The sequence below is a fragment of the Perca flavescens genome, chromosome 12 (assembly GCF_004354835.1).
Source record: "Perca flavescens isolate YP-PL-M2 chromosome 12, PFLA_1.0, whole genome shotgun sequence".
NCBI lineage: Eukaryota > Metazoa > Chordata > Actinopteri > Perciformes > Percidae > Perca > Perca flavescens.
Window position 1 is genome coordinate 34,701,839 of NC_041342.1, and position 72,089 is coordinate 34,773,927.

General features: G+C 39.9%; 7 gene segments (V, D, J or C); all 7 read right to left on the minus strand.

Annotated features, from left to right (window-relative positions):
* Positions 1-2,037: 2,037 nt before the first annotated feature.
* On the minus strand, positions 2,038-2,626 carry LOC114565604 (T cell receptor alpha variable 18-like; the record flags this gene model as incomplete). The annotated part of the segment is given in 2 exon segments: positions 2,038-2,336; positions 2,427-2,626. Coding segments are annotated over 2 exon segments (417 nt in total), but the record flags the coding sequence as incomplete, so codon positions are not given.
* Positions 2,627-9,776: 7,150 nt separating this feature from the next.
* Positions 9,777-10,389, minus strand: LOC114566049 (T cell receptor alpha variable 3-like). The segment is given in 2 exon segments: positions 9,777-10,198; positions 10,318-10,389. Coding segments are annotated over 2 exon segments (477 nt in total).
* An 11,288-nt stretch (positions 10,390-21,677) lies between these two features.
* Positions 21,678-25,477, minus strand: LOC114566050 (T cell receptor alpha variable 12-3-like). The segment is given in 2 exon segments: positions 21,678-22,096; positions 25,383-25,477. Coding segments are annotated over 2 exon segments (459 nt in total).
* Positions 25,478-28,556: 3,079 nt separating this feature from the next.
* On the minus strand, positions 28,557-29,144 carry LOC114565337 (T cell receptor alpha variable 18-like; the record flags this gene model as incomplete). The annotated part of the segment is given in 2 exon segments: positions 28,557-28,861; positions 28,952-29,144. Coding segments are annotated over 2 exon segments (423 nt in total), but the record flags the coding sequence as incomplete, so codon positions are not given.
* Positions 29,145-31,190: 2,046 nt separating this feature from the next.
* On the minus strand, positions 31,191-41,046 carry LOC114566051 (T-cell receptor alpha chain V region CTL-F3-like). The segment is given in 3 exon segments: positions 31,191-31,317; positions 31,993-32,290; positions 40,843-41,046. Coding segments are annotated over 3 exon segments (468 nt in total).
* A 727-nt stretch (positions 41,047-41,773) lies between these two features.
* LOC114566053 (T cell receptor alpha variable 38-2/delta variable 8-like) lies at positions 41,774-42,341 on the minus strand. The segment is given in 2 exon segments: positions 41,774-42,189; positions 42,277-42,341. Coding segments are annotated over 2 exon segments (462 nt in total).
* Positions 42,342-59,249: 16,908 nt separating this feature from the next.
* Positions 59,250-59,859, minus strand: LOC114565081 (T cell receptor alpha variable 14/delta variable 4-like; the record flags this gene model as incomplete). The annotated part of the segment is given in 2 exon segments: positions 59,250-59,569; positions 59,660-59,859. Coding segments are annotated over 2 exon segments (438 nt in total), but the record flags the coding sequence as incomplete, so codon positions are not given.
* Between the last annotated feature and the right edge of the window lie 12,230 nt (positions 59,860-72,089).

Sequence of the window (72,089 nt, forward strand, 5' to 3'; positions counted from 1 at the left end):
CCCCGAGTCTCACCTTAAAGTGATTCTAGACTATATTTTGATTGAAGTTTAACAGTGTGTGACTCCCTCTAGTGGATGTTGTGGAGTATTGTGTTGTCTTTGCTCCAAAGGTTTTTGTACAGTGTTTTGGTGTTTCATTTCACTGTGAGCCTCACAGCACAGTAGTACACAGTAGAGTCAGACAGCTGAAGATTCTGGATCTTCAGAGGAACTGATGTCTTGTTGATTGTAGCATCAAATCTGTCCTTCTGGAAATTTGGAGCATTCCCTTCTGTTTTTGAGAAAAGCTTCAGTACTTTGGGAAATCATTGACTTCTTGTTTGTACCAGAACAAATAGGGACTTGCTCTAGTTGTCTCAAATGTACAGGCAATAGTAACTGTCTCTCCTTCAGTAGTAATGACATATCCTGTTGGCTGGATCACTCTGTCTTCTCCTTTACACTCTATGGAAGAAGAGCATATGCAGAAGATGAGATGAATCAATAAAGATTATTGATTAAAGAAGAACAATCAGTAGTTTTAAAGATTTACCTAGCCAGTGATTCAGACACAGATTTTCACTGACTGCTGTCTGATATCAGAATATACCAAATAATTATTATATATAATAATAATAATAATAATATTAATAATAATAGTTATTAAGAAGGCATTAGAAGCCAACAAAAATTATCAGTTTTGCTTTTTTGTCAGTTACTTGTGAAAATTAACGAGAGAAGAAACATGTTGTTCATTGTATCTTACCAAAGAAAAGAGCAGCAAGAATGATCCACAGCCAATGTTCCATCTCTACAACAAGGTTTAAATCAACAGGAGAAACTAGCTGATGTTCAACATTCAGTCTGAGAATTGTTCTCTTCACAGCAGCACTTATTATTGACTGAATGGTTGAACACAGTGCAGAAGTAGTGCACCTCCTACTTGATAATGTCTCCCTCTAGTGGAGGTACAAAGTTCAGTACAACAGTGTAGAAAAAAGTCTTCCAGCAGCTCGTCAGTGTGTCAGCTTGTGTTTTTGTACAGAGACTGTGGGTTTGATGTCACTGTGGGCCTCACAGCACAGTAGTACAGAGCAGAGTCTCTCACTGCAGCAGAGGAGATCTGAAGATCCACACGATACTTTTCTTCAGACAGTTTTGTAGAGAACCTTGTGTTCAATGACAGAGACTCAGCTTTTTTTGTAATGTTCATGCCTGAGATGAATATTATGAACTCTGGTGGTTTTCCTGGATATTGTCGATACCAGAAGAAATAATCATCACCAGTTGCTTGTTTGGAGTATGTGTAGGACAGAGTAACAGAGCTGCCTTCTAAACTGTTCTTTTCTGTCTCGACGGGGTTGAGTTCCTCACAGCTGACACCTTAAGGAAGAGATAACTCTGTTATTTCATGTTTTAAGTTGTAAAAGCTTCAACAAATGTTCTACATTCAGAAAACATCGGAGTCAAACTTTTCCTTAACGTAGAATCTAACAAACCTTTTAAATAACTAGAAACAGCAGAGAAAACACACAATGCTGCAGTGACAGCATGTTGAATAAAGATAATGTTATGGTTTGTGTATTTTTTAAATGTGTAACTTTGAACTCCATCTAAAACCTGAACTGGATCTGTAAAACTTTGAAAATGTCTTTGTATTTCAGGATTTATCAAAAACATAAGTACCTATGAGAGTGAAGCAGAACAGAATTACAGTGAGTGTTTCCATGTCTGCAGAGGTGAAATGCTGTTTTTGAATGTTGAGGATGAATAAGTTTTGTGAGTTGTTTGGTCTGATGTTCACAGCTGGAATCAAACAGTTCTCTGTGATGAAGCCACCTCTGCAGTCAGTAGGAGGAGACTCAGATGTTGAATTAGTTTCATTTCTTCAAGTCTTCAACACAACTGTGTTTTATTAGTGAAAATAATCCAGTCTCAAAAACTAAACTGTAGTTTAACAGTGTGTGACTCCCTCTGGTGGATATTGTGGAGTATTGTGTTGTCTTTGCTCCAAAGGTTTTTGTACAGAGTTTTGGTGTTTCCTGTCACTGTGGGCTGCAGAGCACAGTAGTACACAGCAGAGTCAGACAGCTGAAGTTTCTGGATCTTCAGAGGAACTGATCTTATGCTGGAATTCAGTGTGGATGAAAATTTCTCCTTGTCCACCGTTTCCCCCGTTCCAACCTTAAAGCGGCTGAGAATGAATTTGGGGCTGTTGTTTCCATCCTGTTTGTACCAGAAGAGATAATCATTAGATGAACTACTGTTATATAGACAGCCAAGTGATACTGCCTGTCCTTCAGTACCAGTCACATCTCCTTCTGGTTGCAGCACATTGTCTTTTTGTGCTCTGCATTCTGTAAAACAGCAACAAACAGAATCAGTGTGCTGTTAAAGAATCATATCAATGTTGGATTGATATCAAAGAAACAGAGTTGTGTTCATACCAAGGCTCATAGCAGCCAGCAACACTGAGATGAACAGAGGCTTCATATCTGCAGTGTGGAGTAACTCTGAGCTACAGCAAGTATAAAGAAGGCTGTGATCTCTCTGTTTAGTCTTCATCAACACTAAGGTGGTGGATTAGAAGGAGGAACCTGATCACAGCCCTGGGTTATTCCCCCTACTGACTACTTTACACCTAACACATGTTGTGCCTCTCTCCTTTCTTAGTGTAACTTGTCTTGTATGAAGTGATCTTTGTAGTTTTCAGCTGACATGGTTCCTGTTTTACAGCTGGTGCAGATTCACTTTCTTGAACGTATAAAATGTAGTAATTGTAGTGAACCTGTACATGCTGTTTAATATTTCTTTCTAGAAAGTTTTAAAGTAAACTGAGACTTAACATTTCGACATGTTACGTTTTTTATCTTTTTCAGAATGTCTCTTGAATGTAAAGTGACAGTTTAGTATCTTTCGGTCCTCTGGAGCCTTTGAGGTCAAATTCAAAGATGGTGGAGTTGTTGGGGAAGCTTCTGTTTTCATGAAATTCTTAAGTCAGTAAAATCTTCAGTGGTAAAAATGTGATTCTACTGAGTTCTTCTGTGAATTATGATGTTATGGAATATAAACAACCAGTGCTTTCAGTTTTATTAGTGTTTCAGTGTCTATTTGGGATGCAGATCAACATGGAAGGAGCTCATTGTGGCCTATCTATTTTCATTGTTTCTATCAGCAGTTGGTATGAACACAACCAAAAGTTTAAGTCCGGTGGATTTCATAGTTACATGTCTGTGACTGGCACAACATTTCCTACATTTTGACTAACCATGATGTATGAAGAGGGAAAACTGTAGAGGAGAGAGCAATTTGTGTGGAAAAATATCAGAGAATCGTACTACAGCTCCCCCCACTGTCCTCCACTCTGGCTCTCAACATTCCGTCCCATACACACAGATTGGAAAATCTGAAACAGTGTGAAAGTGGGACAATACATAACCTGTGATTTGGTAGAAACTGTCCTTGATATCAGAATGCCCATTCAGCCCAATAAAGGCCAAAGTATTGTCTTCGGTTTAAACTTTTAATTATTTTTCTACATTAAAGTATGGCGATACAGCATGGCCACAAAGAGGGGTTGTTTTGAGCTATGTTAAGTCATTTCCAGAAGATTTCCCATTAAAGTCTATGGGAAATGTTAACATTGTGGCCTAATGGCCCACAGGGTATGAAGAGGATTTACTAGGTAAGTCAGTGTCCATTTATTTGTTGTCATGGTGTCTTGTTTTTGAACCATCATACAGTTGGTTTGTCATTGATGTGGATTTGCTGCTCATGTGAATCCTCCCACAGTGTTACATTAGCAGCTGTAACCACAGGGACTCTGATAAAACTGGAATAATCAGAGTCCATCTGATATGAAGCTGTGGTTTGAATACCACTTCCCTCCTCTTTGAAGAGTAGTCAGATATCCGTGTTCAGGTTTTTGTACAGCCTCTTCTACACTTTGTATCACTGTGTTTCTAGAGCACAGTAGTAGAGACCTGTGTCTGCCAGGGTTAGTCTCTTTATGGTCAGTTCAGTTGTTTTCCCTGGTGTTTTGGATTCATACCGATTATCTGGGATATATTCACCAGTAATAGCTCCTTTCCAGAGTATAAACTGAGGTGCCTGAAGGTCAGAATGATGTCTGTACCAGTAAAGGTCAGGATCACTAATCGTTGTCTCATAGTTACATGTGAGTGTGACAGATTCTCCTTCTCTTTTACTGACTTCAACGTCTACAGGAAAAATGTTGTTTCCAGCTATTATTCCTGAAAAAGTAGAGAAAATGAAGCCATTAGACTAACATTGTTCATGAGGGTGAGAGGAGAAGACAGTGGAAAATGTCAACTGTACAATGTTACTCTGGACAGAAAAAAATTCAACTGTTCAGAGATTTCTGTTCTGATCTGCAGTTTAAATTAAACTTTAAAAAATAATAAAACCATGTTGATCTTTGTATCTTACCAAAGAAAAGAGCAGCAAGAATAATCCACAGACAATGCTCCATCTCTACAACAAGGTTTAAATCAACAGGAGAAACTAGCTGATGTTCAACATTCAGTCTGAGAATTGTTCTCTTCACAGCAGCACTTATTATTGACTGAATGGTTGAACACAGTGCAGAAGTAGTGCACCTCCTACTTGAGAATGTCGCCCTCTGATGCTGTATAATTTAACATACCTGTGAGTATGGAAAGAAATAGCAGCGAAAACACACAATGCTGCTGTGACAGCATGTTGAATAAAGGTAATGTTGATGGTTTTTGTATTGAACTTTGTTAAATAGTTACCTAGCCAGAGAGTCAGAATCTGGATGTTAGTCAGCCAGTGTTTCATGTCTACAGTGAGAGGGGAGGAGAGAGAGGAAGAGTATTGATACTCTGATGGATCTGGGCCTTCACATCATTGGTCCTTCCTTTTCATCATCTGTTGAGGAACTCTGAACACTTTGTGATTGTTCTGGTACAGTGTGTGACTCCCTCTAGTGGCCGTTGTGGAGTATTGTGTTGTCTTTGCTCCAAAGGTTTTTGTACAGAGTTTTGGTGTTTCCTGTCACTGTGGGCTTCACAGTACAGTAGTACACAGCAGAGTCTTTTACTTCAGCAGAGGAGATATTCATCTGGATTACTTTGTCCTCCACTTCAATCGTCAGTCCAGGGATTGGACTTTTCATTGTTGTTCCTGTTCCTAAATGAGAGATGATGAACTCTGGTGGTTTTCCTGGATATTGTCGATACCAGTAAAATTCATCACTACCAGTTGCTTTTTTGGAGTACGTGTAGGACAGAATAACAGAGCTGCCTTCTAAACTGTTCTCTTCTTTCTCGACTGGAGTGAGTTCTTCAGAGCTGACTCCTAAAGGAAAAGATAACTGTTATTTCATGTTGTACAATACTCAAATAATTCACATTCAGATGTTATTGGAAAAAGGTTGCATGCTGCATAATCTAACATACCTGTTAGAATGGAAAGAAACATCAGAGAAAAGACACAATGCTGCAGTGACAGCATGTTGAATAAAGGTAATGTTGATGGTTTGTGTATTGATCTCTGTTGAATATAGAAGTTCCTCTCTCTTCTATAGTTCAGTAACAGCTCAGCTCCTCCCTGAATGTCTCAGTCTCCTCGTAGCTCTGTATTTTCACTTCTCTCTGTTACACTCCTAATATGTGATTCTAGACTAAATCATCAAAAATATTGAAGTTTATCAGTGTGTGCCTCCATCTAGTGGACATTGTGGCTGCGCCGGGTGCAAGATAGGGCCCTCAGTTGGTGGATTCATCATTAAAAAAGACAGTAAGTCTGTAGCTCTTATTGCTATAAAATGATGAAAATATTAGTAAGAGATTTTTTTGAGGCATTAAAGGTCCCATGGCATGAAAATTTCACTTTATGTGCTTTTTTAACATTAATATGAGTTCCCCCAGCCTGCGTGAAAATGAAAGCTCAGATGGGCCGATGGAATCTGGAATCTTCTCCTTATGAGGTCATAAGGAGCAAGGTTACCTCCACTTTCTCTGCTTTGCCCGCCAAGAGAATTTAGCCCACCCATGAGAGAGAGACGACCAAAATGGCAGTTGGTCAAGGCCACACCCCCATTCTCCACCTTGCCCCCCCCTCTCTCCTCCTCAATAGCTACAGACAGAAATGGCACATCCTAAGCAAAGCTCATCGTGGGACTGGCTCTAGTGGCTGGAATTCTGCACCAAGGCTGAATTTCGGGAAAGAGACTTCAGATACAGTATTAGGGGACCACTAAGGTCTATATAAAAGAGACTTCAGATACAGTATTAGGGGACCACTATGGTCTATATAAAAGAGACTTCAGATACAGTATTAGGGGACCACTAAGGTCTATATAAAAGAGACTTCAGATACAGTATTAGGGGACCACTAAGGTCTATATAAAAGAGACTTCAGATACAGTATTAGGGGACCACTAAGGTCTATATAAAAGAGACTTCAGATACAGTATTAGAGGACCACTAAGGCCTATAGAAAAGAGACTTCAGATACAGTATTAGGGGACCACTATGGTCTATATAAAAGAGACTTCAGATACAGTATTAGGGGACCACTAAGGTCTATATAAAAGAGACTTCAGATACAGTATTAGGGGACCACTAAGGTCTATATAAAAGAGACTTCACATACAGTATTAGGGGACCACTAAGGTCTATATAAAAGCGTCCAAAGAGCACCATGTCATGGGACCTAGAGGAAAATGCAAGGCATAAAGAGAGAAAAAACGTGAGGCGCAAAGAGAGATGATGAACTCTGGTGGTTTTCCTGGATGTTGTTGATACCAGTAAAACTCATTGCCACCAGTTGCTTGTTTGGAGTATCTGTAGGCCAGAGTAACATAACTGCCTTTGAAACTGTTCTCTTCTTTCTCAGCTGGAGTGAGTTCTTTACAGCTGACACCTAAAGGAAGAGATGACTGTTATTTCCAACACAGTCTCACTCCCTACTCGTCAAATGTATGACGCATGGTCAAGGACCCTGGCGTCAAGTTTCACCCAAATAGGGGTACCCTTGGTGTTATTTTTCGACGAGGGGGTCCGTCAGATAGACATTCATGTTATTCCCTCACCGTCGGATATCGACGAAAGAAAAAAACACGCCCCCCCGCCCCTTAACTCGAAATCGGTGACAGTTATTGGTATTTTTAGCCCAATAACCGCTGTTTTAATCAACATTATTCACGAGATATTATCATGGTTTATATGTATTTCTTTTTATGTTATTATTTCGGTATATATATTTCGGCCAGTTAAGCTGGATTGCTTTTTTGTTGATTTATATTTTTTAAACTATAATGCTACATCTATCAACATTTATTTAGATGTTATCATTGTATTCATTTCTTTACTTTAATAATATTATTTTTATTTATTACCGGTAAAATATTACAGTATAGGCTAATACAGAACATTACGATATGATCCGAGCAGGACGCATTCAAAGCCGATAGGCCTATCCCACAATGCAATGTGGCCATTCATTTCAAAGAATCGGGCAGCGATCAGCTGGTCTTTAACGCCAGGATCGCTTCAATATACATATATACAGTCAGTGGTCAGTATCACTTCAATATACATATATACAGTCAGTGGTCAGTATCACTTCAATATACATATATACAGTCAGTGGTCAGTATCACTACAATATACATATATACAGTCAGTGGTCAGTATCACTTCAATATACATATATACAGTCAGTGATCAGTATCACTTCAATATACATATATACAGTCAGTGGTCAGTATCACTTCAATATACATATACTGTATACAGTCAGTGATTGTGTCACCAGCAACAACACGTTGCTCAGTTTTGTTCCAGTAAGTTATGAACCATAATAACGTTTAAACGAATCCGCGGAAAACTCCGGAAGTGACGTAGTACGTCCCGCTCGGCGGATACGAAGATAAAAATATATAGGCCTAACATTCTTAATATTAATGTTTTTTTCTAATGTTGCTTGCTGCTCCTCCTCCTCTCTCCTCCTGCTGCTCCTCCTCTTCCTCTCTCCTCCTGAGAGTGTATGTGTGCAACAATAGAAAATAAAAACAATTAGCTTATCAAAGCAAAAATTTGGAGACAGAAACAACTGTACAGAAATACAGGCCTAAAACTCCTAAAAACCTAAAACTGTCCTACCTCACATCACCAAATCCAAACCTGACTGAAAGTAAACTCTTTTTACTTAAGTTTGAGCCAATCGGATGTCAGGAAAAACGAGAATCAGTCCAAGTTAGAAGGGGCCGCTCGTATCCCCCCTCAAGATTGAAAGTATTGGTTCGGCCCGGTCTGAAACACACACACACAGACACACACAGCGCTCCGCTGCAGCTGAATGGCCGGCCAGGCCGGTCGCGTAAAACTTATTGACCACCGGCCGGTTCGGCCTGAAATGGACCGGCCGATCGGGATTGTTCCCGGTATTCCCGATGGCCAATCCGCCCCTGCTTGGAGGCTTTTTTGTCTCATTTGTTTGATTCGGCCTGTGCGGATATTATACAGTTGATTGAGGATAACCTGTTCTCTGACCATCCTAGTCAAAACATCTGTCCCGTACCATGACATTGACTTGGAGGGCCACAACCCTATTAAGCAAAATGCATATACAGTAAATCTGACAAAAAGGCTATGATGCAGCAGGAGGTGAGTTATCTGGTTGAGCATGGATTAGCTGTTCCCAGTACTAGTGCGTGGAGCTCACCCTGTGTTTTGGTTCTGAAACCTGACAATACCTCTCGTTTTTGTAACGATTACCGAAAAGTAAAATCAGTTACCAAACCCATTCATTCATTCATTTCCGCTCCCCAGGATGGACGATTGCATAGACTGTGTAGGCTCCGCCACATATGTGACAAAGCTGGACCTGTTAAAAGGTTACTGGTAAGCTCCTTTAACACCACGGGCCTCCGAGATATCAGCTTTCGTCACACCCAACACTTTCCTCCAGTATACGGTTATGCCTTTTGGGTTGCGTGACTTTCCAGCGTGGTGGGGCCAGAGAATAACCTTTTGCTGAAAGGTGAAAAGATAAAACAGCAGTGAAGAGAAAGAAGACATTTTGTAGATGTTTCTGATGTTGGTTGAGATGTTGTGTGATTGTCTTAAAGTTTAACAGTGTGTGACTCCCTCTGGTGGATATTGGGGAGTATTGTGTTGTCTTTGCTCCAAAGGTTTTTGTACAGAGTTTTGGTGTTTCCTGTCACTGTGGGCCTCACAGCACAGTAGTACACAGCAGAGTCAGACACCTTAGCTGAGGAGATCTGCAGGTCTATTTTGGTTTTATCCTCACTCGCGCTCACTGAAGCAGACAGTCCAGAGTTTGCAGCATTTTGTGTTCCCACAAGAAAGATGAGAAACTCTGGTGGTTTTCCTGGATATTGTCGATACCAGTAGAAATAATCATTATATCCAGCTTGTTTGGAGTATCTGTAGGACAGAGTAACAGAGCTGCCTTCTACACTGTTCTTTTCTGACTCTACTGGAGTGAGTTCTTCACAGCTGATACCTAAAGGAAGAGATAGCTGTTATTTCATGAAAAAATTATTCACATTCAGATACTCAGAAACTTGTTCATGCTGTATAATCTAACATACCTGTTAGAATGGAGAGAAACATCAGAGAAAACACACAATGCTGCAGTGACAGCATGTTGAATAAAGGTAATGTTGATGGTTTGTGTATTGATCTCTGTTGAATATAGAAGTTCCTCTCTCTTCTATAGTTCAGTAACCGCTCAGCTCCTCCCTGACTCTCTCTGTAAATTGATGCTGGACTGCATGATGAAAATTATTGTAGTTTATCAGTGTGTGACTCCCTCTGGTGGATGTTGTGGAGTATTGTGTTGTCTTTGCTCCAAAGGTTTTTGTACAGAGTTTTGGTGTTTCCTGTCACTGTGGGCCTCAGAGCACAGTAGTACAGAGCAGAGTCAGACACTGCAGCAGAGGAGATGTGAAGATCCACACGATACTTTTCTTCAGACAGTTTCGTAGAGAACCTTGTGTCCAATGTCAGAGATTCTGCTTTTTTTGTAATGTTCATCCCTGAGATGAATATGATGAACTCTGGTGGTTTTCCTGGATATTGTCGATACCAGAAGAAATAATCATTGATATCAGCTTGTTTGGAGTATTTGTAGGACAGAGTAACAGAGCTGCCTTCTAAACTGTTCTTTTCTGTCTCGACTGGAGTGAGTTCTTCACAGCTGACACCTAAAGGAAGAGATAACTGTTATTTCATGTTGTAAAATACATAATGAATAATTCACGTTCAGATGGTATTGGGATTAAACGTCTGCATAAACTTGTTCATGCTTCATAATCTAACTTACCTGTTAGAATGGAAAGAAACATCAGAGAAAACACACAATGCTGCAGTGACATCATGTTGAATAAAGGTAATGTTGATGGTTTGTGTATTGATCTCTGTTGAATATAGAAGTTCCTCTCTCTTCTATAGTTCAGTAACAGCTCAGCTCCTCCCTGAGTCTCTCTGTCTCCTCGTAGCTCTGGATTTTCACTTCTCTTAGTTACTCTACTAAGGTAAAGTGATTCTAGACTAAATCAGGAAAACATATTTGAGTTTAACAGTGTGTGACTCCCTCTGGTGGATGTTGTGGAGTATTGTGTTGTCTTTACTCCAAAGGTTTTTGTACAGAGTTTTGGTGTTTCCTGTCACTGTGGGCCTCACAGCACAGTAGTACACAGCAGAGTCAGACACCTTAGCTGAGGAGATCTGCAGATGTATTTTGGTTTTATCCTCACTCACTGAAGCAGACAGTCCAGAGTTTGTTTCATTTTGTGTTCCAAAGTGAAAGATGATGAACTCTGGTGGTTTTCTTGGATAGTGTCGATACCAGAAGAAATAATCACCACCAGTTGCTTGTTTGGAGTATCTGTAGGACAGAGTAACAGAGCTGCCGTCTAAAGTGTTCTCTTCTGTCTCGACTGGAGTGAGTTCTTCACAGCTGACACCTGAAGGAAGAGAAAACTTTATTTCATGTTGTAAAAGACATAATGAATGATTCACATTCAGATGATATTGGGATTAAACTTCTGCATAAACTTGTTCATGCTTCATACTCTAACATACCTGATAGAATGGAAAGAAACATCAGAGGAAACACACAATCCTACAGTGACATCATGTTGAATAAAGGTAATGTTGATGGTTTGTGTATTGATCTCTGTTGAATATAGAAGTTCCTCTCTCTTCTATAGTTCAGTAACAGCTCAGCTCCTCCCTGAGTCTCTCCGTCTCCTCGTAGCTCTGGATTTTCACTTCTCTGTTACTCTTCTAGGTAAAGGCAAAGAATTTCTATAAATTAATTTTTCTTTTAAACCTTTATTAATCCAGGTAAACTGTTTGAGAACAACTTCTCATTTACAAACATGACCTGGCCAAGAGGCTACTGAAATAAATGGTAACATACTCCACAACTATACATATACATGTCATACACATAACACACTATGGAGCTATACCCCTCAAAATCCACTTTTGTCAGGATATAATTTTTTGTCTAGTAATTTGAACGTTGCATTCGAAAGGGGAGGCAAAGAACATACCAGCCCAGTTCTCATTCCAAACTCGTAAAATAAGGACGTTTGGACAGTGGCTGTCAGCGTCTGATGCAACGAAAAAGGCACCTTTCAGCGTGTTTGTGTAACGCACTGGGAAGAGCTGCAGTTAGATGAGATTTAACGAGTAGTATGTAAGGGAGAATTACTGCAGATGGGTCAAACACAGGACTTTCACCCAGGAGACCCGGGTTCGTGTCCCGCTTGTCACGCCTGCTAGAGTCGCTTTTTTCTTTCCTCCCGCGTGTCACAGAACCGTACGCCCACCCACGACCCTTTCCTAAACCCAACCGTCCCGTTCTTCCCGCGTGTCACGGAACCGTACTTTTTTGTTCTAAAAAGCCTTTTTAAAATGTCAATGACGTCATACACATATACGGCCAAAGATACTGCTTTACGGCAAGCTCTGAGTCGCTTTCTTTTTTCTCTCGAGGCATCAACAACACAGCTGATAGGTTAGACTCTCTCTGTTAATACAACACAGCTGATAGGTTAGTCTCTCCCTGTTAATACAACACAGCTGATAGGTTAGACTCTCTCTGTTAATACAACACAGCTGATAGGTTAGTCTCTCCCTGTTAATACAACACAGCTGATAGGTTAGTCTCTCCCTGTTAATACAACACAGCTGATAGGTTAGACTCTCTCTGTTAATACAACACAGCTGATAGGTTAGTCTCTCTGTTAATACAACACAGCTGATAGGTTAGTCTCTCCCTGTTAATACAACACAGCTGATAGGTTAGACTCTCTCTGTTAATACAACACAGCTGATAGGTTAGACTCCCTGTTACTACAACACAGCTGATAGGTTAGTCTCTCCCTGTTAATACAACACAGCTGATAGGTTAGACTCTCTCTGTTAATACAACACAGCTGATAGGTTAGACTCTCCCTGTTAATACAACACAGCTGATAGGTTAGACTCTCTCTGTTAATACAACACAGCTGATAGGTTAGACTCTCCTGTTAATACAACACAGCTGATAGGTTAGTCTCTCTCTGTTAATACAACACAGCTGATAGGTTAGACTCCCTGTTAATACAACACAGCTGATAGGTTAGACTCCCTGTTACTACAACACAGCTGATAGGTTAGACTCTCTCTGTTAATACAACACAGCTGATAGGTTAGACTCCCTGTTACTACAACACAGCTGATAGGTTAGTCTCTCCCTGTTAATACAACACAGCTGATAGGTTAGACTCTCTCTGTTAATACAACACAGCTGATAGGTTAGTCTCTCTCTGTTAATACAACACAGCTGATAGGTTAGACTCTCTCTGTTAATACAACACAGCTGATAGGTTAGACTCTCTCTGTTAATACAACACAGCTGATAGGTTAGACTCCCTGTTACTACAACACAGCTGATAGGTTAGTCTCTCCCTGTTAATACAACACAGCTGATAGGTTAGACTCTCCCTGTTAATACAACACAGCTGATAGGTTAGACTCCCTGTTAATACAACACAGCTGATAGGTTAGTCTCTCCCTGTTAATACAACACAGCTGATAGGTTAGACTCTCTCTGTTAATACAACACAGCTGATAGGTTAGACTCTCCCTGTTAATACAACACAGCTGATATGCACCTCTGGTTAAGGGACTCTAAAACTTTACATCACATTTAGCATATTTACATTATTGTCATGAGTCTCAAGGATTGTATTGGAGAAGACAACAGGATGCTGTTAAAGGAATACGCCACCGTTTGTTGAAATTGGGTTATTCACCGTCTCCTCTATATTTATATAGGTGGGGAAACCCATTTTTGTCTCAGTGCATGCATTGTCTTAGTCCGGCGGTGAATCACCTATTCTTCAATGTGCATTGCTATTTTTACTTGTTATGAATACGCAGGCCACAAGAAGTAATTAAGTTTTGTTTTTATTGTTGTTGGGTTACTTTTACTCACGACATGCTACATGGTCACAAAGGATTCCATTCATTACACTAAGCTAAGCTAGCCACGGCACCGCCGGACTAAGACAATGCATGCACTGAGACAAAAATGCATTTGCCCACCTATATAAATATAGAGGAGACGGTGAACAACCCAATTTCAACAAACGGTGGCGTATTCCTTTAAGTAACACTTATCAACAATGACAAACACAAACTGTAGAGAAAAATAACTTTCTTGTCAAGTTCTTCTGTCTAAACAAGAGTTAAGATTCACAAAAACAATGAACTGGATTACATCTTTTTTTCATGAAGTTGTAAGCACAAATAATCAGTGTAAACAATGGATGATGGCAATTATTCAGTGATTTATGTTCTCAGTGTCCACTTGATGGCACTGTTGTTCAATTAAAGGAGGAGCTGAAGTGTGTATATGTTCAGTGAGGAGCTGTCAGGTTTTTGTACAGAGACTGTGGGTTTGCTGTCACTGTGGGCTTCACAGCACAGTAGTACAGAGCAGAGTCTGTCACTGCAGCAGAGGAGATCTGGAGAACCATTTTGGTTTCATCCTTACTTATGGAAACAGACAGTCCAGAGGTTGTATTTTGCATTATTTCTCCTGATTCCAGATGAGAGATGAGGAACTCTGGTGGCTTTCCTGAATATTGTCGATACCAGAAGAAATAATCAGCAGAACCTTTAGAGTATCTGCAGGACAGAGTAACAGAGCTGCCTTCTAAACTGTTCTCTTCTTTCTCAACTGGAGTGAGTTCTTCACAGCTGACACCTAAAGGAAGACATAACTGTTACTTCATGTTGCAAAAGACTCAAATGATTAATTTGCAGATGTTATTACAATACAACTTTTTCAAGCTGCATAATCTAATTTACCTGTTAGAGTGGAAAGAAACATCATAGAAAACACACAATGCTGCAGTGACAGCATGTTGAAAAAATTAATGTTGATGGTTTGTGTATTGAACTCTGTTGAATATAGAAGTTCCTCTCTCTTCTATAGTTCAGTAGCAGCTTAGCTCCTCCCTGAGTCTCTCTGTGAAGTGATTCTACATCATGACAAATATTGAAATTGATCAGTGTGTGACTCCCTCTGGTGGATGTTGTGGAGTATTGTGTTGTCTTTGCTCCAAAGGTTTTTGTACAGAGTTTTGGAGTTTCCTGTCACTGTGGGCTGCAGAGCACAGTAGTACACAGCAGAGTCAGACAGCTGAAGCTTCTGGATCTTCAGTGGAACTGACTTGTCTTTGATTGTTGCATCAACTCTCTCTTGCGCTTTAGCATTTTCAATTTTTACAGAGAAACGTTGCAGCAGCATCTTTGGGTAATCATTTTCTTTTTGTTTGTACCAGAACAAAGTGGGAGTTCGGTCAGTCTCAAATGTGCAGTCAATAGTAGCTGTCTCTCCTTCAGTAGTAATGACATCTCCTGATGGCTGGATCACTCTGTCTTCTGCTTTACACTCTGGGGAAGAAGGGAACATGCAGATGAAGAGATGAATTATTAAATATGATTGATTAAAGAAGAACAATCAGTATTTTAAATAGTTACCTAGCCAGAGAGTCAGAATCAGGATGTTAGTCAGCCAGTGTTTCATGTCTGCAGTGAGAGGGGAGGAGAGAGAGGAAGAGCATTGATACTCTGATGGATCTGGGCCTTCACATCATTGGTCCTTCCTCTTTATCATCTGTTGAGTAACTCTCAACAATTTGTGATTGTCTTGAAGTTTAACAGTGTGTGACTCCCTCTGGTGGACGTTGTGTAGTATTGTGTTGTCTTTGCTCCAAAGGTTTTTGTACAGAGTTTTGGTGTTTCCTGTCACTGTGGGCTGCAGAGCACAGTAGTACACAGCAGAGTCAGACAGCTTAGCTGAGGAGATCTGCAGGTCTATTTTGGTTTTATCCTCACTCACACTCACTGAAGAAGACAGTCCAGAGTTTGCAACATTTTGCGTTCCCACGAGAAAGATGAGAAACTCTGGTGGTTTTCCCGGATATTGTCGATACCAGTAGAAATAATTAGTACCAGGCGCTTGTTTGGAGTATGTGTAGGACAGAGTAACAGAGCTGCCTTTTAAACTGTTCTTTTCTGTCTCTACTGGACTGAGTTCTTCACAGCTGATACCTAGAGGAAGACATAACTGTTAATAGGTGTAAAAGTCTAAAAAAATTATTCACATTCAGATACTCAGAAACTTTTTCATGCTTCATAATCTAACATACCTGTGAGGATGGAAAGAAACAGCAGAGAAAACACACAATGCTGCAGTGACAGCATGTTGAATAAAGGTAATGTTGATGGTTTGTGTATTGATCTCTGTTGAATATAGAAGTTCCTCTCTCTTCTATAGTTCAGTAACAGCTCAGCTCCTCCCTGAGTCTCTCCGTCTCCTCGTACCTCCGTATTTTCACTTCTTTCAATTACTCTTCTAAGGTAAAGGGATTCTAGACTACATCATATTGATGTTCATCAGTATGTGACTCCCTCTGGTGGATGTTGTGGAGTATTGTGTTGTCTTTGCTCCAAAGGTTTTTGTACAGAGTTTTGGTGTTTCCTGTCACTGTGGGCTTCACAGCGCAGTAGTAAACAGCAGAGTCTGAAAGTTTAGCAGAGGAGATCTGTAGCATAATTTTGGTTTCATCCTCACCCACGGAAACAGACAGTCCAGAGTTTGTTAGATTTTGCATTCCCAAGTGAAAGATGATGAACTCTGGTGGTTTTCCTGGATATTGTCGATACCAGTAAAACTGATCGCTACCAGTTGCTTGTCTGGAGTATCTGTAGGACAGAGTAACAGAGCTGCCTTCTAAACTGTTCTTCTCTGTCTTGATTGGAGTGAGTTCTTCACAGCTGACACCTAAAGGAAGAGCTCACTCTGTTATTTCATGTGGTTTGAGACAATCAGATGTTATTAGGATTCAATATTTTCAAGCTGCATAGTCTAACATACCTGCGAGGAGGGAAAGGAACAGCAGAGATAACACACAATGCTGCAGTGACAGCATGTTGAATAAAGGTAATGTTGATGGTTGAAGTTCCTCTCTCTTCATAGTTCAGTAACAGCTCAGCTCCTCCCTGAGTCTCTCTGTCTCCTTGTAGCTCTGGATTTTCACTTTTCCTAGTAACACTACTAAGGTAAAGTGATTCTAGACTACATCATGACAAATATTGAACTTTATCTGTGTATGTCTCCCTCTGGTGGATGTTGTGGAGTATTGTGTTGTCTTTGCTCCAAAGGTTTTAGTACAGAGTTTTGGTGTTTCCTGTCACTGTGGGCTGCAGAGCACAGTAGTACACAGCAGAGTCAGAACTCAGAATCTCAGCTTTCAGAACTGAGAATACATCAGCAGTTTATTTGTTAAGTGGTAGTAGATGTAGAGTGTAGGTTTCCTTTTGTCTCTGAATAAATGCACAAGAAAGAAAGTTCCCGTGTCTTGCTTCTCAACATCACAACAAAACAAAAAGAGGCACGGCAGTAGGAGAGAGCAGCAGTCAGTAGGGGAGAGTAGCAGTCAGTAGGGGAGAGTAGCAGTCAGTAGGGGAGAGCAGCAGTCAGTAGGAGAGAGTAGCAGTCAGTAGGAGAGAGTAGCAGTCAGTAGGAGAGAGTAGCAGTCAGTAGGAGAGAGTAGCAGTCAGTAGGAGAGAGTAGCAGTCAGTAGGAGAGAGCAGCAGTCAGTAGGGGAGAGTAGCAGTCAGTAGGAGAGAGTAGCAGTCAGTAGGAGAGAGTAGCAGTCAGTAGGAGAGAGTAGCAGTCAGTAGGAGAGAGTAGCAGTCAGTAGGGGAGAGTAGCAGTCAGTAGGAGAGAACAGCAGTCAGTAGGAGAGAGTAGCAGTCAGTAGGAGAGAGTAGCAGTCAGTAGGAGAGAGCAGCAGTCAGTAGGAGAGAGGAGCAGTCAGTAGGTGAGAGTAGCAGTAAGTAGGAGAGAGTAGCAGTCAGTAGGAGAGAGCAGCAGTCAGTAGGAGAGAACAGCAGTCAGTAGGAGAGAGTAGCAGTCAGTAGGGGAGAGCAGCAGTCAGTAGGAGAGAGCAGCAGTCAGTAGGAGAGAGTAGCAGTCAGTTGAAAAAACTCTGACACAGAGAGAGGATACGAGAGGACGGGGAAGCCCGTCTATAAACTAGGGATGCACTGAATCCAGATTTTTGGGGTTCGGCCGAATACCGAACCCACTGGTTCAGATTCTGCCAAACCCCAAACCGAACTCTACTCTTCTCCCATCCTCTGCTCCCATCTTTTATCTTTAATTTTATTTTTAATATTTTATTTTTAATTTAATACATACTGTATACTGTGTACATATACTTATACTTTACTTATATTGTTTATATTCTATTTAGAAAATGTGTGACATGCACCAACAACACCAAAACAAATTCCTTATATGTGTTAAAAACGTACTTGGCAATAAAGCTTTTCTGATTCTGATCCTCAGTCTATTAACACAGTAAACACATTAATGATGTAAACACCGTCCACAGCCTCTAAAATAGTTAAATGTAACAACTTAATGTTGAATTTGCAAGCTCTTTACACATCGTTGGAAAGCACATCGCTATCGCCAACTGAGTGACAATTTGTTTGGCAAATTTTCCCTAACAAGTTTATGATGAAGGCATGTTGGTGGGGTGAAATTAGAAAGCTAGCGTTAGCTAAAGAGCAGCAGTCGCTCCACTCCGCTCCGCTCCCACTGTAGTGAGACTCATTTGCCGAGAGAACAGCTGACAGCCCGGGAGAGGCCCTGTCTAGTTAACACACGTTTTTAGCTGTGACTGTCCTTTGTTACCTGAAGTTGCTGCGTTTTGGCTGCTGTCTGTAGATTCCTTCATGCACAACTCATATGCAAATGTCTTAACAGTGGCGATGTTGTGTATTGTTTAGGGCCCTTTCCCCCACGAGACCAATCGGCATTGCAAATTGAACATGTTACTGGACTTGAATGGCCTTCCTTTGACTGAAAGTACTGCACAAGTTCCATTTTCACTTTCTCACAGCCTGCTGCATTGAACACTCCACCTAATGAACCATCATTACGTCGACCAGCGTGGTGTACGAAGTGCAAGCGTAACTCTACAAAAAGAGAATAGATATATAGAAGTAACAAGAGCGTTCAGTCCAAGATGGTGGAGCTGCAGCTCGGTCATGGGTGTGTTTGTTGCAATGGAACGTTCTATTGAGTTCCGCCTCTTGTTACTTCTATACTCTTTGACAAGAGCAGAAACTCAACACAACGTTCGCCTCTTTTTTCTCGAATTTCGCCTCGTTACTTCTTGTTGGAAGCGTTTGGTTCGGTGTAAGAAATTCTAAAGTTTGACAGTACCAGAACTCCGTCAAAAAGCCCAAAGTTCGGCCGAACCCGAACTCGGTGCATCCCTACTACAAACCAATCAATTATAAGTATCTGGAGACGCAGCTCACGTATGTGATGACGAAAAGACGTAGTTTTGTCACATATAGATCTTTTAGTGCGCTTGCACAACTGCAGTGTGAAACCAAAACTTACCAGATCAAATGTACACAATGTAACAAAAACATGAAGCTTGGTCTGGCCTTGGTTCAGACTTTCAGTTGTGAAAATGCCCATATTTCTTTCTAGAAAGTCTGAAAGTAAACTGAGACTTAATATTTTTTTTACTCTTTTCAGAATGTTTCTTGAATATGAAGTGAAAGTTTAGTATGTTTCGGTCCTTTGCAGCCGTTTGAGGTCAAATTCAAAGGTGGTGGAGTTGTCGGGGAAGCTTTTGTTTTCATGAAATTCTTAATTTAGTAAAATCTTTGGCAGTCAAAATGTGATTCCACTGAGTTCTTCTGATTTCAGAGTTGTATCAGTTAATGTATCCGTGTCTATTTGGGATGCAGATCAACATGTTGAACAATGGAAGGAGCTCATTGTGGCCTAATGGCCCACAGGGTAGGAAGAGGATTTAGTAGGTCAGTCAGTGAACATTTATTTGTTTGATTGATTGAAAGTCAGCGCTCAGCTTCAAACGACAATGTTAAAAACAACAGACAAAATCAGAAATCTTGGTGTAGTCATGGACTCAGACCTAAATTTTAAAAGCCACATTAACATAATTAAAAAATCAGCCTATTATCACCTTAAAAATATATCAAGGGTTAAAGGGCTTATGTCTCGGCATGATCTGGAAAAACTTGTCCATGCTTTTATCTTCAGTAGACTTGACTACTGTAACGGTGTCTTTACAGGTCTCCCTAAAACATCAATCAGACAGCTGCAGCTGATTCAGAACGCTGCTGCTCGAGTCCTCACTAAAACCAAGAAAGTGGATCACATCACTCCAGTACTGAAGTCTCTACACTGGCTTCCAGTGCCTCAAAGAATTGATTTCAAAATACTTTTACTGGTTTATAAATCACTAAACGGTTTAGGGCCAAAATACATTTCTGATCTGCTACTACACTATGACCCACCCAGACCTCTCAGGTGGTCTGGGACAGGTCAGCTTGTTGTCCCCAGAGTCAGAACTAAACAGGGGGAAGCAGCGTTCAGTTTTTATGCTCCACATATCTGGAACAAACTCCCAGAAACCTGTAGGTCCGCTGCAACTCTCAGTTCTTTTAAATCTAAGCTAAAGACCTATCTTTTTGATGTTCCTTTTCTTTAAATAATCTATTTTATTAACTTTAATTTCTTATACTGCACTGTAACTTTTATTCTTATACTGCACTATCAATTTTATTCTTGTCTTTTAATGTTTTTAATTTGTTTATTATTGTTTTTTAATTGTTTTCTAACTGCTCTTTAATGTTTTATGTAAAGCACTTTGAATTGCCCTGTTGCTGAAATGTGCTATATAAATAAAGCTGCCTTGCCTTGCCTTGCCTTGTTGTCATGGTGTCTTGTGTTTGAACCATCATACAGTTGGTTTGTCATTGATGTGGATTTGCTGCTCATGTGAATCCTCCCACAGTGTTACATTAGCAGCTGTAACCACAGGGACTCTGATAAAACTGGAATAATCAGAATCCATCTGATATGAAGCTGTGGTTTGAATACCACTTCCCTCCTCTTTGAAGAGTAGTCAGATATCTGTGTTCAGGTTTTTGTACAGTCTCTTCTACACTTTGTATCACTGTGTTTCTAGAGCACAGTAGTAGAGACCTGTGTCTGCCAGGGTTAGTGTCTTTATGGTCAGTTCTGTTGAGTTTACTGATGTTTCAGATTCATATCGCTTATCTGGGATATATTCCCTACTAGTACGGTCTCTTGCTCCTTTCCAGAGTATAAACTGAGGGGCCAGAAGGTCTGAATGATGTCTGTACCAGTAAAGGTAGACAATGTTGTCACGAGTCTCATAGTCACATCTGATTGTGACAGAGTCTCCTTCTCTATTAGTGACTTCATCTTCTACAGGAGAGATTTTGTTTCCAGCTATTATTCCTGAAAAAGTAGAGAAAATGAAGCCATTAGACTAACATTGTTCAGAGGAGAAAGACAGTGAAAAATGTCAACTGTACATTGTTACTCTGGACAGAAACAGCTCAACTGTTCAGAGTTTTCTGCTCTGAACTGCAGTTTATATAAATCTTTAGAAAATACTAAAACCATGTTGTTCTTTGTATCTTACCAAAGAAAAGAGCAGCAAGAATAATCCACAGCCAATGTTCCATCTCTACAACAAGGTTTAAATCAACAGGAGAAACTAGCTGATGTTCAACATTCAGTCTGAGAATTGTTCTCTTCACAGCAGCACTTATTATTGACTGAATGGTTGAACACAACAGTGCAGAAGTAGTGCACCTCCTACTTGATAATGTCTCCCTCTAGTGGAGGTACAAAGTTCAGTACAACAGCGTAAAAAAAAAGTCTTCCAGCAGCTTGTCAGTGTGTCAGCTTGTGTTTTTGTACAGAGACTGTGGGTTTGCTGTCACTGTGGGCCTCACAGCACAGTAGTACAGAGCAGAGTCTGTCACTGCAGCAGAGGAGATCTGAAGAACTATTTTCGTTTCATCCTCACTTACGGAAATAGACAGTCCAGAGTTTGTTTCATTTTGCGATCCCAAATGAAAGATGATGAACTCTGGTGGTTTCTTGGATATTGAAAACACACAATGCTGCAGTGACAACAAGTTGAATGAAGGTAATGTTGATGGTTTGTGTATTGAACTCTGTTGAATATAGAAGTTCCTCTCTCTTCTATAGTTCAGTAACAGCTCAGCTCCTCCCTGAGGCTCCTAGACTACATCATGAAAAATGTGTAGTTTAACAGTGTGTGACTCCCTCTGGTGGATGTTGTGGAGTATTGTGTTGTCTTTGCTCCAAAGGTTTTTGTACAGAGTTTTGGTGTTTCCTGTCACTGTGGGCTGCAGAGCACAGTAGTACACAGCAGAGTCAGACACCTTAGCTGAGGAGATCTCCAGTTTAACACGTTTCTTTGACTTGTCAATGTGAGCTGAGTAATCAGAACCAGTTGGATGAATCAATCCTCCCTCTGTGATGTAGAGCAGGAACTCTGGTCTGGATTTCTGGTATTGTCGGTACCACTGGATGTTGGAGATAACACCCTCATATGTACAGGTCAGGTTGATGTTTCTGCCCTCTGCAACATGTTCTTCAGTACTTTCTGGCTTTATGCTGTTCATGGAACCCAGGGCTGCAAAATGAGTATTATTCACGTCAGTTATCATTAACTTACACAGATAAACCTCTAGTTATGAAATAATTGGTTAATACAGCAGGTTATATGAGACTTTGAGCACTCTTCTAACACTCACCTATAAAGGGAGAGAAAAGTAAAAACAGGTAAAGCAACATGTCTTTGGAGTTGTTAAAGCCAAACAGACAGCAGATGAGCAATGTTCTTCCACTGCAGTAGAATGAGAAACTAAACAGCCTCTCTGATGTGCAGCCCTTCTTCTCAACATCAAGCTGATTGTGCTTTTAGTTCCTCAAACATTTCTGCTCTGGAGACAGAAATAATCTCATTGGTTGAGTTAAACATCAGTGGGCGGGGCCAGAGAATAACCTTTTGCTGAAAGGTGAAAAGATAAAACAGCAGTGAAGAGAAAGAAGACCTTTGGTGGATGTTTCTGATGTTGGTGGAGTTGTTGTGTGATTGTCTTAAAGTTTAACACTGTGTGACTCCATCTAGTGGATGTTGTGGAGTATTGTGTTGTCTTTGCTTTACAGTTTTTTTGGATTTCTTAATCACGATTTTCAAAACAGGGCCCGTGTTTTCAAAACACTACACCCAATTAGCAAAACACCTTTGCACCTTTGCAAAATGAAACACTCTTGCAAAAGCTATACACTAATTTATAAAAAACATATGTTGTTACCATATGAAACACACACCTTTCATTTGACTTAATTAAGTTTTAACCATACACACACTGCTGTTGCTAACCTAAAACACTTTTAGCAATTCTACTTCTCAGTGATTAGAGTACTGTAAATGAATTACACAGAGAAATTTACAATAAGTTCACCAAACACTACACAAGACCAATGCTGCAGACTGAGGAAATATAATTTATTTCTCTCCATATACCCAAATCAGTCAACATGGAGAATCAACAACAAAACATGTCCCAGATTTCATTCTACGACAGTAGTGTACTTAACACTGTTAGCTCCACAAACAACAAACCTAAAATATTCTATCCAGTACAGGTTACAATCACAGAAAAACAGACAAAACAAAAAAAAGATCTGAAAAAGTACAGAAAATACTAGACATTATGTCTTCGCCTAGCTGGATCCGGCCAAGAGAATTTCATCAACATCACAGGACATATCCTCATTGGCAAGACAACGTGGGAAGAACCGTTTTGAATGTCGAATCCATCCTTGCACAGCTGCAGCGTAGATTTGGTCACAGGGGTCCTCCATGGCCTCAATGAGGGCTACCTGAGCCTGGGGCCTCAATGAGGGGTACCTGAGCCTGGGGCCTGAGCCTGGGGCCTCAGTGAGGGGTACCTGAGCCTGGGGCCAGAGATCGTAAACCCTTGCGTGAATATGGCCCCCTTCCTCCTTGTCGTTCTCGACCCTCAATCCTCATGTCCCAGGGAGGGGTATCAACAGTGCTGATATGGTGCATCCAATGAGCAGCTGATTACTGTAACTGGAGACAGACTTTTCTTTGACCTGTTTCCTTGTCTAAATGTCCTTATGACAGATGCCGCTGTATATCTACTAAGATTTAGCTGACTCTTAGTCCAGTCTCCCTCAGCATCAATCCGTGGTTCACAACATGGTCAACTAGTGTGCCTCTACCTCTGGCTGGGCCTCTTCCTCTTCCTCTACCTCCTTTTCCTCCTCTAACTCTCATTCTTCTTCTTCTTCTGACTCCTTCCATTTTGGTTGAAGGCAGGTGAACTTACCTGCTGCATTTTATATAGTGCTTAAACCTGATTGGTGTGTCTACAATTTAGCAGTCATGTGTTTGCATACCTGGTGGCTGTGTTTAATCAATTGGTTCATGGGTGTGTTCATTTGAAAGCCTTTGCTTTGAAATTGCAAGGAAGTGACATCATGATAAATTTCTGTGTCAAATGCATACAAGTGTTTTTAGTGTTTTGCAATCACTGTGTGTAATGTTTTGCAAAAAGTGTGAAGCTGACAATGTGCTTACAGTTGTGCAAATCTAGCCTAGTGTTTTGCTCCTTGAGTGTAAGGTTTTGCTAATTGTGGGAAAGTTTTAATTTTAGTGTGTAAGCAATTGTAAAAAACTGTAAAGGTTTTTGTACAGAGTTTTGGTGTTTCCTGTCACTGTGGACTGCACAGCACAGTAGTACACAGCAGAGTCAGACACCTTAGCTGAGGAGATGTTCATATGGATTTGTTTGTCCTCCACTTTAATCTTCAGTCCATGGAATAGATTAGTTCCTACTTCTCCTGAAGCAGAGTTGGAGATGATGAACTCTGGTGGTTTTCCTGGATATTGTCGATACCAGAAGAAATAATCACTTAATGACTGTTTGGAGTATCTGTAGGACAGAGTAACAGAGCTGCCTTCTAAACTGTTCTCTTCTTTCTCTACTGGAGTGAGTTCTTCACAACTGATACCTAAAGGAAGACATAACTCTGTTATTTAATGTTTTAAAAGACTTAATACATGATTAACATTCAGATGTTATTGGAAGAAAACGTTTTCATGCCGCATAGTCTAACATACCTGTGAGGATGGAAAGATACATCAGAGAAATCACACAATGCTGCAGTGACAGCATGTTGAATAAAGGTAATGTTGATGGTTTGTGTATTGATCTCTGTTGAATATAGAAGTTCCTCTCTCTTCTATAGTTCAGTAACAGCTCAGCTCCTCCCTGAGTCTCTCTGTCTCCTCGTAGCTCTGGATTTTCACTTCTCTCATTCACACTACTAAGGTAAAGTGATTCTAGACTACATCATGAAAAATATTGAAGTTTATCAGTGTGTGACTCCCTCTGGTGGATGTTGTGGAGTATTGTGTTGTCTTTGCTCCAAAGGTTTTTGTACAGAGTTTTGGTGTTTCCTGTCACTGTGGGCCTCAGAGCACAGTAGTACACAGCAGAGTCAGACACCTTAGCTGAGATGATCTCGAGACCAACACGTTTCCCTTTCTTGTCAATGTGAGCTGAGAAATCAGAATCAGTTGGATAAAATGATCCTGCCTCTGTGATGGAGAGCAGGAACTCTGGTCTGGATCTCTGGTATTGTCGGTACCACTGGATATTGTAGATAGCACCCTCATATGTACAGGTCAGGTTGATGTTTCTACCCTCTGCAACATGTTCTTCAGTACTTTTTGGATTTATGCTGTTCATGGAACCCAGAGCTGCAAAATGAGTATTATTCACGTCAGTTATCATTAACTTACACAGATAAACCTCTAGTTATGAAGTAACTGGTTAATACAGCAGGTTATATGAGACTTTGATCTCTGTTCTAACACTCACCTATAAAGGGAGAGAAAAGTAAAAACCGGTAAAGCAACATGTCTTTGGAGTTGTTAAAGCCAAACAGACAGCAGATGAGCAATGTTCTTCTTCGAACTTTGTTAGCAGCAGCTATGGCCAGGTTGCCGATGCAGGTGGGTGTATACAGAGTTCACAGCTTCAGTCAGTCTCCTCCCTCGCTCCTCCCCAGCTCCACCCTCTCATCTTACAATCATCACATCTGTTTTTAATGCAGCCAAGATGGCAGCACCCGTAACTGTAAAGTCAACGACTCAGAGCAGCTCTGCACAAACCAATGGGTGATGTCACACATGCTCTGTCCATTAATATTAACAGTCTATGATTTCAATGTGTTACGTTTTATGCTCTTTTCATAATGTTTCTAGAATGTAAAGTGACAGTTTAGTATCTTTTAGTTAGTAAAATCTTTGGCGGTAAAAATGTGATTCTACTGAGTTCTTCTGTGAATTATGATGTTATGGGATATAAAATACCAGTGATTTCAGTTTTATTATTATTATTATTATTATTATTATTATTATTATTATTATAGTTTCCGAGTCTATTTGGGATGCAGATCAACATTATGAGCAATGGGAGGAGCTCATTGTGGCCTAATGGCCCACATGGTATGAAGAGGATTTAGTAGGTAAGTCAGTGTCCATTTCTTTGTTGTCATGGTGTCTGTGTTTGAACCATCATACAGTTGGTTTGTCATTGATGTGGATTTGCTGCTCATGTGAATCCTCCCACATTGATACAGTAGCAGCTGTAACCACAGGGACTCTGATAAAACTGGAATAATCAGAATCCATCTGACATGAAGCTGTGGTTTGAATACCACTTCCCTCCTCTTTGAAGAGTAGTCAGATATCTGTGTTCAGGTTTTTGTACAGCCTCTTCTACACTTTGTATCACTGTGTTTCTAGAGCACAGTAGTAGAGACCTGTGTCTGCCAGGGTTAGTGTCTTTATGGTCAGTTCAGTTGTTTTCTCTGTTGTTATGGATTCATATCTTTGCTTATCTGGGATATATTCACCACTACTAGCTCCTCTTGCTCCTTTCCAGAGTATAAACTGAGGTGCCTGAAGGTCTGAATGATGTCTGTTCCAGGAAAGTAAAGGACTACGATCCGTTGTCTCATATTCACATTCAAGTGTGACAGATTCTCCTTCTCTTTCACTGACTTCATTCCCTACAGGAGAGATTTTGTCTCCAGCTATTATTCCTGAAAAAAGTAGAGAATATGAAGCCATTAGACTGAGTGGAAAAGACAGTGGAAAATGTAAACTGTATAGTGTTACTCTGGACAGAAAGCGCTCAACTGTTCAGAGATTTCAGCTCTGAACTGCAGTTTATATAAATCTTTAGAAAATACTAAAACCATGTTGTTCGTTGTATCTTACCAAAGAAAAGAGCAGCAAGAATAATCCACAGCCAATGTTCCATCTCTACAACAAGGTTTAAATCAACAGGAGAAACTAGCTGATGTTCAACATTCAGTCTGAGAATTGTTCTCTTCACAGCAGCACTTATTATTGACTGAATGGTTGAACACAGTGCAGAAGTAGTGCACCTCCTACTTGATAATGTCTCCCTCTAGTGGAGGTACAAAGTTCAGTACAACAGTGTAGAAAAAAGTCTTCCAGCAGCTTGTCAGTGTGTCAGCTTGTGTTTTTGTACAGAGACTGTGGGTTTGCTGTCACTGTGGGCCTCACAGCACAGTAGTACAGAGCAGAGTCTGTCACTGCAGCAGAGGAGATCTGAAGAACTATTTTCGTTTTATCCTCACTTACTGAAACAGACAGTCCAGAGTTTGTAGTTTGCATTATTTCTCCTGATTCCAGATGAGAGATGAGGAACTCTGGTGGCTTTCCTGAATATTGTCAATACCAGAAGAAATAATCAGCAGAACCTTTGGAGTATCTACAGGACAGAGTAACAGAGCTGCCTTCTAAACTGTTCTCTTCTTTCTGGACTGGAGTGAGTTCTTCACAGCTGATACCTAAAGGAAGAGATAACTCTGTTATTTCTTGTTGTACAATGCTCAAATGATTCACATGCAGATGTTATTGAAGTATAAATTTGTCATGCTGCATAATCTAACATACCTGTTAGAATGGAGAGAAACATAAGAGAAAACACACAAAGCTGCAGTGACAGCATGTTGAATAAAGGTAATGTTGATGGTTTGTGTATTGATCTCTGTTGAATATAGAAGTTCCTCTCTCTTCTATAGTTCAGTAACAGCTCAGCTCCTCCCTGAGTCTCTCTGTCTCCTCGTAGCTCTGGATTTTCTCTGTTCTCAGCTAAACATCTAAGGTAAATTGTTTCTATACTACATGATGAAAATTATTGAAGTTTAACAGTGTGTGACTCCCTCTTGTGGACGTTGTGGAGTATTGTGTTATCTTTGCTCTAAAGGTTTTTGTACAGAGACTGTGGGTTTTTTGTCACTGTGGGCCTCACAGCACAGTAGTACACAGCAGAGTCTGTCACTGCAGCAGAGGAGATCTTGAGAATAATTTTGGTTTTATCCTCACTCACTGAAACAGACAGTCCAGAGTTTGTTTTATCTTCCGTTCCCAAGTGAATGATGATGAACTCTGGTGGTTTTTCTGGATATTGTCGGTACCAGAAGAAATAATCATTATATTCAGCTTGTTTGGAGTATTTGTAGGACAGACTTTCAGAGCTGCCTTCTAAACTGTTCTTTTCTTTCTCAGCTGGAGTAAGTTCTTCACAGCTGACTCCTAAATGAAGAAATAACTCTGTTATTTCATGTTGTAAAAGACTTAATACATGATTCACTTTCAGATGTTATTAGAATAAAACTTTTTCATGCTTCATAATCTAACTTACCTGTTGAAATTGAAAGATACATCAGAGAAAACACACAATGCTGCAGTGACAGCATGTTGAATAAAGGTAATGTTGATGGTTTGTGTATTGATCTCTGTTGAATATAGAAGTTCCTCTCTCTTCTATAGTTCAGTAACAGCTCAGCTCCTCCCTGAGTCTCTCCATCTCCTCGTAGCTCTGTAGACTCTAGACTACATCATATTGAAGTTTAACAGTGTGTGACTCCCTCTGGTGGATGTTGTGGAGTATTGTGTTGTCTTTGCTCCTAAGGTTTTTGTACTGAGTTTTGGTGTTTCCTGTCACTGTGGGCCTCAGAGCACAGTAGTACACAGCAGAGTCAGACAGCTGAAGCTTCTGGATCTTCAGAGGAACGGATCTTAACTTGGAATTGAGTGTAGATGAAAATCTCTCCCTGAACTCGTCTGGTGTGTTCCCTTCATCCCCTTGAACGCGCATCAGAATGAATTTGGGGCTGTTGTTTCCATCCTGTTTGTACCAGAAGAGATTATTACTAGTTGTACTGCTGTTATATTGACAGCCAAGTGTTACTGCCTCTCCTTCAGTACCAGTCACATCTCCTTCTGGTTGCAGCACGTTGTCTTTTTGTGCTCTGCATTCTGTAAAACAGCAACAAACAGAATCAGTGTGCTGTTAAAGAATCATATCAATGTTGGATTGATATCAAAGAAACAGAGTTGTGTTCATACCAAGGCTCATAGCAGCCAGCAACACTGAGATGAACAGAGGCTTCATATCTGCAGTGTGGAGTAACTCTGAGCTACAGCAAGTATAAAGAAGGCTGTGATCTCTCTGTTTAGTCTTCATCAACACTAAGGTGGTGGATTAGAAGGAGGAACCTGATCACAGCCCTGGGTTATTCCCCCTACTGACTACTTTACACCTAACACATGTTGTGCCTCTCTCCTTTCCTAGTGTAAAATTTCTCTTTGTAGTTTTCAGCTGACATGGTTCCTGTTTTACATCAGGAGCAGATTTACATTGTTGTCAAAAGTATGAAAGGTGGTAATTGGAGTTAACCTGTGAATGCCTTTTAATATTTCTTTCTAGAAAGTTTGAAAGTAAACTGAGACTTAATATTTCAACATGTTACGTTTCATGCTCTTTTCAGAATGTTTCTTGAATGTAAAGTGACAGTTTAGTATCTTTTGGTCTTCTGCAGCCATTTGAGGTCAAATTCAAAGATGGTGGAGTTGTTGGGGAATCTTCTGTTTTCATGAAATTCTTAAATTATTAAAATCTTCTGTGGTAAAAATGTGATTCTACTGAGTTTTTCAGTGAATTATGATGTTATGGAATATAAACTACCAGTGATTTCAGTTGTATATATTTCAGTCTCTATTTGGGATGCAGATCAACATGTTGAACAATGGAAGGAGCTCAATGTGGCCTATCTATTTTCATTGTTTCTATTGGCAGTTGGTATGAACAGAGCCAAAAGTTTAAGTCCTTTTGGATTCCTTAGTTACATGTCTGCGACCGGCACAACATTTCCTACATTTTGACCAACCATGATGTATGAAGAGTGAAAACTGTAGTGGAGAGAGCAATTTGTTTGGAAAACTTTCAGAAAATCATACTGCAGCTCTCCCGTCTGTCCTCCCCTCTGGCTCTCAACATTACGTCCCATACACAGAAATGGGACGATACATAACCTGTAATTTGGCAGAAACTGACCTTGATATCAGAATGCCCATTCAGCCCAAAAAAGTCCAAAGTCTTGTCTTCGGTTTAAACTTTTAATTATTTTTCTAAATTAAGGTATGGCGATACAGCATCGCCCCAAAGAGGGGTTGTTTTGAGCTATGTTAAGCGATTTCCTGAAGATTTTCCATTAAAGTCTATGGGAAATTTTAACATTGTGGCCTAATGGCCCACAGGGTATGAAGAGGATTTAGTAGGTAAGTCAGTGTCCATTTATTTGTTGTCATGTTGTCTTGTGTTTAAACCATCATACAGTTGGTTTGTCATTGATGTGGATTTGCTGCTCATGTGAATCCTCCCACAGTGTTACATTAGCAGCTGTAACCACAGGGACTCTGATAAAACTGGAATAATCAGACTCCATCTGATATGAAGCTGTGGTTTGAATACCACTTCCCTCCACTTTGAAGAGTAGTCAGATATCTGTGTTCAAGTTTTTGTACAGCCTCTTCTACACTTTGTATCACTGTGTTTCTAGAGCACAGTAGTAGAGACCTGTGTCTGCCAGGGTTAGTCTCTTTATGGTCAGTTCAGTTGTTTTCTCTGTTGTTATGGATTTATATCGTTGCTTATCTGGGATATATTCACCACTACTAGCTCCTTTCAAGAGTATAAACTGAGGTGCCTGAAGGTCTGAATGATGTCTGTACCAGTAAAGGTAGACATTGTAGATATTAGTCTCATAGTCACATCTGAGTGTAACAGATTCTCCTTCTCTTTTATGGACTTCATGCGGTTTTACAGGATAGATGTTGTCTCCAGCTATTAATCCTGAAAAAGTAGAGAAAATGAAGCCATTATACTTACATTGTTCATGAAGCTAAGAGGAGAAGACAGTGGAAAATGTCAACTGTACATTTCTACTCTGGACGGAAACAGTTCAACTGTTAAGAGATTTCTGCTCTGAACTGCAGTTTATATAAATCTTTAGAAAATACTAAAACCATGTTGTTCTTTGTATCTTACCAAAGAAAAGAGCAGCAAGAATAATCCACAGCCAATGTTCCATCTCTACAACAAGGTTTAAATCAACAGGAGAAACTAGCTGATGTTCAACATTCAGTCTGAGAATTGTTCTCTTCACAGCAGCACTTATTATTGACTGAATGGTTGAACACAGTGCAGAAGTAGTGCACCTCCTACTTGATAATGTCTCCCTCTAGTGGAGGTACAAAGTTCAGTACAACAGTGTAGAAAAAAGTCTTCCAGCAGCTTGTCAGTGTGTCAGCTTGTGTTTTTGTACAGAGACTGTGGGTTTGCTGTCACTGTGGGCCTCACAGCACAGTAGTACAGAGCAGAGTCTGTCACTGCAGCAGAGGAGATCTGGAGAATCATTTTGGTTTTATCCTCACTTACGGAAACAGACAGTCCAGAGTTTGTTTTATTTTCCGTTCCAAAGTGAAAGATGATGAACTCTGGTGGTTTTCCTGGATATTGTCGATACCAGAAGAAATAATCAGTATATTCAGCTTGTTTGGAGTATCTGTAGGACAGAGTAACAGAGCTGCCTTCTAAACTGTTCTCTTCTGTCTCTACTGGAGTGAGTTCTTCACAGCTGATACCTAAAGGAAGAGATAACTCTGTTATTTCATGTTGTAAATGTGATAGAAGACTAAATACATTATTCACATTCAAAAATGATTAGAATAAAACTTTTTCATGCTGCATAATCTAACATACCTGTTAGAATGTAAAGAAACAACAGAGAAAACACACAATGCTGCAGTGACAGCATGTTGAATAAAGGTAATGTTGATGGTTTGTGTATTGATCTCTGTTGAATATAGAAGTTCCTCTCTCTTCTATAGTTCAGTAACAGCTCAGCTCCTCCCTGAGTCTCTCCGTCTCCTCGTAGCTCTGGATTTTCACTTCTCTCAGTTACTCTTCTAAGGTAAAGTGATTCTAGACTACATCATATTGAAGTTCATCAGTGTGTGACTCCCTCTGGTGGACATTGTGGAGTATTGTGTTGTCTTTGCTCCAAAGGTTTTTGTACAGAGTTTTGGTGTTTCCTGTCACTGTGGGCTGCAGAGCACAGTAGTACACAGCAGAGTCAGACAGCTGAAGCTTCTGGATCTTCAGAGGAACTGATGTCTTGTTAATTGTAGCATAAAATCTTTCTTTCTGGAACTCTGGAGCATTCTCTTTTGTGTTTGAGTAACGCTTCAGCATGTACTTTGGGAAATCATTGACTTCTTGTTTGTACCAGAACAAATAGGGATATGTGTCACTAGTCTCAAATGTACAGTCAAGAGTAGCTGTCTCTCCTTCATTAGCAAAGACATCTCCTGTTGGCTGGTTCACACTGTCTTCTCCTTTACACTCTGGGGAAGAAGAGAACATGCAGAGAAAAAGATGAATCAATATAGAGAGAACATGCAGAGGAGGAGATTAATTAATAAATATGATTGATTAATGGAGAACAATTAGTATGTTTAAAGAGATACCTAGCCAGAGAGTCAGAATCAGGATGTTAGTCAGCCAGTGTTTCATGTCTGCAGTGAGAGGGGAGGAGAGAGAGGAAGAGCATTGATACTCTGATGGATCTGGTCCTTCACATCATTGGTCCTTCCTCTTTATCATCTGTTGAGGATCTCTCAACAACTATGATTGTCCTGAACAGTGTGTGACTCCCTCTGGTGGATGTTGTGGAGTATTGTGTTGTCTTTGCTCCAAAGGTTTTTGTACAGAGTTTTGGTGTTTCCTGTCACTGTGGGCTTCACAGCACAGTAGTACACAGCAGAGTCAGACACTGCAGCTGAGGAGATGTTCATGAGGATTATTTTGTCCTCCACTTCAATCTTCATTCCAGGGATTGGACTTGTCAATATTCCTCCTTTTCCTAAATGAGATATGAGGAACTCTGGTTGTTTTCCTGGATATTGTCGATACCAGAAGAAATAATCATTGTTATCAGCTTGTTTGGAGTATCTGTAGGACAGAGTAACAGAGCTGTCTTCTAAACTGTTCTGTTCTGTCTTGACTGGAGTGAGTTCTTCACAGCTGACACCTAAAGGAAGAGATCATTTCTCATAGCATTTCATAAAACTTATTGATTCAAATGAATAGATATATAAAATATTGAAATTAAAGTTGTCCTCAATGTAGAATCTAACATACCTGTTAGAATAATGAGAAACATCAGATAAAACACAAAATGCTGCAGTGACAGCATGTTGAATAAAGGTATTGTTGATGGTTTGTGTATTGAACTCTGTATAGAAATATAGAAGTTCCTCTCTCTTCTATAGTTCAGTAACAGCTCAGCTCCTCCCTTAATGTCTGTCTCTTCATAGATCTGTATCTTCACCTCTCTGTTATGCTTCCTCTGGTTAACAGACTTGTTGCAATATGTTGTACCATTTTGTTGTTGTCAAGTCACACTGGAGAAAAACTTTTTGATGATTGTTGAATTGTGCAGAACCAACGTGCTTCGTTCGTCCGGGGCTTTAAAAAAGGAGAAATCTGAAGTAAAGAGGAACACAAGTTGACGAGCTGCAAATGGCCAGAGTTGAAAGGAGAGACTGTTCAAAAAGCTGCCGTGACTCTAAAGCATGCGGAAGTGATGATCTACAGCACCCGAATGGCAGCCGGTAGAGAATGAGCTCTAAATGAACTGAGACGGCTGAAAACCGCTTCTGCTATTACAGACGTTAGCTTAACTGTAGCGACATGGGAGGCAGCGATACAGAGACTCTAGCATCACTTAACACTTTAATGCCTGAGAGACGTGTCTGTTTACCGTTTGATTGCAAATGTGTTTCGACTATTGTAAATGTTTGTTAACTAAACAATGGGGAGGTAGTGTTTGGTAACTGTTAAACGTGCATACTGCTTCGGGGTTTGTAGCAAACATTGTGAGATAAAGGGCTAACATGAGCTAATTTATAAATGCTTTTGATGTTATATATATGGTGTTAGATTAAATAACTGCACTTCAAATATGTTAATGGGTATGATAAAATGTTTAATTACTACTTTTATGCAGTACATATTTAGATATGTTAATAGCTGTAAATATTTTGTTACCTTTTATACACTACTTTTCCACCTTACCACTTGTTTTGACTTTTTTTACACACAAAGTTAGAAAACTGCAATTTATTGTGTTTATACTTCTGTTACTCTGTGTCAGAAATACTGATAGTGATTCTGGATATGAGATAGAATACGTATTAATGTAACCTTTCAATAGAGCCATGAATGATGACAGTAATATCAAATGTTCATGGGTAGCAGTCTTTTTAGTCTAGGTATGTGACCATCATTACCAAGGGTCTTTATAAAGTCACCAAAATGTCCATCTAGACATATACCCATACAAAAACGGGTGTAAAATATTCATTTTATGAGATATTGATATCTCATAACTGGGACTGTGTAAGTTCTTGCTATAGCCCCATTGTGTTTTCAGGCTAATAGGTCCCAGCAATAGTCATCTACAGGCATTTTTCTATAAAAAAAAAATTCAGGCGGACATAAAAATTTATTCTCCAGTATTTTCAAACTTCTATTACTCAAAGCCAATAGCACGAACACTAATTCTAACTGTTGGTAAAGAAGCCTCAGAGTGTTACCTTTCAAAAGAAACCATAGACATGCATGTAGAACAAATGGTTTAAGAACAGCATCCAATTTACTATGGGTATGCCTTGGATAAGATAGATAGATAGATAGAAGATACTTTATTCATCCCCGTGGGGAAATTCAAGTGTCCAGCAGCTCACACATAAACACACATTCGTATACACCACACAGTTCCCTATAATTAATAAATAAATAAATACACTGCGAATGCATACACAAGAGAGTTAAAAACAGAATAAAAGCAGTATAAATTTTATTATGTCTGGGTTAAGAGTTAATGCATAAGCTTTTTTGGCTAATTTTACAGGAGTGTTAAGGGGTTAAAAGCTTAAGTGTCCTGCTCCTGGTGTTCTTTGTATAGCCAATTGAGATTAAGAAAACCTATCCGTAAAAACAGAGCCATTCCTTAAGCATACTTCAGGAATTTACATCCATGATGTTAAGTGGTATGGGGTGTGCTTGGAGCATCTGTAGCCAGAGAAAGGAATTTGTTAATTCTCACTGAACTTATGCCATACATAGACTCAGTTACATAAAGAATGCTTTTTGAAACGCTGTCTGACATTCAATTGGAAAATATTTTTCATTCTTCATATAGTATATCTTGTATTGTGTTTTCAGACCTCTAATATTTATTTCTTACACTGGCAGAAATCATGGAAGATCCAGTATTTGCAGCATGCTGTGAAAGTTTAGTGGGATGCAGATCCTGCACTACTGTGTGGCTTCAGAATTCCTCAATGTGTTTGAAGTACAGAGCAGATGATTTTTCCATCAACATTCACAGAGTCACTGGCCTTTCTGGTGTAGTAAATGTCATGAGAGAGCTGGCACGCGAAGAGTAAATGCGAAGAGCTTGTAGGCTACATTATTGTTCTCAGCCAACAATGATTTTATAAGAGCTAGTAGGCCTAAATGTGGCAAGATGTTTTTATGCTATATTTTTGTTCTCAGCCCACAGTGATTTTATAAGAGCTAGTAAGCCTAAATGAGGCAAGATGTTTTAATGCTACATTATTATTCTCAGCCCACAATGATTTTATAAGAACTAGTAGGCCTAAATGAGGCAAGATGTTGTGACAGGCTCTTCTGTGGAGATTTGCAAAGCTGGACTTACTTTGTTTACACAATTTATGTGTCTCTGATTATTCTTTCTGTACAAAATAAATATATTTTTTCTCCATAAAACGACCCTGTGAATAATGTCTAATATGGATACAATGACAGTAAAATTATTTATTAATGGTAACAAAATAGGCAGTTGACATTTTTATACACATATAAAGTAAAACTTGTATGGTAAATACTATCAGGGTATATTTACACCCTCTACTGTTGTAGTAGTAACTGCATAATGGTGTCCACAAACATTAATGTCCAGCAATCCGTTACAAGGCTCCTCACAATCCAGTGCACATGAAATTAGGAACAAGTCTTTGTTACATCAGTGAGGTAGATCAAGGCCTCTTTGAAGGGAGCATAGTTGTAATTGACAGCACTGTCAAAAACAACTGAAAGGTCAGGGTAATAATGTGCGAAGTGTTGCTCTGCACTTACTTTGTCGGCCCCAGACAGAAAGGGGTCACTTCCGAATGAAGATACTCTGGTGAGGGAGGATCCCATGTCCCTGTCATACATGTCAGCTGCAACTGTGGCATCTGGTAGAAGATCGGTTGTGATTTTTCTTGATGTTCCAGTCCCTGCTAGGTGGTTTGGTATCCCTCTCTCTTTAACAACACAAGAAATGTTTGTTGTGATGTTCAATGATAAAACACTTACACTGAGTAACTTGTAATGGAAATGTGACATACCTGGAATCCTGTGAGCATTCCATGATTGCACAAATCTGTTAATGCCAATCTGGCACATCTGGCAGGTCAGATTAGATGTGCAGAACCTTGTCAGACTGTCCTCCATATCTATTGCTTCCTGATCTTGTAGCTGGATGAGGGCCTCCTTTAGTGGATAATTCCCTCTGTTTCTGGCCACATCCTTTCCACTGTGTGATTCTGTGTTTTTTTTTGTTTTTTTTAAAGGAGATGATAGAGGTCTGTTAACAATGTTATTAACAGTTGGGAACTAGTGAATAGGCTAAGAATAACCTTGTTGTGTAAAATCCCCAAGACCACACAATGTTGAAAACATCATAAGAAAAAGTTCTGTATTCAAAATCCTAGAATAAGTATTATCTGAAGTACTGATTATTATTACAATTGATAAAATATTTTCGATCAAACATAACATACAACACTGAGCCTTTTAGCGTCAATAAGAACGAGAGAGGCTCCTGACCAAACGTCCTTATTTTACGAGTTTGGTGTGAGAATCTGTTGTGTACATGTATTATAGAGCATTCTGAAGGACTGCTTAGGCAGTGTGTTATCAACACTGCAAAGACTTTCACAGCCAATGACAGTTACAGGTGGGCAAGGGCGTCACTTTGTGTTGAACAGTGGTGGGGACATTTAACGGCTCAGATTAGAGTTGTGACAAAACACAAAACACAGCATATGATTGGCTACGTTACAATCCTGAATATTGGGGTCACAAGAACAAGACTAGAAGATGTTTTAATGCTATTTAAATAAATATACGATTGGGGGATCTGGGGGTCCTCCCCCAGAATATTTTGAGCATTAAACTCTTAATTTCCTGCATTCTGGAGACATTTTCTGCACCAATTTATGGTGGAAATGTATTTATTTATATAAAGGGAACACAAAATTCAGGTGGCAGGTGACAATTCAGAATATAAAAATATAATTGAATATAATGCAGTAATCAGTAAATAGTTTTCTTTTAGCTTAAGTAATTTTTTTTGGACAATGCATATGTGTTTTCTATATATATTTACATTGTATTGCATGTTTTCTTATTGTGCCAAAAAAAAAACCCGCTCATAGCACTTACATTTGTTATTTAACATTTCTTGTTGTTTTCAGAACATTTGGGAGAAAAAACAGAAAAAGTGGTGGGGACATGTCCCCAGCGTCCCTAGTGTAAATGACACCTATGCAGGTGGGGCAAACTGATTTTCTAAAGTTTAGTGTTAATCACCATTTAACTCAGCCAGTTAGGAGCTACATGAAGCCTTAGATGTTATATGAATCTGGTCCCTGGAGCACAGGTTTTATCAGCTGGCAATTTTCAATGCACATTTAAGAGTGTAAGTTGCAACTATTAGCCTATTAACAATAATTGAAAGCAGAGGCTTATCAGTAGCAGTAATAACAATGAACATAGGCCTATGTGCAGTTTTATCACCAACACTCATTCATTACAGAATATTATTAACAGTGAGGACACAAAAAGTGTCCACATCATCTCAAGCACACTTATCGTCCAAAACCATTGTCAAACTGAGGGTATGTAGCTACTGTATCAGCTGAAATGCATGAGCAAGCATCCAGGAACTGTTATTTCTACAACTGCACACACACACACACACACATACACACACACACACACACACACACACACACACACACACTCACAGGCCATGGAAGCCAAAAACATCAGTTCAGTGCTGCACAACACAGACGGGGTGAATTAATGAATGAACGCGTGAAAGTTCTGTCACAAAACGATGTTTTTACGTATCATCTCGCTGTTTTAAGTGGGTATACGGATATCTTTGACCGTTCCTAGTGGGTATACAGCGTATAGGCTACCTGCGTATCACGTAGACTACACCACTGGTCTAGTATGCTACATGTTTTACTTTTTTATATCACGTAACGTTACCTCATTTATTGCTCGAGAGACAGCAATGTCAAGGTCTGAATCAGAAGCGTGTCCTTTTCTCCGCATATTATGCTTGGCAAGTAGTCTCCGAATGCTGATCTCAGAGCTTCCACGCTGGACACCCATTTCTCGCATCTTTACTGAGATCTCATGATATGGCATTCCATTCATAAACATGTCCTCAATAAAAGACAAGTATGGTTCGAGTGCCATTTGAACTGGAAAGTTAGACCAAGTGGGACTGGACCCTTCGCTTTTGGCGCTCAGCGACCTACTCCTTTGAAACTATCCACTGCGCATGCGCAAAGCAAGCAGAATGGCACCGAGGTAATTAGACCTACTACAACAAATAAAGAAAAAAACAGAAAACTTAATTTGATCCATTATTTCGTTTTGGTTTCCTTGTTTATTATATTTCCCGTTTCGAGCTTAAAGCAATGAAACAAACGTCAGTTTTCAATTTTTTGTAAATACAGAAAAACAAAAGAACAAAATATTGATTTGTTATTTCGTTTTTGGTTTGCCAGATTAAATAGAATAATTGAATGATCGGATGATACACGCACCGGGGAGGTCTGTTGTCCCGGGCCAAGGGGGCAAATGATATGTAATATTTGAGTTACATAAAAGCTTTTTATTTGTTTTCTTCCTAACTGTCCTTGAAATAGTGGTCAAGAACCCTCCCCCACCCCCAACACAAAAAATGGTTTGGCCACTGATAAAAATGTCATGTTTTTTGTAACGTTGTAACAGCTCTAATGTTAACATCCATTAGCTAGTTTAAAAGCCTGACACAACACGTTATCTTTGACAGAAACAGTTGAGTTTGGTAGCTCCGTCCGAGAGGATGAGACAGAGAGCGATCCAGCTGCAGTAAGGTGACAGAGAGATTGATGCGGGAGGGGCCCGCTGCCATGCAACGGAGGGACAGAGTCACCCTACAGTCACCTTAGCAACAAGAGACAGAGACAAAGCGACAGGATGCCATTCATTTTCAATGGGAGTGGCCGTTTGCCAGCGACAAGTGACGAGCTTTCCGCTGCCACGAGCAAGGCAGGGCCAACATAGACAAGAAGTCTATTTCATGCAAATGCTGAGCAATGCGACAAAGCAACTGCTTGAGTCGAAGAAAATAATTCAAGATGGCGAAAAACGCTTCAAGACATCGTGTTTATGTATATATCTGATATGTTTGTCATTTTATCTCATATATTTTGTTACTTTTATCGAGAAACAGATACTTTTAAATCCATACACACCGTTCTTGTGACTTAACAATAACTCTGAAATAACTTTTAAGACGTGCTTAAAGATATCACAGGAGATTATCTGGGAGTTTACTGTTGCCAAGCAACCAGGGGTAGGCTAGGCACGCCCAGGAGCGCCCACAAGCGAGTGCATGTCGCTCTCTTTTGTGGCTAATGTGACTGTGGGGTCAGGCTACCACTGAGAGAGAAGAGAGAGTCAGAGGGATGCGGGAGCCGCCCGCTGCCATGCCGGAGAGTCTGAGCAGGATGGATCAGAGACTGACAGGAGAGCAGAGGAAGAGCAGAGGAGAGGAAGAGCAAGGGAAAAGGAGAGATCTGGGCGCGGGGGGGCCTATCTAACATTATCTCGTCCCGGGCCCAGGCAAGACAGTCAGCTGGCCTGATAAGGAACATAAACTACCAGTGATTTCAGTTGTATTAGTGTTTCAGTGTCTATTTGGGATGCAGATCAACATGTTGGACAATGGAAGGAGTTAATTGTGGCCTAATGGTCCACAGGGTATGAAGAGGATTTAGTAGGTAAGTCAGTTTCCATTTATTTGTTGTCATGGTGTCTTGTGTTTGAACCATCATACAGTTGGTTTGTGATTGATGTGGATTTGCTGCTCTTGTGAATCCTCCCACAGTGTTACATTAGCAGCTGTAACCACAGGGACTCTGATAAAACTGGAATAATCAGAATCCATCTGATATGAAGCTGTGGTTTGAATACCACTTCCCTCCTCTTTGAAGAGTAGTCAGATATCTGTGTTCAGGTTTTTGTACAGCCTCTTCTACACTTTGTATCACTGTGTTTCTAGAGCACAGTAGTAGAGACCTGTGTCTGCCAGGGTTAGTCTCTTTATGGTCAGTTCTGTTGATTTATCTGTTGTTATGGATTCATATCTTTGCTTATCTGGGATATATTCACTACTACTAGCTTATCTTGCTCCTTTCCGGAGTATAAACTGAGGTGCCTCAAGGTCTGAATGATGTCTGTACCAGTAAAGGAAAGGAGTATGATCCATTGTCTCATATTCACATTTGAGTGTGACAGATTCTCCTTCTCTTTTACTGACTTCATTCCATACAGGAGAGATTTTGTCTCCAGCTATTATTCCTGAAAAAAGTAGAGAAAATTAAGCCATCAGACTGAGAGGAGAAGACAGTGGAAAATGTTAACTGTACATTGTTACTTTGGACAGAAAGCGCTCAACTGTTCAGAGATTTCTGCTCTGAACAGCAGTTTATATAAATCTTTAGAAAATACGAAAACCATGTTGTTCTTTTTATCTTACCAAAGAAAAGAGCAGCAAGAATAATCCACAGCCAATGTTCCATCTCTACAACAAGGTTTAAATCAACAGGAGAAACTAGCTGATGTTCAACATTCAGTCTGAGAATTGTTCTCTTCACAGCAGCACTTATTATTGACTGAATGGTTGAACACAGTGCAGAAGTAGTGCACCTCCTACTTGATAATGTCTCCCTCTAGTGGAGGTACAAAGTTCAGTACAACAGTGTAGAAAAAAGTCTTCCAGCAGCTCGTCAGTGTGTCAGCTTGTGTTTTTGTACAGAGACTGTGGGTTTGCTGTCACTGTGGGCCTCACAGCACAGTAGTACAGAGCAGAGTCTGTCACTGCAGCAGAGGAGATCTGGAGAACCATTTTGGTTTTATCCTCACTTACTGAAACAGACAGTCCAGAGTTTGTTACATTTTGCGATCCCAAATGAAAGATGATGAATTCTGGTGGTTTTCCTGGATATTGTCGATACCAGAAGAAATAATCATTATATCCAGCTTGTTTGGAGTATCTGTAGGACAGAGTAACAGAGCTGCCTTCTAAACTGTTCTCTTCTGTCTCTACTGGAGTGAGTTCTTCACAGCTGACTCCTAAATGAAGAGATAGCTCTGTTATTTCATGTGGTAAAAGACTTAAGCAATTATTCACAATCAGATTTTATTAGGATTAAATTCTTTAAGCTGCATAGTCTAACATAATGTACCTGTGAGGATTGAGAGAAACAGCAGAGAAAACACACAATGCTGCAGTGACAGCATGTTGAATAAAGGTAATGTTGATGGTTTGTGTATTGATCTCTGTTGAATATAGAAGTTCCTCTCTCTTCTATAGTTCAGTAACAGCTCAGCTCCTCCCTGAGTCTCTCCGTCTCCTCGTAGCTCTGGATTTTCTCTTCTCTCAGTTACACTACTAAAGTAAAGTGATTCTAGACTACATCATATTGAAGTTTAACAGTGTGTGACTCCCTCTGGTGGATGTTGTGGAGTATTGTGTTGTCTTTGCTCCAAAGGTTTTTGTACAGAGTTTTGGTGTTTCCTGTCACTGTGGGCTGCAGAGCACAGTAGTACACAGCAGAATCAGACAGCTGAAGCTTCTGGATCTTCAGAGGAACTGATTTATCCTTGATTGTTGCATCAACTCTCTCTTGCTCTTTAGAATTATCAGTTTTTACAGAGAAGCGTCGCAGCATCATCTTTGGGTAATCATTTTCTTCTTGTTTGTACCAGAACAACGTGGGACTTGGATCAGTGCTGTCAAATGTACAGTCAAGAGTAACTGTCTCTCCTTCAGTAGTAATGACATCTTCTGGTGGCTGGGTCACTCTGTCTTCTCCTTTACACTCTGGGGAAGAAGAGTACATGAAGATGAAGAGATGCATTAATAAATATGATTGATTAAAGGAGAACAATCAGTATTATAAATAGTTACCTAGCCAGAGAGTCAGAATCAGGATGTTAGTCAGCCAGTGTTTCATGTCTGCAGTGAGAGAGGAGGAGAGAGAGGAAGAGCATTGATACTCTGATGGATCTGGGCCTTCACATCATTGGTTCCTCTTTATCGTCTGTTGAGGAACTCTCAACAATTTGTGATTTTCTTGAAGTTTAACAGTGTGTGACTCCCTCTGGTGGATGTTGTGGAGTATTGTGTTGTCTTTGCTCCAAAGGTTTTTGTACAGAGTTTTGGTGTTTCCTGTCACTGTGGGCTTCACAGCACAGTAGTACACAGCAGAGTCAGACACCTTAGCTGAGGAGATCTGAAGATCTATTTTGGTTTTATCGTCACTCACACTCACTGAAGCAGACAGTCCAGAGTTTGCAGCATTTTGCGTTCCCACAAGAAAGATGAGAAACTCTGGTGGTTTTCCTGGATATTGTCGATACCAGTAGAAATAATCAGTATATCCAGCTTGTTTGGAGTATCTGTAGGACAGAGTAACAGAGCTGCCTTCTAAACTGTTCTTTTCTTTCTCTACTGGAGTGAGTTCTTCACAGCTGATACCTAGAGGAAAAGATAATTGTTAATATGTGTAAAAGTCTAAAAAAAATGATTCACATTCAGATACTCAGAAACGTTTTCATGCTGTAATCTAACAAACCTGAGAGAAACATCAGAGAAAACACACAATGCTGCAGTGACAGCATGTTGAATAAAGGTAATGTTGATGGTTTGTGTATTGATCTCTGTTGAATATAGAAGTTCCTCTCTCTTCTATAGTTCAGTAACAGCTCAGCTCCTCCCTGAGTCTCTCTGTAAAGTGATTCTAGACTACATCATGAAAAATATTGAAGTTTATCAGTGTGTGACTCCCTCTGGTGGATGTTGTGGAGTATTGTATTTTCCTTGCACCCAAGATTTTTAGATTAGGTTAGATTCAACTTTATTGTAATTGTGCAGAGTACAATTACAAAGACAATGAAATCCAGTTTGCGTCTAACCAGAAGTGCAAAAAAGCAGAAAAGTGCAATGTAATTTACAAAGTATAGACAACTGGTGCATAGACAGGACAAGAAATATATTGCAGTGTTATAAGAGCAGAATATATATGGCTATGTAATATGAACAGTGTATGAACAGCATGTACACATATGTGCAATGTAGTGGCAGTGACACTATAATAGTAGTATAAATAAAATAGATATGCAGTGTATTAGCAGAATATATAATAAGAAAAACAGAATAAATACAGATATTCTGAATGAACCATATAGACAGATATGTACAGTATGTACAGCTATGTACAGTTATGTGCAGTGTGGTAACATAAGAGTAGTAAGAATAAGTGTATGTGCAGGATGAATAGTATGAAGAACAGTAGACTATGGCTATGTATAGGTCTAATTACAGTATGTACATTTGTAAATAAATAAATAGAACAGTATGGGTGGGGTAGGGTAGTGCAAATTGTCCGGGGGGTGCTTAGTAGGTTCAATTGTCCAACCAGAAGAGATAATCATTAGTTGAACTGCTGTTATATTGACAGCCAAGTGTTACTGCCTCTCCTTCAGTACCAGTCACATCTCCTTCTGGTTGCAGCACGTTGTCTTTTTGTGCTCTGCATTCTGTAAAACAGCAACAAACAGAATCAGTGTGCTGTTAAAGAATCATATCAATGTTGGATTGATATCAAAGAAACAGAGTTGTGTTCATACCAAGGCTCATAGCAGCCAGCAACACTGAGATGAACAGAGGCTTCATATCTGCAGTGTGGAGTAACTCTGAGCTACAGCAAGTATAAAGAAGGCTGTGATCTCTCTGTTTAGTCTTCATCAACACTAAGGTGGTGGATTAGAAGGAGGAACCTGATCACAGCCCTGGGTTATTCCCCCTACTGACTACTTTACACCTAACACGTGTTATGCCTGTCTCCTTTCTTACTTTACAATTCCTTAACTTTGTGTTTCGAGGGGCGGCCTCTAGCTCAAGTGCGTTCACCTCACATTGGCTGAGTTCTGCAGTGGCTCGGGTTTGAATCCGACCTATTGCCCTTTGCTGCGTGTCATCCCCCATATCTCTCCCCCTTTCATCTCTATCCACTGCCACTTGAAATAAAGGGGAAAAGCCCCAGAAAAATAATCTTAAAAAAAAAAGTTTGTGTTCTGAGGCCTAAAATAGTAGTAAAGTAGAAGAAATAATTAACTCTGACTCTGCACTCTCATACTTTCATAATGTTTTATGTCTAAATGACATAAAAAGATAAATGTAAAAGAAGAAAAAAACAATGATGAATGAATGAAATGAATGAATAAAGTTAATCACTTACTTTATGGATCAATAATCTGTAAATGCATGTGTGAAAGAGAAAATAAATGATTGAATAAACCTCCAGCTCAGGTTCAAAACACAGCAACTGGATCGCATAGTTGGAAATATTTTTCTTTTTTTTTTTTTAAATGAAGAGAGTAACTTTACGTTACCCCACGGTTTTGCTGCTATAACGTCAGCAGACTAGAGCACGTAGACATTTACTTTATACGTCGATTGGTCATCTCATTTTGGGTGAACATCAAATCATGAATACAGGAGGGAACCGACAGAACCCACAACAATAGACATTAATGGCCGACATGGCACCTCTGTTAATGAAATGATTCAGCCGCAACTTACTGTTCTTCTTGCCACTTCAACTATTAAATGAAATTTGAAGTTGTTGCATATCCATTTTGAATGTTTTACCCGCATGTTTTTCATATTGCAATCCATTTTTTGTTGGCCACCACATATCCTTTATATGTAAACAGAATTAGCTCCAACTGGCACTGAGCCACATAACTTCACTTCTTAATGCTTCTCTGTGATCTGTCAGGTTGGGATATAGTGGATCTGGGCAATGATGCGATCATAAAGTATCGCCTTACTGGGAATTAATAATAATAGTTGATTCAAGAAAAAAACGAAAATGAACTTATTTGTCAAACACGTTTAAAATAATATACTTTTTTCTCTTTCAGTTTGGGGAAAGGTATCAAGTCTTTAAAGTCAAAAGGCTCAAGTCCAAGTGACTTGTGACTCAAGGCTGCGCCTCTGGTTAAGGGACTGTAAACATTTACATCACATTTAGCATATTTAAATGATTGTCATGAGTCTCAAAGATTGTATTGGAGAAGACAACAGGATGTATGTTAAGTAACACTTATCAACAATGAAAAATACAAACTGTAGAGAAAAATAACTTTCTTGTCAAGTTCTTCTGTCTAAACAAGAGTTAAGATTCACAACAACAATGAACTGGATTACATCTTTTTCATGAAGTTTAAGCACGAATAATCAGTGTAAACAATGAAATATTGCATTTATTCAGTGATTTATGTTCTCAGTGTCGACTTAATGGCCCTGTTGTTCACTAAAAGGAGGAGCTGAAGTGTGTATATGTTCAGTGAGGAGCTGTCAGGTTTTTGTACAGAGACTGTGGGTTTGCTGTCACTGTGGGCTCCACAGCACAGTAGTACAGAGCAGAGTCTGTCACTGCAGCAGAGGAGATCTGGAGAACCATTTTGGTTTTATCCTCACTTACAGAAGCAGACAGTCCAAACTTTGTTTCATCTTGCGTTACAGAGTGAAAGATGAGAAAATCTGGTGGTTTTCCTGGATATTGTCGATACCAGAAGAAATAATCATTATATCCAGCTTGTTTGGAGTATCTGTAGGACAGAGTAACAGAGCTGACTTCTAAACTGTTCTTTTCTTTCTCTACTGGAGTGAGTTCTTCACAGCTGATACCTAAAGGAAGAGAAAACTGTTATTTCATGTAGAAACAGACTCAATTAATGATTCACAATGTTATTGGAATAAAACGTTTTCAAGTTGCATAATCTAACCTACCTGTGAGGATGGAGTGAAGCATCAGATAAAACCCACAATGCTGCAGTGACAGCATGTTGAATAAAGGTAATGATGATGGTTTGTGTATTGAACTCTGTTGAATGTAGAAGTTTTTCTCTCTTCTATAGTTCAGTAACAGCTCAGCTCCTCCCTGAGTCTCTTCATGAAGTGATTCTACATCATGAAAGATATTGAAGTTTAACAGTGTGTGACTCCCTCTGGTGGATGGAGAGATTGGTCCTTCCTCTTCATCATCTGATGAAGATATCTCAACAATTTGTCATTGTCTTGAGGTTTAACAGTGTGTGACTCCCTCTGGTGGGTGTTGTGGAGTATTGTGTTGTCTTTGCTCCAAAGGTTTTTGTACAGAGTTTTGGTGTTTCCTGTCACTGTGGGCTGCAGAGCACAGTAGTACACAGCAGAGTCAGATACTTCAGCAGAGGAGATCTGCAGATCAACTTGATTTCTCTCCTCATTCAGTGTAGCTTTCAGTCGAGGGTGAGGAGGTTTTGCTTCCTTTACTGAAGGTGGTTTTGTATCAGTGATCAGGAGAAGGAACTGAGGAGCTGATCCAGGATCTTGTCGATACCACTGGAGATTATTGGCTTTAACTGAATAGGTACAGGACAGAGTAACACTACGGCCCTCTGATGAAAACTCTTCAGCACTGCTGGCAGTAATATCATCTTCCATCGTGTTACCTAGTGAGGAAAACAACATGTTAGATTTACACTTCTGTTCCAAAGTCACAGATCTAACATTTGAAAATCATTACACTTATTAGTGATAAAGTGATGATATCTAGATTTGTATTTTTGAAATGTGTAACTTTGAACTACATCTAAAATCTGAACTGGATCTGTAAAACTTTGAAAATGTCTTTGTATTTCAGGATTTATTATCAAAAACATACATACCTATGAGAGTGAAGCAGAACAGAATTATAGTGAGTGTTTCCATGTCTGTAGAGGTGAAATGCTGTTTTTGAATGTTCAGGATTAAGAAGTTTTGTGAGTAGTTTGGTCTGATGTTCATAGCTGGAATCAAACAGTTCTCTGTGATGAAGCCACCTCTGCAGTCAGTAGGAGGAGACTCAGATGTTGAATTAGTTTCATTTCTTCAAGTCTTCATCACAACTGTGTTTCATTAGTGAAAAGAATCCAGACTGTCTCATAAAATACATTCAAGTTTAACAGTGTGTGACTCCCTCTGGTGGATGTTGTGGAGTATTGTGTTGTCTTTGCTCCAAAGGTTTTTGTACAGAGTTTTGGTGTTTCCTGTCACTGTGGGCTGCAGAGCACAGTAGTACACAGCAGAGTCAGATACTTCAGCAGAGGAGATCTGCAGATCAACTTGATTTCTCTCCTCATTCAGTTCAGCAGTCAGTTGAGGGTGAGGAGGTTTTGCTTCAAATAAGAAAACCATCTGGACTCTGAAAATTTACAATGCCTTACAACCTATTTAATGTAAATTTCATACGCCCCTTTTTTGTGTATGTATGTATGTATGTATGCATTTAATGTTTTCAATGTGTTTATGGATCTGTACTTCAATAATAAAGTTTTTTGAAGACAAAAAAAAGACAGCCTGGTAGCGAAGCTGATATATAGCGTCTTGTTTCACATTAGATAGAAACTGATGATGTAGGCTAAACACAAACAACATTTCATGCAACAACAGTGAACTTCTCATGTAGTTACTGTAATTGTTCCTGTGTACTTTTTCGTTCATTTGATTTCCGATTTTAAAACGATATTGATGACAATGTGTTCAAACGGAAAATTAGCCATATTTCATTTAATTTACCCCTCAAAAGTAGAATGGTGTGTTGTTTCGTTATGGACATTCAAATCAACAGCGAGAATTCAGTCTCCATTACAACCAAATGTGCAAAGGGGTGATTATGCTTTATTAACAGGTGTACCAGAAGCATACGGTAAAACTCAAAAAATTTGAATATCATGCAAAAGTTCATTTATTTCAGTAACTCAACTTAAAAAGTAAAACTAATATATTATATAGACTTATTACATGCAAAGTGAGATATTTCAAGCCTGTATTTGTTATAATTTTGATGATTATGGCTTACAGTTTATGAAAACCCTCAGAAAATTAGAATATTGATAAAAGGTTCAAAACTGTTGACTCAAAGTGTCCCATTCTAATCAGCTCATTAATCCAAAACACCTGCAAAGGGTTCCTGAGCCTTTAAATGGTCTCTCAGTCTGGTTCAGTAGAATTCACAATCATGTGAGATGCTCCTCGGATATTTGGCTTCACTTAATTACCTGCACAGTAACACACCTGATCTAAGTATTTCAAAAGGTCGAACACACATACAGATGTCTATACAGTCTTTACATGTCTACGATCATGTTAGTGGGCGGTAACATGACTTGATGTCAAGCCCCACCTTCTCGCAGGCTGCAGTGGGATGCTCCTCCAGTCTCCTCCCTCACTCCTCCCCAGCTCCATCCTCTCGTCTAGAAATCGTCACATCCGTTTTTAATGCGACCAAGATGGCAGCGCCCGTAATGGCAAACTCAACGACTTAGAGCAGCTCTGCACAACACCAATGGCTGATGTCACACGCGCTCTGTCACACTAGCAGCTGTAACCACAGGGACAAAAATGTGATTCTACTGAGTTCTTCTGATTTCGGAGTTGTATTAGTTAATGTTTCAGTGTCTATTTGGGATGCAGCTCAACATGTTGAACAATGGATGGAGATCATTGTGGCCTAAAGGCCCACAGGGTATGAGAAGGATTTAGTAGGTAAGTCAGTGTCCATGTATTTGTTGTCATGGTGTCTTGTGTTTGAACCATCATACAGTTGGTTTGTCATTGATGTGGATTTGCTGCTCTTGTGAATCCTCCCACAGTGTTATATTAGCAGCTGTAACCACAGGGACTCTGATAAAACTGGAATAATCAGAATCCATCTGATATGAAGCTGTGGTTTGAATACCACTTCCCTCCTCTTTGAAGAGTAGTCAGATATCTGTGTTCAGGTTTTTGTACAGCCTCTTCTACACTTTGTATCACTGTGTTTCTAGAGCACAGTAGTAGAGACCTGTGTCTGCCAGGGTTAGTGTCTTTATGGTCAGTTCAGTTGAGTTCTCTGATGTTTCGGATTCAAATCGCTCATCTGGGATATAATTGGATGATGCGTACTCTCTTGCTCCTTTCCAGAGTATAAACTGAGGTGCCTGAAGATCTGAATGATGTCTGTACCAGTAAAGTTCAGGATAGCTATATGTTGTCTCATATTCACATCTGATTGTGACAGATTCTCCTTCTCTTTTAAGGACTTCATCACCTACAGGAGAGATTTTCTCTCCAGCTATTATTCCTGAAAAAAGTAGAGAAAAGGAAGTCATTAGACTAACATTGTTCATGAGGCTGAGAGGAGAAAACAGTGGAAAATGTCAACATACAATGTTACTCTGGACAGAAACAGTTAAACTGTTCAGAGATTTTTGCTCTGAACTGCAGTTTATATACATCTTTAGAAAATAATGAAACCATGTTGTTCTTTGTATCTTACCAAAGAAAAGAGCAGCAAGAATAATCCACAGCCAATGTTTCATCCCTACAACAAGGTTTAAATCAACAGGAGAAACTAGCTGATGTTCAACATTCAGTCTGAGAATTGTTCTCTTCACAGCAGCACTTATTATTGACTGAATGGTTGAACACAGTGCAGAAGTAGTGCACACCGCCTTCATCACAACGGCACAACATGTGTTTCATTAGTTGATAATGTCTCCTCTAGTGGAGGTACAAAGTTCAGTACAACAGTGTAGAAAAAAGTCTTCCAGCAGCTTGTCAGTGTGTCAGCTTGTGTTTTTGTACAGAGACTGTGGGTTTGCTGTCACTGTGGGCTTCACAGCACAGTAGTACAGAGCAGAGTCTGTCACTGCAGCAGAGGAGATCTGAAGATCCAGATGCTTTTTGCCAGACAGTTTACTAGAGAACCTTGTGTCTGATTGTTGAGACTCTCCGGGTCTTGTAGTACCAAGCCCTGAAATGTAAATGAGAAACTCTGGTGGTTTTCCTGGATATTGTCGATACCAGAAAAAATCATCATTAGCTGTTATAGTCTTGGAGTATCTGTAGGACAGAGTAACAGATCTGCCTTCTAAACTTTTGTCTTCTTCCTCTTCTGGAGTGAGTTCTTCACAGCTGACTCCTACATTAAGAGATAACTCTTTTTTTAGTGTGTTACAAAGCTCAAGAAATGAATTACATTTATGAATCATTGTAATCAAACTTAGAAGAATGCAAAATGTAACTTACCTGTAATAATTGAAATAAACAGTAGAGAAATCACAAAATGATCCCATGACAGCATGTTGAATTAAGTAACGTTGGTTTTGTGTATTGAAGTCTGTTGAATATAGAAGTTCCTCTCTCTTCTATAGTTCAGTAACAACTCAGCTCCTCCCTGAGTCTCTCCATCTCCTCATAGCTCTGGATTTTCACCTCTCTCTGTTAACTTTGAAAGGTTAGGACCTTAACATTATTGAAAGGGAATAAGGTAGACAGAATATTAAGAGCTGGGGAATTCATTGGGAAAAGTTAACTTTTTTCCAGGTTGAGTTTGTAGCCTGATAGGTTTCCAAATTGTCCCATACAGCTAAAATAGGGGTATGGAGAGACTAGGATTAGACAGATTTAGAAGGTCGTCTGCATATAGCGTGACGCTTTATGGGTTATATCTCCATGTATTCCTTTTTAGGCTGTGCACTTACAAAGACAGACAGCCAGGACTTCAATTGCAATGTTAAAGAGTAACAGGGACAGTGGGCACCCCAGTCTATTTCCTCATAAAAGAGGAAAGTAGACAGAGGAGTCATTGTTGGTATGGAGAGAGGCTAGCGGGGATGAATATAATACTTTAACCCAGCGATTATCAGCTGGCGGTCCGCGGGCCCCACAAAGCTTACAGTCTGGCCCGCAGAATCATAATTCATTCAGAAAATGTAGTCTGAAGTTTAACAGTGTGTGATTCCCTCTGGTGGATGTTGTGGAGTATTGTGTTGTCTTTGCTCCAAAGGTTTTTGTACAGAGTTTTGGTGTTTCCTGTCACTGTGGGCCTCACAGCACAGTAGTACACAGCAGAGTCAGACACCTTAGCTGAGGAGATGTTCATATGGATTTGTTTGTTCTCCACTTTTATCTTCAATCCAGGGATTACATTATTGTTGCTGACTTCTTGTCCTGATGCAGAGTGGGAGATGATGAACTCTGGTGGTTTTCCTGGATATTGTCGGTACCAGAAGAAATAATTACTAGTTGACAATTCCAAGTATGTGTAGGACAGAGTAACAGAGCTGCCTTCTAAACTGTTCTCTTCTTTCTCGACTGGAGTGAGTTCTTCACAGCTGATACCTAAAGAAATAGATAACTCTTGTTAGTTTATGTTGCAAAAGACATAATAAAAGATTTACATTCAGATGTTATGGCAATAAAACTTTTCATGCTGCATAATCTAATTTACCTGTTAGAATGGAGAGAAACATCAGAGAAAACACACAATGCTGCAGTGACAGCATGTTGAATAAAGGTAATGTTGATGGTTTGTGTATTGATCTCTGTTGAATATAGAAGTTCCTCTCTCTTCTATAGTTCAGTAACAGCTCAGCTCCTCCCTGAGTCTCTCTGTAATTTGATTCTAGACTACATCATGAAAAATATTAAAGTTTAACAGTGTGTGACTGTTGACTCTGGTGGATGTTGTTGTTGAGTATTGTGTTGTCTTTGCTCCAAAGGTTTTTGTACAGAGTTTTGGTGTTTCCTGTCACTGTGGGCTGCAGAGCACAGTAGTACACAGCAGAGTCAGACAGCTGAAGCTTCTGGATCTTCAGAGGAACTGATGTCTTATCCTGATTGTTAGCATCAAAATGTCTTTATGGAACTTAATGTATCTTTTTTGTTTGTGTAACGCTTCAGCATGTTGTGATTTTGGGTAATCATTTTCTTCTTGTTTGTACCAGAACAATTTGGGATATGTGTCACTGGTCTCAAATGTACAGTCAAGAGTAACTGTCTCTCCTTCAGTAGTAATGACATCTCCTGTTGGCTGGGTCACACTGTCTTCTCCTTTACACTCTGGGGAAGAAGAGAACATGCAGATGAAGAGATGAATTAATGAATATGACTGATTAAAGTAGAACAATAAATAGTTTAAAGAGTTACCTAGCCAGAGAGTCAGAATCAGGATGTTTGTCAGCCAGTGTTTCATGTCTGCAGTGAGAGGGGAGGAGAGAGAGGAAGAGCATTGATACTCTGATGGATCTGGGCCTTCACATCATTGGTCCTTCCTCTTTATCATCTGTTGAGGACAGACGTGGGACCAACACACTGTTTTGCAAGTCACAACTTAGTGTCAAGTCATTGCACTGAAGTCCCAAGTCAAGACAAGTATGTGCCGAGTGAAGTCCTAAGTCAAGTTCCAATTCTTTAACTTTGTGTTTCGAGTCCTAAACAAGTCATGAAGTAATCTTTGCCAAATGTAGACAACAGAGTTATAATGAATTACATTTACCCAAATCATGAATGCCTTTTCAAACATGTATTCATTTGTTATACCATGTTTTTATCAAATGCTACTGAACTTATTAACTCTGACTCTGCACTCTCATACTTTCATATTGTTTTATGTCAAAATGAAATAAAAAGATAAATGTAAAAAAACGAAACCAATTATATTGTGGCAGTCTGCCACAAATAGGTCCTAGAGTTCTAGGGTTAGTACCATATTTTCTTTCATAGTTTGGCTGGTCCTGCGACTTATAGTCAGGTGACTTATATATCAAAATGTATATAATTAAACATGTTTTTAAATGTTAATTCATGCTGACTGACATGAACCGAGGAGTAAACGTTACCGTCTACAGCCGCAAGAGGGCAACTATATTTTTGTGACAACTATATGCTGCTCCCGAAGCGACACCGTGGATGAAGAATTCAATGGATTCATGTGAAATGAGATCGGGAGCTCGGTGAACTTGCTTGTTAATTTAGCCTATTCATGCTCCCAGGTATGTTCTTTATGCTATTGTGTAGCTGAATAACTGTTAATGTCATACATAATAATCTAATGCATAATCTAATTTACCTGTTAGAATGGAGAGAAACATCAGAGAAAACACACAATGCTGCAGTGACAGCATGTTGAATAAAGGTAATGTTGATGGTTTGTGTATTGATCTCTGTTGAATATAGAAGTTCCTCTCTCTTCTATAGTTCAGTAACAGCTCAGCTCCTCCCTGAGTCTCTCCATAAAGTGATTCTACATAATGAAAAATATTGAAGTTTAACAGTGTGTGACTCCCTCTGGTGGATGTTGTGGAGTATTGTGTTGTCTTTGCTCCAAAGGTTTTTGTACAGAGTTTTGGTGTTTCCTGTCACTGTGGGCTGCAGAGCACAGTAGTACACAGCAGAGTCAGACAGCTGAAGCTTCTGGATCTTCAGAGGAACTGATCTTAAGCTGGAATTCAGTGTGGATGAATATTTCTCCTCGTCAACTGTTTTCCCAGAGCCAAACGTAAAGCGGCTCAGAATGAATTTGGGGCTGTTGTTTCCATCCTGTTTGTACCAGTAGAGATAATTATTGGTTGCACTGCTGTTATATTGACAGCCAAGTGTTACTGCCTCTCCTTCAGTACCAGTCACATCTCCTTCTGGTTGCAGCATGTTGTCTTTTTGTGCTCTGCATTCTGTAAAACAGCAACAAACAGAATCAGTGTGCTGTTAAAGAATCATATCAATGTTGGATTGATATCAAAGAAACAGAGTTGTGTTCATACCAAGGCTCATAGCAGCCAGCAACACTGAGATGAACAGAGGCTTCATATCTGCAGTGTGGAGTAACTCTGAGCTACAGCAAGTATAAAGAAGGCTGTGATCTCTCTGTTTAGTCTTCATCAACACTAAGGTGGTGGATTAGAAGGAGGAACCTGATCACAGTGACAGGGCTCATTCACAGCCCTGGATTATTCCCCCTACTGGCAATTTTACAACTAACACATGTTGTGCCTCTCTCCTTTCCTAGTGTAACATGTCTTGTATGAAGATATCTTTGTAGAGTTCAGCTGACATGGTTCCTGTTTTACAGCTGGTGCAGATTCACTTTGTTCTGTAACGTATAAAAGGTGGTAATCGTAGTGAACCTGTACATGCCTTTTAGGGCATTTTCAAAACTACCTCATTAGGTCCAGACTTTCAGACTTTTCAGTTTGGTCCGCACCAAAATTGCAGGTGAGAAATTGTTTCGTACCACGGTCCGGATCAAAAGACCAAATTTTGGTCCAGTGAAAAGAGGTGGTCTCAGTCCGGACCAAATTGAACCATGGCCCGGTCCGTTCATAGTGTTTTTGGATGGTTCAGACTTCCAGACCAAATACAAGAAGCTCTAGCAGGCTCTCCTCGACCAGGGGAAGCTCTGTTAAGGAATAGCTCGGTGCTTAGTGTGTACATGAGAGAGTGAGTGACGGTGAATGCCCTCAGAGCAGACAGCTGTCAGCTTTCAGAGCAGAGAATACATCAGCAGTTTACTTGTTAAGTGGTAGTAAATGTACAGTGTAGGTTTCCGTTTGTCTCCGAATTAATGCACAAGAAAGAAAGTTCCCGTGTCTCGCTTCTCAACATCACAACAAAACATAAAGAGGCGCGGTAGTAGGAGAGAGCTGCAGTCAGTAGGAGAAAGCAGCAGTCAGTAGGAGAAAGCAGCAGTCAGTAGGAGAGAGCAGCAGTCAGTAGGAGAGAGTAGCAGTCAGTAGGAGAGAGCAGCAGTCAGTAGGAGAGAGTAGCAGTCAGTAGGAGAGAGTAGCAGTCAGTAGGAGAGAGCAGTCAGTAGGACTGAGGGGAGAGCTCAGCAGTCAGTAGGGGAGAGTTCTGCCTCAGTCAGTAGGAGAGAGCAGCAGTCAGTGTGGAGAGAGCAGCAGTCAGTAGGAAGAGAGAGATAGCTGTCAGTAGGAGAGAGCAGCAGTCAGTAGGACTGAGTTTCAGTCACAGTAGGAGACCTGAGTCAGCAGGGTTAGTGTCTTTAGGAGAGAGTTGCAGTCTGTTGGAGAGAGCAGCAGTCAGTGGGAGATATTCAGCACTACAGTAGGGATTGAGAAGCAGTCAGTAGGGGTTAGCAGTCAGTTGGGGAGAGAGCAGTACCAGTGGGAGAGAGCAGCAGTCAGTATCTTTTAGTTTTTAGGAGAGAGCAGCAGTCAGTAGGACTGAGTAGCAGTCAGTAGGAGAGAGCAGCAGTCAGTAGGAGAGAGCAGCAGTCAGTAGGGGAAAGCAGCAGTCAGTAGGACTGAGTAGCAGTCAGTAGGAGAGAAGAGTAGCAAATGTCAGTAGGGAGAGAGCAGCAGTCAGTAAAGAGAAATCATATTGTTCTATGTCTTAGGAGAGAGAGCAGCAGTCATTAGGACAGAGTTTCAGTCAGTAGGACTAAGTAGCAGTCAGTTTAAATCAAGTCAGTAACAGACTGAGTTCAGCAGTCAGTTTGAGAAAGTTCTCTTCATTTGGAGAGAGTCTGCCGGTTGTAGGAGAGAGTAGTTTGCACTCCATGTGGGGAGATTTTAGCACACAGTGGAGACAGCAGCAGTTTGTAGGAGAGGGTGGCGTCAGTAGGGAGAGAGCAGCAGTCAGTAGGAGAGAGACTGTGTTGCAGTCACCCACTCACAGTAGCAGTCAGTAGGAAGACAGAGGAGTTCAGAGGAAATAGGGAGATGAGATAGCATCAACTTTTAACAGAGAGAAGCAGTCAGTTTTTCAGAGTAATGCAGTCAGTTGGAGAATCAGCAGCAGTCAGTCAGGGTGTCAGAGCAGCAGTCAGTAGGAGAGAGAGTAGCAGTCAGTAGGAGAGAGCAGCAGTCAGTAGGGACTGAGTAGCAGTGATTGATTAGGAGAGAACAATCAGTCAGTTTAGGAGAGAGCAGCAGTCAGTAGGGGTTAGTCAGCAGTCAGTAGGACTGAGTGAGCAGTCAGTAGGAGAGAGTAGCAGTCATTGGACTCTGCAGCAGTCAGTTCACAGAGTTGGTCCTTCCTCTTTATCATCTGTTGAGAGCAGCAGTCAAAAGGAGAGAGCCAGCAAAGTAGGAGAGAGTGGCAGTCATGTGGGACTGGTTTTTGCAGACTGTAGTTTTGCTTGTCACTGTGGGCTTCAGCACAGTAGGACTGAGCAGAGTCTGTCACTGCAGGAGAGGAGATAGCAGATCAGTAGGAGATTTCATCCAGTCAGTTTACAAGAGTAGCAGTCAGTAGGAGAGAGTGCTGGTCTTGTACAAGAGAGCAGCAGTCAGTTCTTGAGAGTTTCCCAGCAGTCAGTAGGGGAGAGTAGCAGTCAGTAGGAGAGAGCAGCAGTCAGTAGGAGAGAGCAGCAGTCAGTAGGAGAGAGTAGCAGTCAGTAGTCCAGTTGGCCCCCGTCTCTAGTGTTGGGCAAGTTACTCGAAATGGGTCATCACTAATTACTAAGGGTGTGACGAGATCTCGTTTTACGAGATCTTGCGAGATTAAATCGTGACGAGACTTTTGAATGTCGAGGTGAAAAGTTGTCTCGTGAGGCGATGTGATGTCAAATTTGATGGAGCGTGAAATTACTATTGAAGATCCCCCTGTCACTTTTAAATCATTTGTGTGCAAACATTTTGGTTTTCCTGCGGAAATAATAAAAGGCGAAAGAGTGACAGACAAGACGAACACAATATGTAAATATTGTAAGAAAAAAATGCCGTATACCATGCAACACGAGCACTATGCAAAAACACTTACAGCACCACCACAGCTCTCTACTAACTACAGCACCAGTTGACGAAAACATTAAAAGGGCAAACAACTCTAAAAGCCTTTGCATCTCTGCCACCAGTAAGTGCAAGAGCCACGGCAATAACGAGGGACATAGGCGTTTTCATTGCAGCTGATATGAGGCCATTTTCTGTGGTGGAAAATGTCGGATTTCGGCAACTCCTAAATATCCTTTGCTGTCTCCACTTGCCAAAGCATACCTTTCCATCCCTGCTACCTCAGTTCCAAGTTTTTTTCTACTGCAGGAGACATAGTTACTGCCCAAAGGTCTCAACTGCTGCCAGAAATAGTCGACATGCTTATATTCTTGAAAAATAACATGACCATATCTTAGGCTGTTCTGTGTAGTTTATCTTATAGAAAAAAATAGTTTCTGTTTGCACTTGTAGTTTTGAGAGAGCAGTACTTTGGTTATTGATACACTTACTGTTTGCATTTAAACATTTTCTGTTGTTTACACATTTATTTTATTTATACTGTTTATTTTTTTATGTTCGATTTGTGGAAAGGAGTTAGATTTAACAGGGCAGAAGCCAGTTGGTAGATTTTATACAAAACATTTTGCAGTGTTTGCATGTCCTTTACTGCATATGATTCATTAAAATAGTAAAAAAAAAGTTTAATAACATTCATCATTAATAGTTGATTTCAAAAGGCACCTAAATTGTTTTGCATTTTGTGATTTTTCAGTTGAATAAAAAAACTATTTTCATATATTTCATCATTGAGGATTTCTTTAAAAAAAAAATTTAAATCTCGTCTCGTCTCGTTCTCGTGAACCCAATCTCGTGATGTGTTTCGTCTCGTGGAGTAAGCGTCTCGTCACACCCCTACTAATTACTAACAATATGTTACTATACTTTGGTTACTCACTAGAGGTTGATTTTTGACATTTATTACATAATCGGCATCGGCCGATATCCGAGTATATCAAGCCGATTTTTTTGTGTTCAAGTGTTATACATTTTCTTCAGACCTAAAACAAAGAAATGCTGCTGGTTGCTGCTGTGTGCAGCACTACTATTGTTAAAATTGTTTGCAGATTTGTGATCTCAGAGTATTGATAAATATGTGCACTAAACTTTATTTTTTCATTGAAAAGTTTATTTTCACAAAGTTTATTTTCTTCTTACCTTTTTCATTTATTTAATATATTTTTATACATTATTTATACAATATATGTTTTTACTTTAAACATTTTTAATTTAAGTATAGATAAGACAAGTATAGATTGGTGAAGTGTTCAATAAATGCTTTTGTTGAGAAATTTTGTGTATCTTAATTATTAGTGTTACATTTTATATTTCAAATAGAGGTTTAAAAATAAGCACATATCAACCAGATATTGGTCAAAATAAATCGGCAGCATTTATCGGCCATTGTCTGACCCTGATTTCTAAAGATCGGCATCGGCCAGAGAAAAACCCCTGTTGAATATAGAAGTTCCTCTCTCTTCTATAGTTCAGTAACAGCTCAGCTCCTCCCTGAGTCTCTCTGTAAAGTGATTCTAGACTACATGATGAAAAATATCAAAGTTTATCAGTGTGTGACTACCTCTGGTGGATGTTGTGGAGTATTGTGTTTCCTTGCATCCAACGTTTTTAGATTAGATTAGATTAGATTCAACTTTATTGTCATTGTGCAGAGTACAATTACAATGACAACGAAATGCAGTTTGCGTCTAACCAGAAGTGCAAAAAAGCAGAAAAGTGCAATGTGATATACAAAGTATTGACAACTGGTGCATAGACAGGACAAGAAATATATTGCAGTGTTATAAGAGCAGAATAAATATGGCTATGTAATATGAACAGTGTATGAACAACATGTACACGTATGTGCAATGTAGTAGCAGTGACACTATAATAGTAGTATGAATAATATAGCTATATGCAATGTATGAGCAGAATATATAATAAGAAAAACCGAATAAATATGGATATTCTGAATGCACCATATAGACAGATATGTACAGTATGTACAGCTATGTGCAGTGTGGTAACATAAGTGTAGTAAGAATAAGTATATGTGCAGGATGAATATTATGAAGAGCAGTAGAATATGGCTATGTATAGATGTAATTACAGTATGTACATTTGTAAATAAATAAATAGAACAGTATTGGTGGGGTAGGGTAGTGCAAATTGTCCGGGGGGTGCTTAGTAGGTTCAATTGTCACCGGGATAACCTACAGTGTGTGACTCCCTCTGGTGGATGTTGTGGAGTATTGTGTTGTCTTTGCTCCAGAGGTTTTTGTTCAGAGTTTTGGTGTTTCCTGTCACTGTGGGCCTCAGAGCACAGTAGTACACAGCAGAGTCAGACAGCTGAAGCTTCTGGATCTTCAGAGGAGCTGATCTTAACTTGGAATTGTGTGTAGATGAAAATCTCTCCCTGAACTCGTCTGGTGTGTTCCCTTCATCCCCTTGAAAGCGGCTCAGAATGAATATGGGGCTGTTGTTTCCATCCTGTTTGTACCAGAAGAGATTATTATTAGTTGAACTGCTGTTATATAGACAGCCAAGTGTTACTGCCTCTCCTTCAGTACCAGTCACATCTCCTTCTGGTTGCAGCACGTTGTCTTTTTGTGCTCTGCATTCTGTAAAACAGCAACAAACAGAATCAGTGTGCTGTTAAAGAATCATATCAATGTTGGATTGATATCAAAGAAACAGAGTTGTGTTCATACCAAGGCTCATAGCAGCCAGCAACACTGAGATGAACAGAGGCTTCATATCTGCAGTGTGGAGTAACTCTGAGCTACAGCAAGTATAAAGAAGGCTGTGATCTCTCTGTTTAGTCTTCATCAACACTAAGGTGGTGGATTAGAAGGAGGAACCTGATCACAGCCCTGGGTTATTCCCCCTACTGACTACTTTACACCTAACACATGTTGTGCCTCTCTCCTTTTCTTACTTTAAAATTCCTTAACTTTGTGTTTGAGAGGCGGCCTCTAGCTCACCCAATAAGAGCGTTCGCCCCATGTTGGCTCAGTCTTGCAGTGGCTCGGGTTTGAATCCGACCTATTGCCCTTTGCTGCGTGTCATCCCCCATATCTCTCCCCCTTTCATGTCTATCCAATGTCACTTGAAAAAAAACAAAAGCCCCAGAAAAATAATCTTTAAAAAAAGGTTGTGTTTCGAGGCCTAAACTAGTAGTAAAGTAGAAGAAATAATTAACTCTGACTCTGCACTCTAATACTTTTATAATGTTTTATGTCTAAATGACATAAAAATATAAATGTAAAAGAAGAACAAAAACAATGATATTGTGTCAGTCTGTCACAAATAGGTCCTAGAGTTCTAGGGTTAGTAGTAAAGTTAGTCACTTACTTTATGGATCAATAATCTGTAAATGCATGTGTGAAAGAGAAAATAAATGTTTGAATAAACCTTTATCTCAGGTTCAAAACACACCAACTGGATCACATAGAGTCGGAAATCTTTTTCTTTTTTTAAATGAAGGGAGAAACGTTAAACTTGCTCAGCGGTTTTGCTGCTATAACGTCAGCAGATTGCAACAGGTAGCCATTTACTTTATAAGTCGATTGGTCATCTCATTTTGGGTGAACATCAACTTATGAATTAAGGAGGGAACCCAAGAAAGCCACAACAATAGACGTTAATGGCCGACATAGCACCTCTGTTAATGAAATGATTCAGCCATGACGTACTTTGTGACTCTACTATTAAATGAAGTTTGAAGTTGTTGCATATCCATTTTAAATGTTTGACCAGCATGTTTTTCATATTGCAATCCATTTTTTGTTGACCACCACATAGCCTTTATATGTAAACAGAATTATCTTCATTTCCAACTGGCACTGAGCCACATATCTTCACTTCTTCATGCTTCTCTGTGGTCAGGTTGGGATATGGTGGATCTTTTGGGCAATGATGTGTTCATGAAGTATCACATTGCAGGGAATTAATAACATTAGTTGATTCAAGAATAGACAGAAATTAATTAATTTGTCAAACACCTTTTAAAATAATAGACTTTTTTCCTCTTTCAGTTTGGGGAAAGGTATCAAGTCTACAGTGTCAAGTCAAAAGACTCAATTCCAAGTGATGTCATTGGTGTTAAAGTCCAAGTGGAGTTGCAAGTCTTTTCTTCTCGAGTAGTGTCTGAAGTCATCAAATGTGTGACTCAAGGCTGCGCCTCTGGTTAAGGGACTCTAAACATTTACATCACATTTAGCATATTTAAATGATTGTCATGAGTCTCAAAGATTGTATTGAGAAGACAACAGGATGTCTGTTCTGTCTCAACAATGAAAACTACAAACTGTAGAGAAAAATATCTTTCTTGTGTTCTTCTGTCTAAACAACAGTTAAGATTCACAACAACAATGAACTGGATTACATCTTTTTCATGAAGTTGTAAACACAAATAATTAGTGTAAACAATGAATTATGGCAATTATTCAGTGATTTATGTTCTCAGTGTCCACTTGATTGCACTGTTGTTCAATAAAAGGAGGAGCTGAAGTGTGTATATGTTCAGTGAGGAGCTGTCAGGTTTTTTGTATAGAGACTGTGGGTTTGCTGTCACTGTGGGCTTCACAGCACAGTAGTACAGAGCAGAGTCTGTCACTGCAGCAGAGGAGATCTGGAGAACCATTTTGGTTTTATCCTCCCTTACAGACGCAGACAGTCCAGACTTTGTTTCATCTTCCGCCACAGAGTGAAAGATGAGAAAATCTGGTGGTTTTCCTGGATATTGTCGATACCAGAAGAAATAATCAGTATATTCCGCTTGTTTGGAGTATGTGTAGGACAGAGTAACAGAGCTGCCTTCTAAACTGTTCTTTTCTGTCTCTACTGGGGTGAGTTCATCACAGCTGATACCTAAAGGAAGAGATAACTGTTATTTCATGTAGAAACAGACTCAATAAATGATTCACATTCAGATGTCATTGGAATAAAACTTTTTCATGCTGCATAATCTAACCTACCTGTGAGGATGGAGAGAAACATCAGAGGAATCACACAATGCTGCAGTGACAGCATGTTGAATAAAGGTAATGTTGATGGTTTGTGTATTGAACTCTGTTGAATATAGAAGTTCCTCTCTCTTCTATAGTTCAGTAACAGCTCAGCTCCTCCCTGAGTCTCTCCATAAAGTGATTCTAGACTATATTTTGATTGAAGATTAACAATGTGTGATTCCCTCTGGTGGATGTTGTGGAGTATTGTGTTGTCTTTGTTCCAAAGGTTTTTGTACAGAGTTTTGGTGTTTCCTGTCAGTGTGGGCTTCACAGCACAGTAGTACACAGCAGAGTCAAACAGTTTAGCAGAGGAGATCTGCAGATCTATTTTGGTTTTATCCTCACTCACTGAAGCAGACAGTCCAGATTTTGTTGCATTTTGTGATCCAAAGTGAAAGATGATGAACTCTGGTGGTTTTCCTGGATATTGTCGATACCAGAAGAAATAATCACTACCAGTTGCTTGTTTGGAGTATCTGTAGGACAGAGTAACAGAGCTGCCTTCTAAACGGTTCTCTTCTGTCTCGACTGGAGTGAGTTTTTCACAGCTGACACCTGAAGGAAGAGAAAACTTTATTTCATGTTGTAAAGACATAATGAATGATTCACATTCAGATGATATTGGGATTAAACTTCTGCATAAACTTGTTAAAGCTGCATAATCTAACATACCTGATAGAATGGAAAGAAACATCAGAGAAAACACACAATGCTGCAGTGACAGCATGTTGAATGAAGGTAATGTTGATGGTTTGTGTATTGATCTCTGTTGAATATAGAAGTTCCTCTCTCTTCTATAGTTCAGTAACAGCTCAGCTCCTCCCTGAGTCTCTCTGTCTCCTCGTAGCTCTGGATTTTCACTTCTCTGTTACTCTTCTAGGTAAAGGCAAAGAATTTCTAATAAGGGAAGAAGTTCCACTCTCTTGTTACTTCCGGCTTCTGAACTGGTTGCAGTTCCACCAGACTTCTATATAGGGGGCGCTCACAGGCCAGTGCAGAATGAATGGGACTCTATTTTTTTTTTTTTTAAAACCTTTATTAATCCAGGTAAACTGTTTGAGAACAACTTCTCATTTACAAACATGTACTGGCCAAGAGGCTACAGAAATAAATGGTCAAATACTCCACAACTATACATATACATGTCATACACATAACACACTATGGAGCTATACCCCTCAAAATCCACTTTTCTCAAGATATAATTTTTTGTCTAGTAATTTGAACGTTGCATTCGAAAGGGGAGGCAAAGAACATACCAGCCCAGTTCTCATTCCAAACTCGTAAAATAAGGACGTTTGGACAGTGGCTGTCAGCGTCTGATGCAACGAAAAAGGCACCTTTCAGCGTGTTTGTGTAACGCACTGGGAAGAGCTGCAGTTAGATGAGATTTAACGAGTAGTATGTAAGGGAGAATTACTGCAGATGGGTCAAACAGGACTTTCACCCAGGAGACCCGGGTTAGCGTCCCGCTTGTCACGCCTGATAGGTTAGTCTCTCTCTGTTAATACTCTACGCTAAATCTCCCAATGTTTGACCCAGGTGAAAAAAGCTTCTGGGGGGGTTGTTTGGCTCAATGTCATGGTGCAAAGGACCCTAGGGTGAAATTACTCCAAACCATCACTTTAAGCGACACCGAGGATGAAGAATTCAATGGACTCATGTGAAATGAGATCGGGAGCTCAGTGAACTTGCTTACCGGTAACTTGCTTGTTGGACTTGCTGGCTTGTTATGTTAATTTAGCCTATTCAGCCTCCCAGGTATGTTATTTATGCAATTGTGTAGTTGAATAACTGTTAATGTCTTACGTTAACATACAGGACACCTATTCAGCTTTTGTTCTGTGTGCTATTGTGTAGTTGAATAACTTGCCTTTCCAGATTAAATGTCTGTGCTTGGTCTTTGTGAAATAAATTTCTAAATGAATGCGACTTATAGTCCAGTGCAACTTATGTTTTTTTGCCTCTTCATGACGCATTTTTTGACTGATGTGACTTATACTCCGGAGTGACTTATAGTCAGGAAAATACGGTAGTAAAGGTAGTCACTTACTTTATGCATCAATAATCTGTAAATGCATGTGTGAAAGAGAAAATAAAATTTTGAATAAACATACCTTTAGCTCAGGTCCAAAACACACCAACTGGATCGCATAGAGTTGGAAATCTTTTCTTTAGATGAAAGGAGTAACTTTACGTTACCCAGCGCTTTTGCTGCTATAACGTCAGCAGTCGATTGGTCATCTCATTTTGGGTGAACATCAACTCATGAATTAAGGAGGGAACCCACAACAATAGACGTTAATGGCCAACATAGCACCTCTGTTAATGAATGATTCAGCCTCTACTTACCGTTCTTTGTGCCACTTCAACTATTAAATGAAGTTTGAAGTTGTTGCATATCCATTTGTAATTTTTGACCCGCATATTGCAATTATTTTTTTGTTGGACACAAAATTGTATTTATATGTAAACAGAAATATCATAATTTCCAACTGGCACTCAGCCACATAACTTCACTTCTTCATGCTTCTCCGGGTCTGTCAGGTTGGGTTATAGTGGATCCGGCAATGATGTGTTCATGAAATATCGCATTGCTGGGAATTAATAATATTTTTTATTTTTTATTTTACCTTTATTTAACCAGGAAAGTCCCATTGAGATTAAAAACCTCCTTTTCAAGGGAGTCCTGGCCAAGAAGCAAAAAAGAGTTTCAAACAAACAATACAATTACATACACATTATGAAAAACCGTTACAAAGGATTGACTCAAGTGTTATCAATCTGGACTTAAAAAGCGCTCAATGAAAGTAATTCAGTCAATTTCCAGTCTTTTTTGCAACATGTTCCATGTGTGGGGGGCTGAGTAAACAAAAGCCCTTTTTCCCAGTTCTGTACGGGCAAGTGGAACAGCGAGCAACAAAAGATCATTCGAACGCAAACAATGAGAGCCAACACTCCTCCGTGAGATTAAGTTACAGATGTAGGATGGCAATAGACCAAGCATGGCCTTATAAATGAAAGTATACCAGTGACCCAGCCTCCTGGAGGACAGAGAAGGCCATCCCACTCGAGAATATAGTTCACAGTGATGGGTCAAAACCCTACAATTAGTAATGAACCGCAGAGAAGCATGATATGCAATGTCAATCTTATGGAGACATTTAGCAGAGGCATGTACAACAGGTCTCCATAGTCTAAAATAGATAAAAATGTTGCATTAACAAGGCGCTTTTTTGCCTCAAAAGAAAAACAGAATTTATTACGAAAGAAAATCCCAATTTAAGTTTAAGCATTTTTACAAGATTATCTATATGGGGCTTAAAAGTCAGGGAGTCATCAAGCAAAATACCAAGGTACTTGTAGGTGTGAACCATCTCTATGACATTTCCCTCAAGAGTGGACACTAAGGGAGTAGATTGAGGGACCTTCTTAGTGTTTGAAAACATTAGTTTGGTCTTTTCAGTGTTAAGAACCAGTTTTAGCTGGATAAGTGTGTGCTGGACCACATCAAACGCTTTCTGCAGAGATTCTACAGCTTTGGCAGGGTTCAATCCAAAACAGTAAATTATTGTGTCATCAGCGTAAAAATGCATATTAGCGTCAGAAACATCTTTTCCTAAATCATTAATATACATGATGAACAGGAGGGGTCCTAATATAGAACCCTGCGGCACCCCCTTGTGGACATTCAAAAATTAAGAACACAGACCATCACATTTAATACACTGGGTCCTGTCACTCAAATAATTTGTGAACCAGGAAACAACATGATTAGACAGTCCCAGACTTAAAAGCCTATGCTTTAAAATAACATGATCCACAGTGTCAAAAGCTTTTGACAGATCAATAAAAAGGGAAGCACAATATTGTTTTTTATCAAGAGCAACAAGTATATCATTTATCACTTTTGTAGCAGCCGTGATGGTGCTGTGTTTTTTCCTAAAGCCGGATTGCAGTTTAGAGAGTAGGTCACTAGAGTACAGGAACTCTTTAAGTTGATCACAAACAAGAGATTCAAGAAGTTTTGACAAAACACACAAATTTGATATTGGCCTGTAATTAGTTAAAACAGCTGGATCACCTCGCTATCCAGGACCGTAAGAGGTTGTGCTACATAATCAGCTGCTATTTTCAAGAAGTAGGGCTCTATCAAGTCCGGTCCGTTTGGTTTCCTATGATCTAATGTTTTGAGAGCTTTATGCACTTCCTGCACAGTAAAAGGAAAAAAATTAAAATACTCTCCAGAAGACATTTGAGGCTCTCTGCAGGAAGTCACAGGGGCCACTCCTGTGGAGTCAAACAAAGAAGCAGAAGCTACGAAATGGTTGTTAAAGCTATTTAAGACCTCGGTCCTATCGTAGACAGGGACAGCGTCTTTTAAGACATATTTTGGAAGAGCCTGAGGTCTTCTATTTACCGATAGAGACTTTATCACTTTCCAAAATTTCTGTGGATTGTTGAGGTTTTCTGTTGAGACAGATAAGTAATATTCTGATTTAGCCTTCTTGATAAGAGAAGTACATTTATTTCTTAAATGCCTAAAATTAGACCAATCAGAGGAAGAATTGCCTTTTCTGGCTTTAGCCCATACCACATTGCGCTGATGGATGGACTCTGACAATTCTGGAGAAAACCAAGGGTCTCTTGTCCCTTGACTCTGAATTTCCTAATGGGAGCATGTTTATTTACAATCAATTTTACAATTACAATTATTAGGACTCTTTACGTTTGGCCTTGTAGGTAGGTTGACCAACTGGCTAAGGTTAATAGAGTCACAGAAGGATTTGAATTCACCAAAAACTGCATTTAGCCAATCCCAATTCAAATCTCCGGCCAATAAGAGTTCATTGTAATTTAATTTTGACAAAAGATACTGTAAGGATGATAATGCTTCCTTGATGGCAGATGGAGACCTATAGCACCCCGCGACAGTTATAGACAGGGACTTAACTATTTCTACATTCAAAGCCAAAAACTCCATTTGCTTAGAAATAGATTCAGATAGAACAATTGATACATCAAATCTTGATTTTAAATAAATGGCTATGCCACCACATTTTTTAGGCTTATCTGTACGATAAACATTGTATCCAAACATGGCAATGTCATCATTAGAAATAGATTTGGATAACCATGTTTCAGAAATGATCACAATATCTGCATCTGTCGATTTCACCCAAATTTTGACCATGTCCATCTTGGGTAATAAGCTGCGTACATTAAGATGAACAAATTTTAACCCAGGCATTGATTTGGAATCAGCAGGGGTCTGGACGCATTTCAGCTCAGGTCCAGGGTTTGGTTGCACATTTCCAGATATAAGTAAAAGTAGAACAATCATCAATCTTCGTTTCACGCTACATTTTGAAACAGTCTCCTGCGTTTCAAATGTTGAAGCCAAGCATTGCTTTTCATTAAGTGAAAGTGAAAGATTGTACAAAGCAAGAAAACCCTGAAGTTTAGGAACAACCCCAGGCAGATTGAAGTTGAAGACCAAAACCAAATGAGATAGTGGTGGCTCAAGGTGCCCTGCTGCAGATGGCTCAGGCTTTTTAGCCCAGGCTCCAGGCGGAGGTAGATGTGGCTCAGGCCTGTTAACCCAGGCTCCACATGGAAGGATGAGGCAGGCTCAGGCTTGTTAGCCCAGGCTCCAGGCGGAGGTAGATGTAGCTCAGGCTTATTAGCCCAGAATCAGATATAGCAGAGGCTAAATTAAGCAACTTTTAAAACAATAAAAAGCAGTAAAATCCATTAAAACGAATTAATACAGAGAGAGACACTGAGCAGACAATCCATGGACTTTGATTGTATATAACATATATTAGTTTATTCAAGAAATAAACAGAAATGAGTTTATTTGTCAAACACGTTTAAAATAATATACTTTCTCCTCTTTCAGTTTGGGGAAAGGTATCAAGTCTTTAAAGTCAAAAGGCTCAAGTCCAAGTGAATTCATGAGTCATTGGTGTTGAAGTCCAAGTGGAATTGCAAGTCTTTTCTTTTTGAGTAGTATCTAAAGTCATCAAATGTGTGACTCAAGGCTGCGCCTCTGGTTAAGGGACTCTAAACATTTACATTGCATTTAGCATATTTAAATTATTGTCATGAGTTTCAAAGATTGTATTGGAAAGACAACAGGATGCTGTTAAGTAACATTTATCAACAATGACAAACACAAACTGTAGAGAAAAATAACTTTTTCTGTCTAAACGAGTTAAGATTCACAACAACAATGAACTGGATTACATCTTTTCATGAAGTTGTAAGCACGAATAATCAGTGTAAACAATGAAATATTGCATTTTTTCAGTGATTTATGTTCTCAGTGTCCACTTGATGGCACTGTTGTTCAATAAAAGGAGGAGCTGAAGTTTGTATATGTTCAGTGAGGAGCTGTCAGGTTTTTGTACAGAGACTGTGGGTTTGCTGTCACTGTGGGCTCCACAGCACAGTAGTACAGAGCAGAGTCTGTCACTGCAGCAGAGGAGATCTGGAGAATCATTTTGGTTTTATCCTCACTTACAGACGCAGATAGTCCAGACTTTGTTTCATCTTCCGTTCCAGAGTGAAAGATGAGAAAATCTGGTGGTTTTCCTGGATATTGTCGATACCAGAAGAAATAATCATTATATTCAGCTTGTTTGGAGTATCTTTAGGACAGAGTAACAGAGCTGCCTTCTAAACTGTTCTTTTCTGTCTCTACTGGAGTGAGTTCTTCACAGCTGACACCTAAAGGAAGAGATAACTGTTATTTCATGTAGAGACAGACTCAATTAATGATTCACATTTAGATGTTATTGGAATAAAACTTTTTCAAGCTGCATAATCTAACCTACCTGTGAGGATGGAGAGAAACATCAGAGAAAACACACAATGCTGCAGTGACAGCATGTTGAATAAAGGTAATGTTGATGGTTTGTGTATTGATCTCTGTTGAATATAGAAGTTCCTCTCTCTTCTATAGTTCAGTAACAGCTGAGCTCCTCCCTGAGTCTCTCCATAAAGGGATTCTACATCATGAAAAATATTGAAGTTCAACAGTGTGTGACTCCCTCTGGCGGATATTGTGAAGTATTCTGTTGTATCTGCTCCAAAAGTTTTCGTGCAAAGTTTTGGTGTTTCCTGTCACTGTGGGCTGCAGAGCACAGTAGTACACAGCAGAGTCAGACAGCTGAAGCTTCTGGATCTTCAGAGGAAAGGACTTATCCTTGATTGTTGCATCAACTCTCTCTTGCTCTTTAGAATTATCAGTTTTTACACGTCGCAGCAGCATCTTTGGGTAATCATTTTCTTCTTGTTTGTACCAGAACAAAGAGGGATATGTGTCATTGGTCTCAAATGCACAGTCAAGAGTAACTGTCTCTCCTTCAGTAATAATGACATCTCCTGATGGCTGGATCACTCTGTCTTCTCCTTTACACTTTGGGGAAGAAGAGAACATGCAGAGGAGGAGATGAATCAATAAAGATGATTGATTAAATGAGAACAATCAGTATGTTTAAAGAGTTACCTAGCCAGAGAGTCAGAATCAGGATGTTAGTCAGCCAGTGTTTCATGTCTGCAGTGAGAGGGGAGGAGAGAGAGGAAGAGCATTGATACTCTGATGGATCTGGGCCTTCACATCATTGGTCCTTCCTCTTCATCATCTGTTGGGGATCTCTCAACAATGTGTCATTGTCTTGAAGTTTAACAGTGTGTGACTCCCTCTGGTGGATGTTGTGGAGTATTGTGTTGTCTTTGCTCCAAAGGTTTTTGTACAGAGTTTTGGTGTTTCCTGTCACTGTGGGCTGCAGAGCACAGTAGTACACAGCAGAGTCAGACATCTTAGCTGAGGAGATCTGCAGATCAACTTGATTTCTCTCCTCATTCAGTGTAGCAGTCAGTCGAGGGTGAGGAGGTTTTGCTTCCACTACTGAAGGTGGTTTTGTATCAGTGATCAGGAGAAGGAACTGAGGAGCTGATCCAGGATCCTGTCGATACCACTGGAGATTATCAGCTTTAACTGAATAGGTACAGGACAGAGTAACACTACGGCCCTCTGATGAAAACTCTTCAGCACTGCTGGCAGTAATATCGTCTTCCATCGTGTTACCTAGTGAGGAAAACATCATGTTAGATTTACACTTCTGCTCCAAAGTCACATATCCAACATTAGATTTGAAAAAATCATCACACTTATTAGTGATAAAGTGATGATATCTAGATTTTATTTTTGAAATGTGTAACTTTGAACTCCATCTAAAATCTGAACTAGATCTGTAAAACTTTGAAAATGTCTTTGTATTTCAGGATTTATAATCAACAACATACATACCTATGAGAGTGAAGCAGAACAGAATTACAGTGAGTGTTTCCATGTCTGTAGAGGTGAAATTCTGTTTTGAATGTTCAGGATAAATAAGTTTTGTGAGTTGTTTGGTCTGATGTTCCCAGCTGGAATCAAACAGTTCTCTGTGATGAAGCCACCTCTGCAGTCAGTAGGAGGAGACTCAGATGTTGAATTAGTTTCATTTCTTCAAGTCTTCATCACAACTGTGTTTCATTAGTGAAAAGAATCCAGACTGTCTCATAAACTAAACTGTATTTTAACAGTGTGTTACTCCCTCTGGTGGATGTTGTGGAGTATTGTGTTGTCTTTTCTCCAAAGGTTTTTGAACAGGCTGTTCAGAGTTTTGATTGATATCAAAGAAACAGAGTTGTGTTCATACCAAGGCTCATAGCAGCCAGCAACACTGACATGAACAGAGGCTTCATATCTGCAGTGTGGAGTAACTCTGAGCTACAGCAAGTATAAAGAAGGCTGTGATCTCTCTGTTTAGTCTTCATCAACACTAAGTTGGTGGGTTAGAAGGAGGAACCTGATCACAGCCCTTTTATTCCCCCCTACTGGCAACTTTTACAACTAACACATGTTGTGCCTCTCTCCTTTCCTAGTGTAACATGTCTTGTATGAAGTGATCTTTGTAGATTTCAGCTGACATGGTTCCTGTTTTACAGCTGGTGCAGATTCACTTTGTTCTTGAACGTATAAAAGGTGGTAATGGTACTGAACCTGTACATGCCTTTTAGGGCATTTTCACACCTACCTCATTAGGTCCAGACTTTTGAGTTTGGTCCGCACCAAAATTGCTGGTGAGAAAGGTGCTTCGGACTACGATCCGGATCAAAAGACCAAATTTTGGTCCGATGAAGAGGTGGTCTCGGTCCGGACCAAACTGAATCATGATCCGGTCCGTTTATAGTGTGGAAGCATTTTTTGGATGGTTCGGACTTCCGGACCAAATACAAGAAGCTCTGGCAGGCTCTCCTTGTGTTGCAAGACCGGGGAAGGTCCTTTCAAGAATAGCTCTGTGCTTAGTGTGTAGAGAGATGGTGAATGCGCTCAGAGCAGAAAGCTGCCGGTTATCAGAGCAGAGGATACATAAGCATTTTACTTGTTAAGTGGTGTAAAGTTCCCGTGTCTTGCTTCTCAACATCACAACAAAACAAAAAGAGGCACGGCAGTAGGAGAGAGCAGCAGTCAGTAGGAGAGAGCAGCAGTCAGTAGGAGAGAGCAGCAGTCAGTAGGAGAGAGCAGCAGTCAGTAGGGGAGAGCAGCAGTCAGTAGGAGAGAGCAGCAGTCAGTAGGAGAGAGCAGCAGTCAGTAGGAGAGAGCAGCAGTCAGTAGGAGAGAGCAGCAGTCAGTAGGAGAGAGTAGCAGTCAGTAGGAGAGAGCAGCAGTCAGTAGGAGAGAGCAGCAGTCAGTAGGGGAGAGCAGCAGTCAGTAGGGAGAGAGCAGCAGTCAGTAGGAGAGCAGCAGCAGTCAGTAGGAGAGAGTAGCAGTCAGTAGGAGAGAGTAGCAGTCAGTAGGAGAGAGCAGCAGTCAGTAGGAGAGAGCAGCAGTCAGTAGAGAGAGCAGCAGTCAGTAGGAGAGAGCAGCAGTCAGTAGGAGAGAGCAGCAGTCAGTAGGAGAGAGCAGCAGTCAGTTGAAAAATCTCCAACACAGAGAGAAGATACGAGAGGACGGGGAAGCCCATCTACAAACTAGGGATGCACTGAACCCAGATTTTTGGGGTTCGACCGAATACCGAACTGTTTAAGATTCTGCCGAATCCCGAACTGAACTCTACTCCCATCTTTTATCTTT